Source organism: Gossypium hirsutum, chromosome A08 (assembly GCF_007990345.1).
Source record: "Gossypium hirsutum isolate 1008001.06 chromosome A08, Gossypium_hirsutum_v2.1, whole genome shotgun sequence".
Taxonomy (NCBI): Eukaryota; Viridiplantae; Streptophyta; class Magnoliopsida; order Malvales; family Malvaceae; genus Gossypium; species Gossypium hirsutum.
The window spans coordinates 634,724-705,203 of NC_053431.1; the positions used below are offsets into that span (position 1 = coordinate 634,724).

At 32.9% G+C, this 70,480-nt stretch overlaps 8 protein-coding genes across 13 annotated transcripts; 1 reads left to right on the forward strand and 7 right to left on the reverse strand.

Annotated features, from left to right (window-relative positions):
• Positions 1–1,298: 1,298 nt before the first annotated feature.
• Positions 1,299–7,045, reverse strand: LOC107931881 (stress-response A/B barrel domain-containing protein At5g22580). Its single transcript, XM_016863840.2, has 3 exons — positions 6,927–7,045; positions 6,830–6,862; positions 1,299–1,464 (listed from the first exon to the last, which is right to left on the reverse strand). The coding sequence occupies exons 1-3, from the start codon at positions 7,043–7,045 to the stop codon at positions 1,299–1,301; spliced, it is 318 nt and encodes a 105-aa protein (XP_016719329.1).
• A 9,739-nt stretch (positions 7,046–16,784) lies between these two features.
• On the reverse strand, positions 16,785–18,242 carry LOC107931882 (UPF0481 protein At3g47200). The gene has a single exon (XM_016863841.2). It carries the CDS (start codon positions 18,199–18,201, stop codon positions 16,804–16,806), a length of 1,398 nt encoding a protein of 465 aa, XP_016719330.2. The 5' UTR covers positions 18,202–18,242; the 3' UTR covers positions 16,785–16,803.
• An 829-nt stretch (positions 18,243–19,071) lies between these two features.
• LOC107931927 (protein LURP-one-related 8) lies at positions 19,072–22,046 on the reverse strand. The gene is made up of 2 exons (XM_016863889.2): positions 20,436–22,046; positions 19,072–19,563 (listed from the first exon to the last, which is right to left on the reverse strand). Exons 1-2 carry the CDS (start codon positions 20,673–20,675, stop codon positions 19,201–19,203), a joined length of 603 nt encoding a protein of 200 aa, XP_016719378.2. The 5' UTR covers positions 20,676–22,046; the 3' UTR covers positions 19,072–19,200.
• A 135-nt stretch (positions 22,047–22,181) lies between these two features.
• LOC107931928 (uncharacterized) lies at positions 22,182–23,835 on the reverse strand. Of its 4 annotated transcripts, none has more exons than XM_016863891.2 (4): positions 23,703–23,828; positions 23,064–23,189; positions 22,545–22,701; positions 22,182–22,428 (listed from the first exon to the last, which is right to left on the reverse strand). In XM_016863891.2, exons 3-4 carry the CDS (start codon positions 22,698–22,700, stop codon positions 22,381–22,383), a joined length of 204 nt encoding a protein of 67 aa, XP_016719380.1. In that variant the 5' UTR covers position 22,701; positions 23,064–23,189; positions 23,703–23,828; the 3' UTR covers positions 22,182–22,380. The 4 variants fall into 4 exon arrangements, with proteins under 4 accessions (XP_016719380.1, XP_040931427.1, XP_016719379.1 ...); XM_041075493.1 differs by having other exon boundaries at positions 22,545–22,704; positions 23,703–23,789; XM_016863890.2 differs by lacking the exon at positions 23,064–23,189 and having other exon boundaries at positions 23,703–23,835.
• Positions 23,836–25,462: 1,627 nt separating this feature from the next.
• LOC107931929 (uncharacterized) lies at positions 25,463–27,157 on the reverse strand. 2 transcript variants are annotated; one of them, XM_041075494.1, is made up of 3 exons: positions 27,002–27,157; positions 25,830–25,986; positions 25,463–25,714 (listed from the first exon to the last, which is right to left on the reverse strand). In XM_041075494.1, exons 2-3 carry the CDS (start codon positions 25,983–25,985, stop codon positions 25,667–25,669), a joined length of 204 nt encoding a protein of 67 aa, XP_040931428.1. In that variant the 5' UTR covers position 25,986; positions 27,002–27,157; the 3' UTR covers positions 25,463–25,666. The 2 variants fall into 2 exon arrangements, with proteins under 2 accessions (XP_040931428.1, XP_040931430.1); XM_041075496.1 differs by having other exon boundaries at positions 25,830–25,989; positions 27,002–27,118.
• A 1,589-nt stretch (positions 27,158–28,746) lies between these two features.
• LOC107931933 (60S acidic ribosomal protein P2A) lies at positions 28,747–30,502 on the reverse strand. The gene is made up of 3 exons (XM_016863903.2): positions 30,266–30,502; positions 29,044–29,267; positions 28,747–28,957 (listed from the first exon to the last, which is right to left on the reverse strand). The coding sequence occupies exons 1-3, from the start codon at positions 30,351–30,353 to the stop codon at positions 28,931–28,933; spliced, it is 339 nt and encodes a 112-aa protein (XP_016719392.1). The 5' UTR covers positions 30,354–30,502; the 3' UTR covers positions 28,747–28,930.
• Positions 30,503–31,532: 1,030 nt separating this feature from the next.
• On the reverse strand, positions 31,533–34,104 carry LOC107931932 (60S acidic ribosomal protein P2B). 2 transcript variants are annotated; one of them, XM_016863901.2, is made up of 4 exons: positions 33,826–34,104; positions 32,719–32,945; positions 32,565–32,632; positions 31,533–31,745 (listed from the first exon to the last, which is right to left on the reverse strand). In XM_016863901.2, the coding sequence occupies exons 1-3, from the start codon at positions 33,911–33,913 to the stop codon at positions 32,606–32,608; spliced, it is 342 nt and encodes a 113-aa protein (XP_016719390.2). In that variant the 5' UTR covers positions 33,914–34,104; the 3' UTR covers positions 31,533–31,745; positions 32,565–32,605. The 2 variants fall into 2 exon arrangements, with proteins under 2 accessions (XP_016719390.2, XP_016719391.2); XM_016863902.2 differs by having other exon boundaries at positions 31,627–31,745; positions 32,569–32,632; positions 33,826–34,053.
• An 8,042-nt stretch (positions 34,105–42,146) lies between these two features.
• On the forward strand, positions 42,147–43,888 carry LOC107931872 (cytochrome P450 94C1). Its single transcript, XM_016863831.2, has one exon. The coding sequence runs from the start codon at positions 42,184–42,186 to the stop codon at positions 43,738–43,740; it is 1,557 nt and encodes a 518-aa protein (XP_016719320.2). The 5' UTR covers positions 42,147–42,183; the 3' UTR covers positions 43,741–43,888.
• Positions 43,889–70,480: the final 26,592 nt, after the last annotated feature.

Sequence of the window (70,480 nt, forward strand, 5' to 3'; positions counted from 1 at the left end):
ATCTATTTTATTTTTCATCTTGATGCATCAATTACACTGTGAAAAGAATAAAATCAAAAAAGAAGGATTGAGTGTTATTAGTTTTATTTTAATAAGGTAAGATAAACACAAAATTTAAGCCGTTTATTTTGATTTAATGGCTAAGATCATTTTTGGTTCTCATTTTAAAAATTCTCACTATAGTTGTCATCATACAAAAATAAGAATAAAAAATTTTCTTTTTCAATGTATAAAATAATTATTCAATTTAAAGCAAAACGAAAGAAATGATGTTTATAAGATTTTTGATGATTTTTTTCGATATAAAACAATTACATTATAATAGAAAAGGGGGTATGGATTAGAAATATGGTGATACATTCTTAAACTCTAATATCAATCTATTTGAACTTACATGAGTTTTGGCACTAAACTCAAGACATGATTTCCAAATCTCATGTTAATCTTACTTAGTTTTTAAGTTTATCTCAAAAATTGAACTCAAAATCTAACTCAATCAATTTATAAGTAATTTTCAATTAATTTAAAATTTAAATCTCAATATTCTCTCTAGACTATATCGACAGTCTAAGTGCAATGAGTTCAAAGAGCAAGAACTCCCTGTCAAGCAGGGGCGCGACAAGGGGGAGGAGGCAAGGGTCTTGACCTCTATAATTGAAATTTTACATTGATAAGATTTTAATTTAATCCTTTAATAAAAAAGATATTAGCTAATACAATGGTGAAATTGCATTTTAACTCTTATCAAAATTTATAACATAATTCTAACCCTAAAAATTTTCTGATTTTACCTTTGTTGACCGGTGCATGATAAGGTGAATCATGCAAAGTTAGTATGGTTGAACACAATCCGATGCCCTGAAGTTTATAGCATTCTCACCCATATACAAGGGCAATTATTGGTGAAAATGAGTACTATGCTTTACTATATAGGTTCAACTCAAATAACGGCTGTTGTGCATGGTTCGCCTTCTCGGACCTTTAATGAGACACTCTCATTTTGCATATCTATTGCCTCTTTGGCACTCGAGATTTTGACAGAGTAAAAAGACAAAATTCCCATAAAAACAACTTGTTAAGAGATTCACTAGCTTCAAACAGACGAAAAGTAAAAAATCCCTCGACAAATTCAACAGTCTTGAATACAAATACATGCTCAATTTATATATATATAGGATTAGTTGTATAAATGTCGGAATATATATCGAATCCATTCATACAAGCCATAACACGTAGATGCATAGAGAGATATACAATAGGAAATTAAAAACAGTCGTTTACTAATTTCTTCATAAAAATCATGTTGCAGCCTTTGCAACAACAGATGGGAAATCAAGCAATACGATCTTGTCAATGGCCGTAGAAAACGTTGCAGAGAATTCAACATGACAGGGGTGACCAACAAACGCAGTGTAACCTTGTTTGTCTTCGAATGTCATTAAAAAAGCATGAGTAAATCCTTGCCTTGTTGTTCCAATAGGGTCGGAAGCGTGTAAATTATTGTACTAAAAAATCACACAAAGTTCAATTCCCAGGGAAGAGAGGTGGATCACAAGGATCTCTTAAATACCAAGTCTTTCCTTAGTCAGAATATTCCTTCTAACGTAATTTAATAGCACAATTAAATACTACTATTATACCCTCAAATATTGAAAGAAAAATAGGACAAAAAGAACATAAGAGTTTTAACGAGGTTCAGTAAATTATACCTACGTCCTCGGGCACTAACACCAGATGATAACTTTACTATCTCCAAAATATTACAAACAAATAGAATTCCTTAAGAATTCTCAAATGGGAGAAGAGAGAAAACTAAGAGAGAAAGATTGGTTGGGATGGTGTAAATGAGAAATGGTTAGGCCTATTTATAGTTGAGGTTCAGGGACTAACTTGCAAATGGCCTAAAAAATTAGGGACCAAAATTGCAATTATCCCATTCAACTTTAAACAACTTGCCTACCATTTTTTTTCTTTCGGTGCCACTTGCACCTCCCATTTTTTTGACTTTTCAACACCCCTTTTAATTTGTCTTTTCAACAATCTCCACCTTGAAGATTTGATTAGGATAATCACATCTTCACATACTTCCTTCAACTCCCCAAATTCGATAAAGCTATCTTTTGTAGTGCCTCCAAATGCGCTCTCGAGCGCCATACACCTAAAGGTGCTCAAATTCTCAGGATGTTAATCAAGTTCAAACAATGATTAAACTTGATTGTTGTTACCACCTTGGTCATCATATCTGCGGGATTATCTGCTGTCAGAATCTTCTGAAGTAGAATTTTTCCTTTTTCAAAGACTTCCCGCACAAAGTGATGTCTTACGTCGATATGCTTGGTTCTTGAATGATAGACTTGATTTTTCGCTAAATGAATAGCGCTCTGACTATCACAATATAAACTTATGTGACTTTGAACAACTCCTAAGTCTTTCAACAATCCATTAAGCCAAATAGCCTCCTTAACAGCTTCTGTAACTGCCATATATTCTGCCTCTGTAGTAGACACAGCTACTGTAGACTGTAAGGTAGACTTCCAACTCACTGGGGCTTTCGCAAGAGTAAACAGATACCCCGTAGTTGAACGACATTTATCGAAATCACCAGCAAAGTCGGAATCAACATATCCAACTACAAACTGACCAAGTGCTTCATCCTGTTCAAAAATTAAACCAACATCTACGGTTTTTCGAAGATACCGTAGAATCCATTTCACAGCATGCCAATGTCCTTTTCCAGGATCATGCATATACCTGCTCACAACTCCAACAGCTTGTGAAATGTCAGGCCTCGTACACACCATCGCATACATCAAACTCCCAACTGCATTAGCATATGGGACTTTCGCCATATATTCTCTTTCATCTTCAGTCTTCGGAGATAATTGAGCACTAAGTTTCAAATGAGAAGCAAGTGGGGTGCTTACATGTTTTGTGTTTTCATTTACACCAAAACATTGTAATACCTTTTTCAGATATTGCTTCTGATTTAAACAGAGCTTGCCTCTCGGTCTATCTCTACTTATCCCCATGCCGAGAATCTTCTTGGCCTCACCTAGATCTTTCATCTCGAACTCTTGATTCAACTGAGCCTTCAGCTTATCTATCTCATTTTGGCTCTTCGAAGCGATTAACATATCATCAACATACAAGAGTAGATAAATGAAAGATCCGTCATGCAGCTTCTGTAAATATACACAATTGTCATATTTGCTTCTTGTGTACTTCTGCCTTCTCATAAAGCTATCAAATCGCTTGAACCAATGCCTCGGGGATTGCTTCAATCCATATAGCGATTTGTTAAGCTTACAAACCCAATTTCTACCACCAGCATCTGTGTATCCTTCTGGCTGAGTCATATAGATCTCCTCTTCTAACTCACCATGCAAGAAAGTCGTCTTAACATCAAGTTGAGCTAGCTCCAAATTCAACTGTGCTACCAAGGCCAACAAAATTCTAATGGAGGAATGCTTCACAACAGGGGAAAATACATCATTGTAGTCAATTCCCTCCTTCTGAGCGTAGCCTTTAGCTACCAATCTTGCCTTGTAGCGAATATCCTTCTTGCTAGGAGATCCATCTTTCTTTGCGAATACCCATTTGCATCCGATTGCCCTTTTACCTTTCGGTAATTGCGCCAACTCCCAAGTATTGTTCTTTCGGAGAGACTGCATTTCTTCATCCATGACGCTTTTCCATTTATCACTTTCTAAGCTTTGCATTGCTTCTTGATAAGTGATAGGAATATCATCAACAACGGGAAGGGCGTAGGCCACCATATCAGTAAATCGAGCAGGTTTACGAATTTCTCTCCGTGGCCTTGCAACTGCAACTGGTTCTGGTGTACTTAGTGGTTCTTGGGTCAGAACCTCTTTAACCTCTAATTCCTCCATTGTGGCTGGAGAATTAGACTTATTAACTGGGCAAATCCCCATCTGCTCAAACTCCACCTGTTTTGGAGTACACTTCACCTGCTGTGGAGTATTACTCGTCTGAATATCTTTATCTGCTACCTTTTTCAATGTGGCAGATTCATCAAAGGTAACATCTCTGCTACAGATCATTTTCTTTGTGCTTAAGCACCAAAGACGAAATCCCTTCACTCCAGAAGTGATTCCCATAAAGAGAGCTTTCTTTGCCCTTGGATCTAACATTGACTCCTTCACATGGTAATATGCAGTGGATCCAAACACATGTAAGGAATCATAATCTGTAGCCGGTTTTCCAGACCATACCTCCATAGGAGTTTTTCTTTCTAATGCAGATGATGGCAAACGATTAACAAGATGGCCAGCGTATGTCACAGCCTCAGCCCAAAATTGCCAACCCAGCATTGGACAACATACATTGAACTTTCTCCAGCAATGTTCGATTCATACGCTCTGCCAATCCATTCTGCTGTGGTGTATCCCTAACTGTGAAGTGTCGAACAATACCATACTCTTGGCACACATCGAAGAACGGATCACTTTTATATTCCCCTCTATTGTCCTTCCTAAGCCGCTTGATTTTCTTGCCAGTCTGGTTTTCGATCATAGTTTTCCATTTAAGAAAAACTCTAAGCACTTCATCCTTAGTTCTCATGGTATACACCCAAACTCTTCTGGAAAAATCATCAACAAAAGTAACAAAGTAGTGTTTTCCTCCCAATAAAGGTGTCTTGGAAGGCCCCCACACATCTGAGTGAACATATTCCAAAATACCTTTTGTATTATGGATAGCAGTACCGAATTTCACTCTCTTTTGCTTTCCCAGAACACAATGCTCGCAAAATTTTAATTTGCAAGCCTTTGCACCTTTCAACAATCCTTGCTTTGCTAGAATTTGCAAGGATTTTTCGCTGGCATGTCCCAACTTCATATGCCACAACTGTATTGAGTCCAATTCTTTGTTGCCGGAAGCTGCAGCGACTGCTCCAATAACTGTACTACCTTGGTAGTAATACAAGTTATTTTTCCTAATGCCCTTCAATATCACAAGTGCGCCAGATGTCACTTTCAAAACCCCATCTCTCATAGTAACAACTGAACCATTGGATTCCAAGGCTCCCAATGAGATGAGATTTTTCTTCAAACTGGGCACGTACCGAACATCAGTCAGAACTCTGGTTGATCCATCTTGATTCTTTAATTGGATTGAACCTATCCCAACAGTTTTACAGGCATTGTCATTGCCCATATAAACAACTCCTCCATTTAGTTCTACTAAATCAGAGAACCACTCCCGGTTAGGGGACATATGAAAGGTACAACCTGAATCCAATATCCACTCATCTGAATGGAACGACAATGATGATGCAACCAGTGATAGTTCAGAGTCACTAGTATCATGCTTTGCAACACAAGCATCTATAGCAGCTTTTCCCTTATTCTTCAGCTTTGGACAATTTTTCTTCCAGTGGCCTTTCTCATGACAAAAGGCACATTCATCTTTCCCGAGTCTGGACTTTGACTTTGATCTCCCCTTTTGAGTTTTCTTCCGAGTGTATGAACGACCTCGGACTACTAAAGCTTCTGTATCTCTGATTGAGTTTTTCTGTTTGTCCTTCTTTCTCTGTTCATAACTGTATAAGGCCGCACAGACTTCGCTCAGAGATATATCACTCCTGCCATGAAGTAGAGTAGTTTCTAGGAACTCAAACTCCTCAGGAAGTGACCCAACAGCATCAAAGCCAAATCTTCATCTTTGAATGTCTCATCCATATTCAGCAAATCAGTGACTAACTGATTAAATTTGATGATGTGATCATTCATTGTGGTACTTGGGACGTATGTGAAGCGAAACAGTCTTTTCTTCAAGTGGAGCTTATTTTGACTGTTTTTCTTCAAAAAATTTTCTTCAAGTGCAACCCACAACTTATTTGCAGAAGTCTCCTTTGAAAAAGCATACCTCTGCTCTTGAGAAAGGCATGATCGAATTGTGCCACATGCCAACCGATTGATCGCCTTCCAATCTTTCTTCTGTACATCATCTGGTTTCTCTTCATCAATGGCAATGTCTAGACCCTGCTGAAAAAGGGCATCTAGAACCTCACTTTGCCACATACCAAAATGGCCCGTGCCATCAAAGATCTCCACGGCCAATCTTGCATTTGCAATTGTCGGTCTTGTCCACATGGACGATGTTGAAGCTCCTACACCGACCGTTTTCTCCATAATCTTTCAATATACCTAAGGAAATCTTTTCTGATGTGGAAGATCAGTTTAAACTGCAACCACAGAGCATACTACGATTAACCTTCGGCTCTGATACCACTTGTTGTTCCAATAGGGCCGGAAGAGTGTAAATTATTGTACCAAAAAATCACACAAAGTTCAATTCCCAGGGAAGAGAGGTGGATCACAAGGATCTCTTAAATACCAAGTCTTTCCTTAGTAAGAATATTCCTTCTAACGTAATTTAATAGCACAATTAAATACTACTATTATACCCTCAAATATTGAAAGAAAAATAAGACAAAAAGAACATAAGAGTTTTAACGAGGTTCGGTAAATTATACCTACGTCCTCGGGCACTAACACCAGATGATAACTTTACTATCTCCAAAATATTACAAACAAATAGAATTCCTTAAGAATTCTCAAATGGGAGAAGAGAGAAAACTAAGAGAGAAAGATTGGTTGGGATGGTGTAAATGAGAAATGGTTAGGCCTATTTATAGTTGAGGTTCAGGGACTAACTTGCAAATGGCCTAAAAAATTAGGGACCAAAATTGCAATTATCCCATTCAACTTTAAACAACTTGCCTACCATTTTTTTTCTTTCGGTGCCACTTGCACCTCCCATTTTTTTGACTTTTCAACACCCCTTTTAATTTGTCTTTTCAACATGCCTAAGCATCTCTTCACCTTCAATGTCTTGTCCCCTGTAAGAAAAATCAGTAAAAATCATAATGAACCAAAAAAGCCAAAAAAAAATTCTTTCTTTACCATTCAAAGGACTTGACAGCATCAATCTCTGAAACAAGTTTTTGCATCCCTTTAAGTATGTCTTCCACAACCACATCTTCCTTAAACTTAACGATAAGAAGATGCTTGAACCCTGCCATTAATTATTTACATAACCTATTAGCCTCATAAATTTATGTATACATATACATATACACACACCAGCACCAATTATTTGTGTGTCAACTTCCAGTCCACTCTATTCACTGTGTACCAAGTTACTTCTGTCAAGACCAATGTCGAGTCAACTTTATGTATGGATAAGGTATGAGATTTCATTAAGTTCGCTCAAGTCTAATCATTATATGGTTGTCAGCTTTATCAATTCAATTGTTGCTGAAGGGACTATCTTACCCCTAAGGGGCATAAGACACTTCTTGACACGTGACCAACTTTTGCCCACTGATTATGGAAGATCGATTCCTTTTAAAGAAGTCTTTGAAGTATTGTTTATCCGAAGTTGACGAACCCCTCAGTGGATTGATGTTCGTTTGTCTAAAGCCGATGGGCAGCTCAACAGGTTCATACTATCTTTAGGTCAGGTTGAGATTTTGTCTCCCGACTTTGTGGAGACTAAAGAGATCGCTTTGGATGCAGGTTCATAGAGTTGGGAGTCTCGCCAAGTCAGATCATAAATGGTGCATGGTCATGAAATGGTGGTCATTTTGTCTATGGTAGGGTTTGAACCTCTAGGCAAAATGGACATCGTTTCCTTTGGTGATCGTGTGTCACTACGATCTAACTTTGTAAGTTGTTCCAATTCTGTAAATTCATATCCTAAATAGTCTCTTCAAATACTTGAACTTTCCGTAAATCAATAGATGAAACTTCAGTTCAACTTTGATGGTGTAGTAATTGGCATAATGGGAACCATGTAACAGCCCAATTTTCAGTAGTGTCAGAACAGTGATTTGAGATCACTAAATTCGATGAAGAAGTTAGAAATATTTTTGAATTAGTGAATTTTGTGATTTAAAAGAAATTATTAGGTAAATTGGGTCGAAAACGAGGTATCGAGACCTCGATATTATAAACTGAGCCGTAAATATTTTTATAAATATTTACGGAGTGTCAATAGGATAATATTAAAGTTTCGTTAAGAAATTTTAATGTTTCGATAGTTAATTATGAAAAAGGATTAAATTGCAATAGGGATAAAAGTTTAATTATAGATTAAAGAAAAGTTAAAAGGACCAAATAGGCAATTATGCCTTTTTCTAAAGTTGAGGCGGCATAATGAAAGAAATATCTGAGATATTCTAGTTAATATATATTATATATATGTAAGTAATGATTATTATTAATATTTTATATTATATATATGTAAGTAATGATTATTATTAATATTTTATATTATATATATGTAAGTAATGATTATTATTAATATTTTATATTATATATATATAACAAAAGAAAGAATAGAAATGAGAAAGAAAGAAACAGAGAGCAAAACGAAACAGAGAAGGGAGAAAGAAGAAAAAGAAAGAGCGACGGTTCAGGGGTTTCAAAACTTCTAAATTCAATTGATCAAGAAGTACGAAACTCGAGGTTAGACAAAGGGAAGAATAAAGTTGAAGACTAAGTTGGTGAATTTGGCTATAATTGGTACCGAGGTAAGTTTACGGTAAATAAATGCAATATTTCAATATTTATTATTAATGCTGTTAATTTCCAGCAATTATGAATTTATTTTATGAATTTATTTGATGATGATCCAAGCATGAAATGATAGATAATTAAAATTTAAAAGTCCCGTTGATACATAAGGATGGTACTGGATACGAATGTCATGACATTTGGGTAAAGAGATCCCATGTAAGACCATGTCTGGGACATGGCATTGGCATCCTTAAGATCATGAGAGGTCCCCTGTAAGACCATGTCTGGGACATGGCATGGGCACCGAGACGAGAGGTCCCATGTAAGACCATGTCTGGGACATGGCGTTGGCACCGAGATGAGAGGTCCCCTATAAGACCATGTCTGGGACATGGCATGGGCACCATCACGAGAACATCCCATGTAAGACCAGGTCTGGGACATGGCTTTGGCATGTTATTATCAGAAGAGACCCGAGTATCCTTATTATTCCAATGTAGTTCAACGGGCTTGTAAACGAATCATGTTCATGAAAGTTCAGTTTAAAGCATAAATGGTAAGCTCAGGTAAGTTGTAAGACTTAAGAACTTATTATACTATCAATTGATGTTCAACGATGCAGCAAGGATTGAGTAAGTTATGCACACAAATATTCTAAGTAAACAAGTAAGAGAACTAGTATGAGATTAACTAAAGAGTAAACTAGAGATAAAGACATTGAGTTTAATTATTTAAGTTAAATATTGTTATTTATTTGCTAGTAAACTTACTAAGCTTTATGCTTACTTCTTTTATTTCTCTTTCTCTTATAGTATTGCAAAGCTACTTCAAGGATCCTAAAGAAGTCGGAGATCGTCCACACTATCAACTACAACTGCTCGGTATTTTATATCGAAACACGTTTAAGTTATGGCATGTATAGGGATTTAGTTATTTTGTATGTTTGTAGTGATGATTTTGCTAATGAGTGATGTGTAAGTATTTGATGATGTATGGTTATTAAAATGATTAAGGATGAAGGTGTTTGTTGTTATGAAAGATTAGGTGATAAATTATGCATGGAAATCATGAAAGGATAAAATTTTGCAAAGAAACAGAATTCAGGCAGCACAGTGACGTGAATTTGAAAAATCACCCAAGATAGTATAAAATGAATTAGAGGGTGAATGATATATGGAATTAAATCTTGTTGAGTCTATTTTCATGGAAAAATGACGGTGTAGAAAAAAAATTTATATTTTAAGATATGTGAATTTTAGTAAGATAGGGTCAGAACTGTTTTTGGAGTCCCCTATTCTGAGTTTAGAAAATAATTACAAATTGTACAAAAATGGTTATGAGTTGAAATTTACATGCTTAGATTTCTTAATGAGTCTATTTTCTATAGAAACAAGTAAGAACTTCATATGAAAATCCTATAGTGAGAAAACTTATTTTTAGTGACTAGAGGTCAGGGCAGTCTGGTGGTGACACAGGGGAGACTTTAACTAATAAACTGTACTAATTTGCTGAACCAAAAATTCTAAAAATTTTATGGTGAGTAGATATATGAGTCTAGTTTCAGGGAAAATTTACGGGATTAAATTTCGAGTTCTGTAGCTCAAGTTATAATTAATTTAGTAACTTCTGCGCGATTAGACAGATTTGCTGCGAATAATGAAATAAATTTTCAAACCTAGTTTTTATGCTCCGAATTGGTAAGATAAGCTAAGTAATGCCTCGTGCTCGACTCCGGAAACGGTCTCGGGTAAGGGGTGTTACATTTTATTGGTATCAGAGCAGGTTTAGTCGGTTCTCGGAAATACTCAGTAAGAATAAGAGTCTACCTATACATGCCATACTTATATATTTTGATAGTGTGACGACTCCTGACGATTTTAAAATGTTTTCTTTTATAGTTATGGATCCTGAACGAGCTAGTACAGATGAAGTAGAGAGTAATGCACCTATTCCCGCAGAAGGGACGGTGCCATCAGATGTTATATCAGTCCCATATTTCCTAAGTGTTCTGTTTCGTCTACTGGGCCTCTGCTAAAAAAAAATGTTACAAGATAAAAGATTATCTTTGATTCAATGATGAATGATTATAAAGGAAAAATAAGTTAAGAAGCTGTGAATAAAGAAGTATGTATTTGTAATAAAATAATTTAAAGTTGTGAATAAGTAAATGTTATTTAGTTTTGTATGGAGATTTAAAATAGTAATCCTTATAGATAAGGATGAAAATATACATTTATACACTTAAAAGAGTAACCTTGATAAATGAGAAATGTTTTACTAATAGACAAAAATGTCTCCAATTGATCTAGTTCCGACAGTGATGAAAGTGATATTTGAGTATTTGATAGAGAAAGGGGAGTTGCCTATATGAGTAAAGATTTATAAGGTATGAAATGAATGTTTGTAATGAATATATTGACGATAAAAGTCATGTTATGTGTGTATATATATAAGTATATATATAAGAGTCAAATTTTGAGGCTTTACGACCTTCACCCCCTCACCTGAACAATGGAATTTACAAGAATTGTATTCATTAAGTTTACAAGTGTGAAATTGAAGAGTTCAATAATTGAAGGAATAATAATGCAGTCAGAATTGTGGATGGGATAGCAAGTAAAGAGAGTTCTAGAAAGGATATTAGATTTTTTTTAAATGATTATTGGGATTTGCAATGTCGCTATTAAGGAAGAAGCTATTCACGAGTAACCGACTTACTCAGGTATAAAATTTAAAGAGCAGGTTAATCGGAATTTCTTCTGAATTGATTTCTTTAATGATTGAGATAATGTGAGATTATTGATGACTTTAGTAATCAGTGGGATTGTGTTGAAAATTGCAAACATATCTGAATGCAGTTGTTATAGTCGAGTATTTTACAATGATCTCTTCTGGGTATTCTATATGGGTATTCTATATGCTCTTTTATCCTCAGAGGTATATGCAATTATTTATTTTCAGATATGATTCTTATCATATAGCAAGGTTGGCTAATCGTATTGTTAGACGAAATTATTATTAGTCTGGTTGATTCATGATCGGGATTCCTCTATCTTTCTTTGGTTTTCTAATCTATTATGTTCGATGGAAGATTTGATGATAAGACTCATATGAAGCTATTTTCTATTTCTACTGGTTGAAGCTCCGAATTATATATATGGAATTTATATTATCTTTATCACAACTATTCCTAGTACGTACAAGTGATATTCTTCTTTTGGATTTTCTCTGGGATATCATCGATCTCTTTATCATTCAATGTGGTTTTTCTTCTCGGAAATTTAGTATAGCTTCACATCTTGGATTTTATTATCTCGGTTTTCTTATTATTCTTATGGTCTAATCTTATCTATTAACCATGGTTTATCCGTACAAGATATTCATTGGCCGGAGGTAATTATATTTATTACTGTTATAAATCTTGGTTTGATCATGGGAACTCGGTGATATGGATCTCAGATTTTAGAAGTTGTATTACTGCACTGGTTGTTATTGGGACTACTTCGGTTTTCTTCATCTATTTTGGAGTGCACTATTGATGTTGAGGTATTGTTCTATCTATATAGTTGGAACGTCGGTCCTAGTATAGCTCTATAGTTTTTAATCTATTTGATGGTTGTGGCTTCGGTATAGTTCAAAGCTTCGATGTTAATGATTGAAATAGTTTTATTATATATATAATTCCTTTCTAGTTTTCGTGAAAGGGTTGACATCGGCAAAAGTATAGATGGAGGAAGATTGAGCTCAAACTTGTATTTTGGTTTTCATTTCTCAGGTAATTCTGAAATTATGTCAACAAGTCAATAATGGAATGTCAAAATTCGTTTGAGTTAAATGCTATTTGTGGAAATTTTCGATTGGTGTTCCGAGAGGATTATGATATATGGTATATCTGGATTGTTTTGACAACAAGAAGAATGGATTATTCTGAAATGTTATTATCTGATAGAAAAAATCGACTCAGTTGTTTTAATCAGAGTGGGTTATTCATTGAAAAGTTAATTGAGTTATAATCAGTGATGGAATCAGTACATCTTGGGTCTCCACAATGGGTTTAAATTATCTGTTTTCTTATCGCTGGATGGGTTTCCAAGATCTTCGTTCAAAGGTATTAAATAAGATAATTCGGGTTTCTCAGTTATGTTTCGACAGACAATTACTGGACATTTCTTGGTAGTCATACTACTAGTGAAAAAGTGATGGCAAGAGAACATCAGAGCTGCTCAGTTAAGTTCAGGCATAGTATCAATTTCTAAAAATGAGTTTTGATATGAGTTCGGAAGTGATATGAGTTATGATTAATTTTTATGGACTTCGATTGAAAGGGGTGAAGAAAGATTTGACTTAATAGCTTGTATCAGGTGAGAAATTTCGAGGACGAAATTTTTTTAAGGGGGGAAGAGTTGTAACAGCCCAATTTTCAGTAGTGTCAGAACAGTGATTTGAGATCACTAAATTCGATGAAGAAGTTAGAAATATTTTTGAATTAGTGAATTTTGTGATTTAAAAGAAATTATTAGGTAAATTGGGTCGAAAACGAGGTATCGAGACCTCGATATTATAAACTGAGCCGTAAATATTTTTATAAATATTTACGGAGTGTCAATAGGATAATATTAAAGTTTCGTTAAGAAATTTTAATGTTTCGATAGTTAATTATGAAAAAGGATTAAATTGCAATAGGGATAAAAGTTTAATTATAGATTAAAGAAAAGTTAAAAGGACCAAATAGGCAATTATGCCTTTTTCTAAAGTTGAGGCGGCATAATGAAAGAAATATATGAGATATTCTAGTTAATATATATATTATATATATGTAAGTAATGATTATTATTAATATTTTATATTATATTATATTATATATATATAACAAAAGAAAGAATAGAAATGAGAAAGAAAGAAACAGAGAGCAAAACGAAACAGAGAAGGGAGAAAGAAGAAAAAGAAAGAGCGACGGTTCAGGGGTTTCAAAACTTCTAAATTCAATTGATCAAGAAGTACGAAACTCGAGGTTAGACAAAGGGAAGAATAAAGTTGAAGACTAAGTTGGTGAATTTGGCTATAATTGGTACCGAGGTAAGTTTACGGTAAATAAATGCAATATTTCAATATTTATTATTAATGCTGTTAATTTCCAGCAATTATGAATTTATTTTATGAATTTATTTGATGATGATCCAAGCATGAAATGATAGATAATTAAAATTTAAAAGTCCCGTTGATACATAAGGATGGTACTGGATACGAATGTCATGACATTTGGGTAAAGAGATCCCATGTAAGACCATGTCTGGGACATGGCATTGGCATCCTTAAGATCATGAGAGGTCCCCTGTAAGACCATGTCTGGGACATGGCATGGGCACCGAGACGAGAGGTCCCATGTAAGACCATGTCTGGGACATGGCGTTGGCACCGAGATGAGAGGTCCCCTATAAGACCATGTCTGGGACATGGCATGGGCACCATCACGAGAACATCCCATGTAAGACCATGTCTGGGACATGGCTTTGGCATGTTATTATCAGAAGAGACCCGAGTATCCTTATTATTCCAATGTAGTTCAACGGGCTTGTAAACGAATCATGTTCATGAAAGTTCAGTTTAAAGCATAAATGGTAAGCTCAGGTAAGTTGTAAGACTTAAGAACTTATTATACTATCAATTGATGTTCAACGATGCAGCAAGGATTGAGTAAGTTATGCACACAAATATTCTAAGTAAACAAGTAAGAGAACTAGTATGAGATTAACTAAAGAGTAAACTAGAGATAAAGACATTGAGTTTAATTATTTAAGTTAAATATTGTTATTTATTTGCTAGTAAACTTACTAAGCTTTATGCTTACTTCTTTTATTTCTCTTTCTCTTATAGTATTGCAAAGCTACTTCAAGGATCCTAAAGAAGTCGGAGATCGTCCACACTATCAACTACAACTGCTCGGTATTTTATATCGAAACACGTTTAAGTTATGGCATGTATAGTGATTTAGTTATTTTGTATGTTTGTAGTGATGATTTTGCTAATGAGTGATGTGTAAGTATTTGATGATGTATGGTTATTAAAATGATTAAGGATGAAGGTGTTTGTTGTTATGAAAGATTAGGTGATAAATTATGCATGGAAATCATGAAAGGATAAAATTTTGCAAAGAAACAGAATTCAGGCAGCACAGTGACGTGAATTTGAAAAATCCCCCAAGATAGTATAAAATGAATTAGAGGGTGAATGATATATGGAATTAAATCTTGTTGAGTCTATTTTCATGGAAAAATAACGGTGTAGAAAAAAAATTTTATATTTTAAGATATGTGAATTTTAGTAAGATAGGGTCAGAACTGTTTTTGGAGTCCCCTGTTCTGAGTTTAGAAAATAATTACAAATTGTACAAAAATGGTTATGAGTTGAAATTTACATACTTAGATTTCTTAATGAGTCTATTTTCTATAGAAACAAGTAAGAACTTCATATGAAAATCCTATAGTGAGAAAACTTATTTTTAGTGACTAGAGGTCAGGGCAGTCTGGTGGTGACACAGGGGAGACTTTAACTAATAAACTGTACTAATTTGCTGAACCAAAAATTCTAAAAATTTTATGGTGAGTAGATATATGAGTCTAGTTTCAGGGAAAATTTACGGGATTAAATTTCGAGTTCTGTAGCTCAAGTTATAATTAATTTAGTAACTTCTGCGCGATTAGACAGATTTGCTGCGAATAATGAAATAAATTTTCAAACCTAGTTTTTATGCTCCGAATTGGTAAGATAAGCTAAGTAATGCCTCGTGCTCGACTCCGGAAACGGTCTCGGGTAAGGGGTGTTACAAACCATTACTAAAAGGGCCAAAAAGGCAAAGTCTTTTTACCTCTAGTCTCACCTCATCACAGTGAAATTGTCCTCAACGATAATCGTATTCCTTTTGGCTCTTTTTGCACATCAAATGGGGTAATAGGTACGTTTATAGTTCAGTGTCGGCTTTGTATTCAATAAAAATTAATCTTTTTGGGTTACATATTATATCAATTAAGTCTTATTTTAGTATAGCAATCAATGCATTAAATACCAGTTTAGATTTTGCGTGAAATAACTTTAAAATACATGGACCAAATTGTAAGTATATATGTATACTTACCATATAAACAAATTAGAGTCAAACTAAAAATGATTTGCAATTTGACAAACTTGTTTAAAAAATGAAATTTCATTATAGGTTCTAATGTTTCTTTTTTATTATACAATACTTAAAATTACCCATTGCTTCTCCCCAATCCATAAATAGGAAGATAATGTACTTCAGCGCACTCAAACCCACGTATTCTTGCATTGGCAACAATGCCCATGCCAATCAAACTAAGACTCATTCAGCAATTTGCTATGTATTTAATTTTAAAAAAAAATTTAGTATGGTCTTCCTCATAAATTTCTAAGAAATTCAGACATGCACTCATGAATCAATGCAATTTGACAGATTTCAATTAATTAACAAATTAATGGTTAGTCAAAGTTAAATGGTTTAGCTTCTAAGCAACAATTTCTTCTCTCTTTTGAATTTCCAAATGGAGTCCAAATTACTCTTCTTTATTTTATTGCTTAATAATTTTTAGGATTAAATCCACCAAACATCTTAAACTATAGCTCAGATTTTAAATTAGTCTTCAGATTAAATATTCTAATTCAGTCCTCAAAATATTAATAACGTATCGATCATAAATTTAAAACACTTGAAATAAATTGTAAATGCATGTACCTATTGCATGAGCAACTTTGATTTAATCTGTTAAAAAACATATTGTCAATAAAAATTATAATGCCAATTTCTTTTCTTTTTTATAATATGTTAGATTAAAGTTATCTATGCAGTTAATACACATAAATTTGCAATTTGATCCATATATCTTAAATATGTTCCACCTTAGACTTAAATTGACATTCAAAGTCCAAATTAATATAGTTAGGCTGACGAAAGGACCAAATTGATATAATACAAATACTTTGATAAGTTAATAACATTTTTTTGGAACTTGGAATCAATTTAGAACAACAAATCCTAGAGATGAACTCAGAAAACCAAGGACAATGTGCCAATCTTTGTCTTATTGTTTGCAACATTATGTTGATTCATATAATCGTTAAGGATGAAATAACAAAAAAATTATTATTATTTTTAAAACGTCGAAGTGCAATTTTATTATTGTATTACATTAAAATTTTATAACTTTAAAAGGGACTTCTATATAATTTTACTATTTTTGGGACAACTTTATTTCGGACTCTTTCGAGGAAAAATGTATGGATACATACCAAAGAAGGCTTGAATCAAGGTTAATATTAAGAGTATAAGGGCAGCCATGGCCGACATGAAAGACCATGGCGTGTCAAAATACGTGTGCTTGAATCCTGCCCATCGGACATGCCAGTCGTTCCGATAATACTCATTAACGTCCTCAAAAAGTTTAGATAGGTAACTCTTCTCTATGTCGAATGCCACGTCCTTGCGCATGTTATTAAAGAAGCGAGCGATTTCTTCGTCGGTCCCGAAGTAGTTCTCGATGATTTTGTGGTCACATAAGAACCCGGCGTCACTTGGCGTGTTGATTAAACATCCCATGAAGGTCGCGTACGTTGTTACATGGTTCGTTATGTAGTGGTAACATTGCTCGAAAGCGACGCAATTCAGGAAGACCGAGCTCGAGAAATCATCGATGGTGAGGAGCGGGATTTGAAGCACGCCGTTGTTGAATTTAACGTCTAAGAAGCTATCGCTTTTCCTCGGCTTGAATTGAATCCCGGCTAGGTGAAGCTTTTTGGCCGACGGGATCAATTGAAGGAATGTCGATGGCTCTTCGGTCGAACTAGTACTCATTTTCGATGTTTCTTCGGACAGACAAGGACTAATCGTTGATGTTCTCTCAGTAGAACTAGTGTTCCTAGACAGTTCTCCGGAGGAAGAAGTAGTACGATTTCTTGGTGTTACTTGAGAAGAAGATGGGAGAAAACTCATACGAAATAGATCGAGTAAATGTTTTCCGATTAGATCAGCGTGATACTCGATGACTTCGACGGGTCTTTGTACCATGTAATTAAAAAACTCGAGGCTAAGCTGAGTTAACGAACGGACATTTTTTCGATCTGAACCCGAAATCGATAGTTTGAACAAGGTTTCGAGTACGAAAAAGGGGATTTGATTTTCTAGCCTAAGAAGATCACGCATTATAAACGTCAAAATCCATTGCATATTAAATATTGGATCATCAATATTAGTATCCGATAATCCTCCAACAATACAAAAGAGTTCAACAATGAAACACCCGTCGAGAACCATCATCTTGACGAGACTGTTTTTGTCGATTTCGATCATTTCTGAGTAGCATTCCCTTATCCTTTCTTCCATCTGTTCCAAAGCTCGAAATAGGCGAACGAGGTCAACATTGTGTCGCCGTGTTCGACGAAGGAACAATCCCAAGAACCTCCATTTATGCTCTTGCATCATCTCGAGATGATCCTTCCCGTAATGGTAAGGACCGATGGAAACAATATGCGGTTGATAAGCCTTTTTATTGATCCCAACAAAGCTTTCGGGGACTCGAAAAATGCAACAAAACTCGTTACCGGCATTTTCACTCAACCGTCTAGGCGGTTGATTGATTTTTTCTTCCATGATTGTGATAACATGATGGAAGTTCTCTCCATGGCTAGTGCCTTCCATTTCTTCACTCTTTCCTTTTTCGATTGACACCATTTGTATGCCCATTTGCTTGAATTGCATGAAGCAACTGCAATAAACTTAGGGTTTTTAAAGATGAATGTAAATAATAATAATGGGAGTCAACATCTTTACAATGAAGCTATGAAGGAAGGAACTAAGAACATGATTCATATGTAAACTACTTGACATTTCATTTTTTATTTTATTCATAGCATTGAAACTACAAAAATTTTCTTACACTTTTCACTTAGTGCCAACCATTATCCTTGAGGATTACGAGATAACAAAATTTGTCTTCTGCCTTTTAACACCGTGGGAAACTAGGAAGAAACTATGAGAAATTATTTAATTACATTTTAATAATTTTTTTCATATAATTGACCCATAATTTTGATAATTATTTATCTCAAACCTAAAATTGAATCTTGACCTTGTACTTCGGATCTTAAACCCCAAACATTATACTCCGAACATAAATCTTGAACTTTGAACTTAGTTTAAGGTTTAAGATTCAATATTTGATGTTTTAGTTTAGTGCTTAAGGTTTAGAGTTCGGGGTTAAGGTTTAGAGTTTAAAGTTAGAGGTTTTTGATTTGGGGTTTAAGATTCAAAGTTTAGGACGTATGGTAAAATTTTACTAAAATTATGTATAAATAATATAGAAAAAATTTCTGAAATGTCATTAAATAATTGAAAAGAGATTATAAATGCTTATAGTGGGAAAGATATATAAAATAATTTCTTCTAATGTATTGTTCAAAATGCAAGTTTTTGTCTAAACTTGTTAATTTGTTTATTTTATTTTATTGTGTGTAACAATCATTTCGAGAGTTTAAGATTTTCATATGTAATTTATTTTTTTTAAAAAAAGGTAAAATATAATTTCACAATAAATCCAGAGATCTCTATCGTAGTTTTACATACATGTGTATATATGTATGAATCTAAAGTTTAGAACATTTGATCAAGAAGAATAACTAAAGCCATTGCAAAATCCGTCCTAATATTATTAGGCTGAACAACAAGGCGGAAAATGTCGGTTCCGAAGGCGACCCCGCTGCCACCCTCTTTCCGCTTTATCTCTGCCGCTATCCTCCGCCTGTCATCCAACACGGCGCAACATCGTCGGGTATAAGACCCCTCGATCTCGTACATTGTTTTGTTATTCCGACCATCACTCTCGCCGGCGGTAACGTAAGCCAAGCACTTGTTGTTAAAGATGTTCACTGATTTCTTGACTGAAAGTCGAGGAATCGCCATGGTTTCTTCTCCTTCGTAAACTAGCCAATTGTCACCCAGTCCCAGGCTCATTTTCTGACAGAATAGAAAGGTCAAATTATACTGTTAGGCCCTGTTTACCAAAATTGAAATTTATTCCATATACTTTAAATCTTACCAAAATTTTGATAGAAAAATACTAATGATATTACTGTTTGGATGGACATTTCTAAATTGAAAATGTAACATAATTTTTAATTTTTAAGTACAGAAAATAAATCTCAAAGTTTTGTCATAGTATAAAAATTAGTAGCATATTTTAACCTAATGTAAATGATGAATGACTTACTGACTTAGATTTAAGCTGAAAGTAAAATCCCGATTTTATCCCTTTAATATTATTAAATTTCAGATTTAGTCTTTATACTTTCCTTTAATATAAACTTGATTCATCAATTTTATAATGTCATTAGCTAGACTATTAATTATCTGTATTATATTTAAGACTTTAATTGAGTTAATGTCGCAAATCAACCAGATAATAACTCTACGAAAAATAATTACAAAATTCGTCTATTTAAAAGTAGCAAATATTATTACAAGGGTATTTATATTTTTATAAATTTTATATAAAATCTATAAAAAATAATTTAAACACGAAATTAATTCACATATGAGTAATCTTTGTACCTAAGACATCAAGATCTTCAAAGCCTCAATTTTGTCATTTGATCCATCTGTTTCTTACATAATTTCTTTATAAATATGTTTTTACACAATTTTCTTTGACTCGCATAATCTATGATTTGTCGCAATCTAATATTGGTCTCAAACCAATATTATTTGAAGTAATTATCAAGAGATCAAATTCTGCGAAACTAAAAATATAGACGCTAAACCCTAAATTCGAGCATAATAGAAGGACCAAATCAAGAATTAAACCAGAAAACGTAAGCTTATAATAATACCTTACAACGGATAGTGAGTAGTGCTTTGCCATTAGCATCCATAAGAAGGATGGATCCTTTATTCCCTTCCATATAATTATCCACCCTATATACCAAATCACCTTTACCATCAAACACCGTGAACCCATTACAGTTGAATATCAACGACTTCTTCCACACCGTCATAACCTCCTCCTTCATCTCCGCCTTACACGGCGGCACCCTGCCTGTAAAACTAGCGTTGGGATAAACCTTCGTCATTCGAGTAAACGGTTCCAGCCTTCCTTTCTCTCTTCTTTTAACTCCAAAAAAAGGATCAAAGCAAGTACGTATTGTGCTTGGATATTCATATATACATGAGTTAAGAAGAGCTAATATATATATATAGACAAAAGTCTACCATTGATAAAGACAAGAATCCCAACAATGGATTTGGACGGAGGAAATAGTTGAAGAAAAAAAAGAAAGGGATGTCGGGTACAGTTGACAAGACAAAAAAACAGGGGGCAGGCCCATAGCCATAGCTAAGCTTTACTTCAAAGACAACGAATATTATGAGTAATAAAATAAAGGTTAAATTTTTGTGTGGTTGATAACTGCTTTACGGTGGGAAGCAATGGAACACTTGTCGATCAGACAAGGGCTTTGTGTTAGATATTTTCATGAGGATGAAATTACAATAGACCAATCCTTTGATACTGTCTGTTTCCAGTAAAAATGACACGAGCTTGCAGCCGTTTTTTCATTTTTTACGCGTCTTAGACGTGGACATACCACACACTCATAAATTCACACGTGTAATTTGTGTGTTTTTCATATATTACCTCCAAATAAAAGCCCAATTAATTCTTATTACCTCCAAATCAAAGCCGAATTAATTCACAGAAAGTATGTGAGAACGAGGCTCAAAACTCAAACTTTCCAGGCTTGGAACATGAAATGGTTTAATACTTTTTTAGGAGAAATTTTCAAAGTGTCATTTGCCTAACAGTCAACCTGTCCACCCTGACAATGACAGATATTATCCCCCGTGGGGTTTTATCTCCACCCTTTCCCTTCTTCCTTTTTCTTTGTTCTTGTTTTTCTTTTCTCAAATCCGAAATAACAAGTGTTTGTCCAATATGGTCTAATTTCGATAAGGCATTCTTATTGTTTTTTTAGATATGTTAGGACTTGTGTTCTTATATATCAATTTGCTATTTCGTAATGAAAGCACCCCCCCCCCCAAAACTTCATGAATGGATTTTAATTTCATAAATAATTCTATATTATCGGGTCACTGATTTGATTAAAATTCAGGAAAAAAAAAACTCAATTCAACCGCTAGTCCAACAAGCCTGTACCAGTTCACAGTCTAACCGATTCAAAGACATTTTCCAGACCAATGCCCCGATCCGTTCCCAATCCAAGCCAGTCCGACTAACCAGTCTGGTCCAGTTCAAACATCCTTGCTACTAATGGAGTCACCAGAAAAACATTCTTCAACCAAGACCTACCTCAATTCAATCATTAAATCACCGCAAACTAAGGGTACATTTCATGTGTGCAACCAAAGGTTAAAAAAATTGAAGGCTAATAATAATAAACCCAATGTAGTTCAATTTTAGAACATGTAAATCATCTTTTAACGTAAGTGATTAACATTAAGACCTTTTTTGTTTAGGAGCTTCAATTCACTTATTATATTGAGATATACATTCATGTCTACCAAAGATTAACAACTCAAAATCCAAATCCAAATTATGCAATAATAATCATAAAACATCATGTTGAATTGAGTTTCTTATCATTTAGCTTTTCAAGAGAAACCAAAACCAAACTAAAAAACATAACCCCAAAGGGTATCTTTTAAGATCTCCATTTGGCTAAAAACCAAACAATTATTAGAGCAAATAAACAAGCAATTTCATGCTAAAATGAAACCCAAAAAAAGAAAAACATGTCTTCTAACCATGAGTGAGAGCTCTCATTCCTTTTTTCCAATCCCATGAGACATGTTATAGATCCCTCGTCCCTGAAAAAAAATAACAAGCACACAACATAAGCTATAGTTTCATTGATCTTTTATTTGGCAAATGGGAGGTTTTAAAATTGTTGTAAGATAGTTTTACAATTACGAATGAAACTCACGATTAAAAACAGGGAACTTGCTGCTAGAGCAGCGGGAATGGCGACAGATGTGATCTTATCGTAACGACCTTTCAAGTAAGTGTGTTTTTGGATGCCTTGAAAATATTTCTGATACTCGATAAGCTTTTCCCTAGGTCTGAATGGTGCCTCCGACATTCTGCTGTCACAAAGTTAAACATTCGGTTATACATCAAATAAGAGAATAAGATTTTCCAAAACTCCCTAAATCTCAACCCAACTTATTCTCATTTCCCAAATCGGCAAATTCATGCATAGTATCTATCTTCATCTATTTTAACCAATAAAACAATTGAATTTATATTAACAAGCAGACATTGATAGTACTTGCATCAACAAAATACAAGAAAACATCTTCCCTCCTATTTTACAAAAGCTACATTAAACAAGGGCAGACAATACACTATAGCAAGGTTTTCAGAATCAGACTGGTGGTCGAACCAGTCAGGACACCAGTTTGCCAGTTCAACCAGTTTTTTGCCTTGTTCAAAAAGTCATTACCAGTTCCCAGATCAGCTGATTCAATGCCCTTCTCTAGCCCGGTACCTCGGCCAGTCTAGTACGTTTCAAACAACCTTGCAATATAGCCTAGAAATCAAATTTTGCGTCTCGAGATTCAAGAAGCCCCTACAAAGAAAGATTTTCAGATGTGCATACATTCTAACTCCAATAAACTTAAAATCCCCTCGATACTCGGTAACAAACCTCATTGTATCAGTGCCCTTTTTCCTAAAGAAATGCAATAAGAACAAACAAAATGGGGATCAATAAACCCAGTTCAAACTCAATTTACAGTCCACCAGGGGGAGAATTTTATGAATATTTGGCTACAACAAGGATTATTTGGTTTCAATTACTCATAGACTTACAATCTTAAACAATTAATTTACACTATTTTGAACAAAAAGAAAAAAAAGAAAAAAAGCTAGGTTGATTGCTTTGTTCTTGAATCAATACCTTCACAATCCACAAATACCATAGATGAAATCCAATTCTAATTACACAAAATCAGGAAAAGCGTTTCCAGTAAATCAAATCAGCAGATTCAAAGATAAGAAAACTAAAAAAAAAAAAATCAATTAAAATTGAATTAAAACACATTTCAATATCGGATTCATAAGAGGAAAAAGAAATGAACACCTGAGAGAAAACCAAGCTTGATTCTTCCTCTTCTTTCTTAGATTAGGAAAAAAAACGACTTTTTTGAGCCTTTAGGGATTTGGATTAAGTTCGGGAAAATGGTGTATTGTATTATAAAAAAAAAACACCAAAGTTTGTATGGGCTGAGAGTGGCTGGCCCAATTCATAAGAGGTTTTAATTTGATCTTAGTCCCTGTACTCTTCAGAGTTTTGAACTTTAGTCCCTTTACTTTTTTTATTTGAAAATTAAAATCCTATTTATAACACTGATAATTAATTTTCATTAAATTTGAAAAGTTCAAATTTAAAAATTAAAAGACAACATATATTCAATATAGTAGAAGTTAATTAATTGTGTTAGCTATTGAATTTTAAATCCAAAAAAATAAAAAAAAATTAAATTCTTGAAAATTAAAGTAAAGTGATTGAATTTAAAAAATCCGAAGAATACAAGGACTAAATTAAATATATATGTAGTGATATAATCTTGACAAAGTTCATAAATCTCATAATCTATTAGGAATTTTTTTTAAAATATATAAAACCATAAAAATTTGTAATATGCAGAGAATCTATTTTTTTAATAAAAAAATTGTTTTAATAAACCTATTGAATCAAACAAATCACAGATTCTCAATTGAATCGGTCTTACTTAACCTAATGAATTTTTAAGACTCATTTACAATACATAACAATTATATCTTGACATAATTCATATAAAACGTTTATATATTGATTTAATTCAATTTTTACAAATTGTTAATATCGTTATCGTTATAACATTATGCCTTACATATTGCATATATGGATAATTATCCTTATCAAATATAAAAAAAATGAAACCAAAATTCCATATTATACATTTAAACCTCGAATCAAATTTTCATGTTTATAATTACAATAAATTAAACTTTACGTATCAAATTATTCCTTGCACGAAAACTCATGTATATTTTGAAAATAAAATATTGTCATCGATGAATCTAACCTCTGTTTCTTCCTCTTTCTTAATTTTCCAATACCTTAAAACCAGTTCAACTCAAATTTGAGTTTTTTTTTTTTTAAGATAAAGTTATTTTGTGTTTAGATCGTTTTAGTTTCAAATAGCTTCAAATTTAGATAGTTTTAAATTTGCGTCAATTCGGAAAGACAACGGCGTGTCGGAATATATGTGCTTGAATCCGACCCATCAAACATGCCGTCATTCCGATAAGACTTGTTAACGTCCTCAAAAATTTCCGATAGGTAGCTCTTCTCTATGTCAAATGGGTCGCCCTTGCATATGTTGTTAAACAAGTAAGTGATTTCTTCGTCGGTCCTAAAGTAGTTCTCGGCACATTGATTAAACATCCCATGAAGGTCGCCTACATCATTACGTGGTTAATTATATGGTGGTAACATTGCTCGAAAGCGACGCAATTGAGGAAGATAGAGCTCGTGAAATTGTCAACGGTGAGGAGCAGGACTTGAAGCACGCTGTTGTTGAATTTAACGTCCAAGAAGCTATTGCATTTCCATGACTTGAATTGAATCCAGGATAGGTAAAGCATTTTGGCCAATGGGATCTATTGAAGGAATGTCGATATTTCTTCGAACTAGATCAATTTTAGAACATGTAAATCATCTTCAAACATAAGTGATAAACACTAAGACCTTTTTTGTTTAAGAACTTCAATTCACTTATCATATTGAGATATATATTCATGTTTACCAACAACTCAAAATCCAAATCCAAATTATGCAATAATAATCATAAAATATCATGTTGAATCCTTGAGCTTCTTATCATTTAGCTTTCAAGAGAATCCAAAACCAAACTAAAAAACATAACCCCAAAGGGTATCTTTTAAGATCTCCATTTGGCATAAAAACCAAACAATTATTAGAGCAAATAAACAAGCAATTTCATACTACAATGAAACCCAAAAATGAAAAACATGTCTTCTAACCATGAGTGAGAGCTCTCATTCCTTTTTTCCAATCCCATGAGACATGTTATAGATCCCTCGTCCCTGAAAAAAATAACAAGCACACAACATAAGCTATAGTTTCATTGATCTTTTATTTGGCAAATGGGAGGTTTTAAAATTGTTGTAAGATAGTTTTACAATTATGAATGAAACTCACAATTAAAAACAGGGAACTTGCTGCTAGAGTGGCGGGAATGGCAACAGATGTGATCTTATCGTAACGACCTTTCAAGTAAGTGTGTTTTTGGATGCCTTGAAAATATTTCTGATACTCGATGAGCTTTTCCCTAGGTCTGAATGGTGCCTCCGACATCCTGCTGTCACAAAGTTAAACATTCGGTTATACATCGAAAAAGAGAATAAGATCTTTCCAAAACTCCCTAAGCCTCAACCCAACTTATTCTCTTTCCCCAAATCGGCACATTCATGCATAGTATCTATCTTCATCTATTTTAACCAATAAAACAATTGAATTTACATCAACAAGCAGACATCCATAGTACTCACATCAACAAAATACAAGATAAAACAGCAGCGACCCGTCTTCCCCCCTATTTTACAAAAGCTACATTAAACAAGGGTGGACAATAGACTATAGCAAGGTTTTCAGAACCAGACTGGTGGTCAAACCAGTCAGGACACTGGTTCGCCGGTTCAGCCGCTTTAACCGTTCAGTTCAACCAGTCCGTACCAGTTCCCGGGTCAACTGGTTAAATACCCTTCTCTGGACCAGTAGCCTGGCCAGCCAAGTCTGTTTCAAACAACCTTGCAATATAGCCTAGAAGCCCCTACAAAGAAATGTTTTCATATATGCATACATTCTAACTCGAATAAGCTTAAAAAACTCTTCAATACTCGGTAACAAACCACATTGTATCAGTGCCCTTTTTCCTAAAGAAACGCAATAAGAACAGACAAAATGGGGATCAATAAGCCTAGTTTAAACTCAATTTACAGTCCACCAGGCGGAGAATCTTATGAATATTTGGCTAGAACAAGGATTATATGGTTTCAATTACTCATGGATTTACAATCTTAAAATATTAATTTACACTATTTTGAACCAAAAAAAAAAGAAGCTAGGTTGATTGCTTTGTTCTTGAATCAATACATTCACAAGCTACAAATACCATAGACTGAATCCAATAAACCCAATTCTAATCACCAAAAAGAAACCCAAAATCAGGGAAAGCGTTTCCAGTAAATCAAAAAAGCAGATTCAAAGATAAGAAAACTTAAAAAAAAAAATCAATTCCTCAAAATTGAATTAAAGCACATTTCGATATCAGATTCATGAGAAGAAAATAATAATAATAATAAAAAGAATACCTGAGAGAAAATCAAGCTTGATTCTTCCTCTTCTTTCTTAGATTATGGGAAAAAACCGTAGAATTTCTAAACGACTTTTTTGAGCCTTTAGGGATTGGGATTAAGTTTGGTAAAATGGTGTCTTATATTATAAAAATATACAAAAGTTTGCATGGGCTGAGAGTGACAGGCCGAATTCATAAATGGTTTTAATATGATTCTAGTCCATGCAGTCTTCCGATTTTTGAACTTTAGTCCCTTTACTTGTTTGATTTGAAAATTAAAATCCTATTAATAACACTGGTAATTAATAGTAGTGTTATCGATTGAATTTTAAATAAATTAAAGTAGAATAATTGAATTCCAAGAGTCCGAAAAGCACAAGGACTACATTAAATATATATATGTAGTAATATAATCTTGTTAAAGCTCATAAATAGAGAAAAGTCTAATTTTTAAAAAAAAAATCAAAGTCTAGCAAAAAAATTTGTTTTAATAAACTTATGGAATCGAATAAATCACATATTCTCGATTAATCGGCGTTATTTAATATAATGAATTTTACACTCATTTGCAATACATATGGTTTTTAAGATATTCGTTTATAAGGTAATTAAAATCCATATGCAAATTAAAATATTGGTACAATTCATATAATTATATAGCGATTAACTTTATTAATACATCTTTAACACTCATTTACAACATGTATGAATTACATCTCAATCTAATCCATATGTAATTTTTATATTTTAAAATATTGATTTAAATTAATTTTCACATATCATTAATACCATTATTGGTATATAACATTATGCTTTACATGTTGCACATATACATAATTATTGTTATCAAAATATATAAAAAAAAAAAGAAACAAAATTTCATGCTATATAATTAAACTACAAATCAAATTTCACGATAAATCAAAATTCGCTTATTAAATTACTCATTGTACGGTTTAAGAAAAAAATATAATCATTGGATCCATCCTTGATTCTTCCTCTTTCTTAGTTTTCAAATACCCTAAAACAAGTATACTCTAATAATAGCTTAGATTTCGAGTGGCAAATTTTGATCAATTCAAGTTTGTTTTCAAAATATTAGGTTACATGTTTAAAGTCATTCGTGTTTAGATTATTTTAGGTTAAAATCAATTCAAGTTCACATTCTCAAGATTTGCATTGAATCGGATTCAGATCAATTCAAGCTCACATTCTTAAAATTCACGTTGAATCGGATTCAAATCAATTCAAGTTCAGTTGTTGAAAGCACTCTCCCTTCACATTACGAACCCTATAACTTTCAACTATTACCTTCACATTCTTAAGATTTGTGTTGTCATCTTCGGACATGATATTTGGGTGGAAAAAAACACTTTTCCACCGTAATTTTGATCCCAAAAGCAATGAAGAACAGGGCCTCAATCTCGAAAGTAAAACAGCCTGAACAAGTAAACCAATGTTGGAACTAGATAGGACAAACCAATCGAACTGAGGAGTGGAGTGTTGAATTTTCCATTAGTTAATGTTGAACTAGAAACCAGAAGCTTGACTGGTTTGAGCTCCAACATTGTAAGTAACCAGAAATTACCAAAACCCAAAATGACCCAACCCGCCTAATTGATAGTTCTAATGACAAGAATATCTAAAATCTAGAACATGTGCGTTTAGCTTAATAAAAACGACTACCAGAGAATTATCGAACCACCGGCAGATCACCACCGTATTATCATAGCTAGAACACGATAAAAGAATCAACAATCATTCAACAAAACTCAACCATGTATTCCAGAAAGCCGCAATTATAACCAAAATGTTAATGTCATTAACTAAAACTTTCTCAAACAAAATCCGAGAAGAGTTAAAACCATGTCCACCTACAGAATCCAAAACATTGAAAACTTACGTACGAAGGACCCTAGAAAGCCTTGATATTTGCTTTGCTTGCTTAATCGAAGAGGCTGAAACCCATATCCTGCATTGAAACGAAATCGGATTAGTGAAGAACAAGCCAATTAAGAATCAATACAAGTCGTAAAAATTCTAAGTACAAGTGATTACATCGTCGGATTCTTCCTTCTCCTCGACCTTCTCTTCTTTCTTGGCCTCGGCTGCAGGTGCAGCACCACCACCACCACCTGCAGGAGCGGCAACCGCAACAGCACCACCACCAGAAGGAACGGAAGCCAACTTCTCCCTTCCACTAGCAATTAGCTCGGTAATATCTTTGCCTTTAACTTCGGATAATAGCAACTCTATCCTATCATCATCAGCCTCAGCACCAACTGCAACATTTAAAAAAATAAATTCATTCGAGTAATTCACCAAGAAATTAATTCCTAATTTGCCACTTTTCCTACTACTCAATAAACTTTAGTATCCCAAATTATCACAATAAGCGACAAAGTTTGAGATTTAATCCTTATACTTAAAAAAATATTTACTTTTTTATTTAAAAATCCTAATTAAATTGATAAACATATGTAATTTTAATTAACATTTACCATCAATAGTCATGTAATTGTACAAAATACAGAAGCGAATCATTATGAAGTACAAACACAATATGCATGCCTGATAATAAGCAAATTCTGATAGAAAAATACGAACAATGGGACTACAATTTTAAAATTAAAAAATAATAATAGAGAAGATTTACTTTTTACTTTTAAATACAAAGGACTTAATCTTGAATTTTGCTAGAATTAAGTACAATTAAAAATGAGCTTAAAATAAAATAAAAAAGTTAAATTCTGCAAACAGACCCTGTATTTTTTAAATATTAAAATTTTAGTGCTCAACAAACTGTTAAATTACTCCATTTCTAAAATCTAATGCTATAAGCATTATTATCATATGTCTAATGACATGCAGCTTGTTATAAAGACTTACAATGGTCTAATTAAAAAAAATGAACAAATCTACGATTGTACGCAAAACAGAGGACTAACAATTGAATTTAACTAAACAAATTTAACTATTACTGTTTGGAAGAGGGCTAAAATTTCAAATTAGAAAAATACAACTAAAATAGATCAAATAGAAGTATAAGGGCTAAATCCATAATTTTTGAAAAGTACAGAAACTAATAGAAGTATTTAATCAAATAAAAATAAAGAATAGCGTTAGATCAGAGAGATTTCAAATCGAAAAATAAAGCATAAAAATGAAAATAAAATAACATAGCTAAATTTACCATAAATCATCCAAGCAAAATACCTCAGATCAAATACGTTCCAAAGATAAAATAAACTAATTAAAGAAAAAGAGTGAGGAAAATTACCTGATCCGAGAATAACCTTCAAGTCATCGGCGGAAGGGGAAGCGTTTCCTCCGAGTACGGCGAGCAAGTAAGCGGCGACCACCTTCATTTTTACTTTGATATTGAGGGAACGAGAAATGGAGCCGCGGAGGAAAACGAAGAAGCTAGGGTTTGCACTTTGCTGTAAGAAAGGATGAAATAGTGTGTTGCTAGGGTTTTTGTTTTGTTTTTTGTTTTTTTTCTATTGTGGCCGTCTGATTTAATTTCGGCCGTTGAATTTAAAGGCCCGATGTTACGGTTTGATGGGCTTTCTTTGAGCCCATCTTTGAAGTTTCTACTTGCGTAAATGGGTTCAAGCCCAGATTTTTTATTTAAAGTCTATAATTAATATAGAGAATTACATAATGAGAAATTGAATTATAAAATTTGAGGGAGAACATAAAATCCAAGTAATGATTCAATAATTGGTACAACAGATCAATATTTATTGATGAGTAAAAAAACATACATTATATTCTAATCAATTTGACAAATAATTTTCGATATCAAAAAAGAAAGTTGTTTAATTTTTAATTCGCAGATTTATTATGTTCAAAACTTTTTAATAAAAAAAACTGAATAATAGAAGAGAAAAAAAATGAGAGTTTTCGATTGATCTAAATTATGTGAACATAGAATATCATACAACAAGAACAACAATTTTAACAAACTAATAATTTAAATGAATACTGTCAAATAATTCAATAATTATTTTCTAACTTCTTAAAATTAACTAACCAAAATATAATCTAATAATTTAGTGACATCGGGTATAATCTATCATATAAATTTTTAGTTGAATTTGCTGTTAGAATCAATTTAATTAAGAAAATTCTTATGAAGCACAAATATGCTACAATGAGTAAAAGCATCACGAAGACCGATACATTAACAGTTAAACTGTATGTGATTCTTTTACCTAAAAAATAAATAAATTAATCTCTAAATGATAGATCAAAGACTAAATTAATCGTTTTATTAAAATTTTTATCTATTTTTCTTTAAAAAATCAATTGTCATATGTTAACATATAACACATGAGACATGCCATATGTAAACTGTCTGATTATTGAACCATGCCGATTTTTAAATGAAATAGACTACTTTACTCTTTAATTTAATACAAAAATTAATTTACTCATTTTTGAGTAAAAAAATAAAATATAATTAATACAAAAACCTTTGATAATCACATTCGATATTAGTATAACTTTTTATATCAATATCATAAAATTTTAAAAATTTCCTCTAAAATATAAATCCATATCGTACTTTGTCTTATATTATTTTTATATCTTATTTTTAAATTATTTCAAATAAACCCTAAAATCAAAATACCATAATGAAAAAACAATCTTCAATTCTTAACTTCTTAACTTATATCATTATCATAACAAATAAAAATAAAAAGTGACAAAACATTGCCCAAAAAGAAGTTGGTTTAGATCAGCTGTTCCTCAACCTGCAAGCATACATATATATATATAAAAAATCAGCATTGAGGAGAAGAATGGGAGAATTAATATTATAATAATTATATCAATGGAGAAAAGCAGGTAAATATATCATGGAGACCCGTATTGGAAGTGGGAATCATTTTGCTCCCTCTATTTAAAAAATAAGCAAATTAAACTCTTTACATTAGATCAAAGAGAAAATTAAAACTTTATCCATGTACATCAACACACGTGTCATTATCTGGTTATTCCGTCAATCACACCAATTTTTAATTGTACACTTTGATAAAATTATTAACAGAAATGACCAATTTGCTCTTTGATCAAACATATACGGACTAATTTGCTCATTTTTTGGGTAGTGAGAACAAAATGCAATCGAACTTCTAGGGCCTCCATGATACTTTTACCAGTTTGATCTCTGGTCCGCTTATTAAAATATTGCAAGGAACCAAAAGTTACCAAAACATGAAATGAAAAAAAAACCATACCCTAAACCCAAATATGAAACTAACCCAACACACATAATTCACAACGCAATTGACACGAAATATATAAGGCCTAGAATATGTTAGTTTAGCTTAATAAAAAAAAGACTACCAGAGATTTATTCAGCCACCGGCGGGTCAAAACCGCATTATCTATAGCTAGAACATGATATAAGTATCAACAGTCATTCAGCAAAACTCAAACATGTAATCCAGAAATCCACAATTATAACCGAGATGTTAATTTCATTAACCACACATTCTCAAAGAAAAATGATCCGAGCCAAGACCAAGTTCAACTACAGAGCCAAAAACATCAACAATAAAGGAACTTACGTACGAGGGATCTTTGAGCATTGAATATTTGCTTTGCTTGCTTAGTCAAAGAGGCTGAAACCCATATCCTGCATCGAAACGAAATTGCATTAGTGAAGAACACGCCAATTTAAGAATCAATGCAAGTTTTAACTTCTAAGTAGGAAGTGATTACGTCGTCGGATTCTTCCTTCTCCTCAACCTTCTCCTCTTTCTTGGCCTCAGCGGCAGGTGCAGCAGCACTGCCACCACCAGCTGTAGGAGCGGCAACCGCAACAGCACCACCACCAGAAGGAACAGAAGCCAACTTCTCCCTTCCACTTGCAATTAGCTCGGTGATATCTTTGCCTTTAACTTCAGACAATAGCAACTCTATCCTATCATCATCAGCCTCAGCTCCAACTGCAGAATTTAGAACACACAATCACACATTTATTTGACTTCATAATGCTAAAGAATTCGCCAAGAACTTCATTCCCAATTCATCATTTTGCCTACTATATAATAAAGTTCACGATTCCAAATGGTTAAATATGCAGTTGAATTTAATCCTTATGCTTAGAAATCTATAACTAAATCCTCCCTTTTTTTTTAAATTTAGAATCCTAATCCAATTGTTGACAACAGTTTGTAATTTCAATCCAAATTTGCCATCAATACACATGTAATCATACAAACTTTAGAATCAAATTATTATTAAATCAATAAGCATATTTGAAAGTAAGTTTTTTAACAGAAAAATACTATCAATGTCATCTATTGAACTAGAGTTTTTAATTTGAAAAAAAAAATCAAGAACAAGGACCGATTCTTAAAATTTGCTAAAATACAAGGACCAACGACATATTTAAACCATTCCAAATTAATATAACCAAGTACAACAAAAAATGAACAAAAACTAAAAAATTAAGAATCCAAAATTACATGGAAAATTTCCCTAAATTCCATTCATAGCCAACAAAGGCGTGAAAATGAAAATACTTTTAAAGTCATCGACTAGACTAGAATTTTTAAATTGAAAATACAAGACTAAGTACAGGGACTGATTCTTAAATAATGCTAAAACACAATGACCGACTACATATTTTGACCATTCCAAATTAATGTAAACAAGTACAACGAAAAATGAACATAAACTAAAAAGATTTCAAAAATTACAACATGGAAAATTTCCCTAAATTCCGTAGCTAAATTGACCATTAATCATCGAAAACAAGCACCGTCAGATTTCAAAAACAGAGAGAGCAAATCGAGTAAAAGAGAAAAGTGTGAGAAAAATGACCTGATCCGAGAATAACCTTCAAGTCATCGGCGGAAGGAGAAGCGTTTCCTCCGAGTACGGCAAGCAAGTAGGCGGCGACCACCTTCATTTTTACTTTGATATCGCGGGAACGAGAGTGGAAATGTAGCCGCGGAGGAAAAGGAAGAAGGCTAGGGTTTGCAGTGAAAGGATGAAAATGTGTGTTGCTAGCTAGGGTTTTTGTTTTTTACATCGTGGCCGTTTGATTTAATTTCAGCCGTTGACTTTAAAATTAAAGGCCCGATTTTACGGATTGATGGCTGCTCTTTGAGCCCATCTTAGAAGCTTCAACATATCATATTTGGGCTGAAGCTGGTATTTTTAGAGTAAACTACATTGTTAATTACTCAATTATTAATAATTTTTTTTTATCATCTAATTATAAAAAGTTACAAAATGATCACTTAATTATCAAAATTTTATTTTTTCGTCACCAACTATTTAAATTTTTATTTTTTGGTCATTAGTCATTAAATTACTATTGAAAAGATAACTTGGCAACTTTAAAATTGGTATAATAACAACTTTAACCCACAACATTCACACATTGTGAAATTTAGTCCTTTTTTTTTTTGCATATTTACTTTTTTTTATAACATTAAGGGTTAATTTTTCAAAAAATTATAAAAGATGAAAATTACTATAGATTTTCAGGTATTTCCATCTTTGTTATATTTCCAATCAAATTTAGTTGATAGATTTTTTTAGGTGAAAATGTCACAAAGAAAAGTAAATTTGAAGAAAAAGACTAAATTACACAATGTGTCAATGTTGGGGGTTAATTTTTTTAGAATCAATATTAAGTTAACACAACATTTAAATGTTGATGGTTAAAGTTGATATTATGTCAAATTTAAAAAATATCATATCATCTTCATTGACCATTTAAAAGTTGTTGACCAAAAAATAAAAAATAAAATAATTGGGTGATCATTTTACAACTTTTCATAGTTGGTGACCAAAAACAAGACGAACAAATAGTTGAGTGACTACATGTATAATTTACCTTATTTATAATTTAGCCTCTATAACTAAGAGCGGTGAAACAAGAAAAAATTTATACTAAATGGTCAATATCAAATTAGAGGTAAAGGTGTTTATGGGCCGGGACTAGGTATGAGATTAACATAATTTATACTTGCCTAAACCCAACCCAATTTGAAATGTGGACTTAAATTTTTACTCAAACTAGTCCATATTTGTATATAGCTAACCCAAACCTATTTTAGGTCTACTCATTATTTTTTATTATATTTATATTATTTTTAATTTAATATTTAATAGTTTATTTATTAAAAATTTATATATAGTTATTTTAACATTTTTTTAATGTTTACATTATACTAGTATTATACACCACAATAGATTTAATTTTTGTGTGTTATAAATTACATAAGATAAAACATTACAAACTTAAAAAGGGCCAGGCAGGGCTCGGGCCTTGAATGTTCAGCTTGAGCCTTACTCATATTTTAAATAGGCTTTCTTTTTGCCCAATTCAGATCTAATATTTTTATTCAAACCCTCACAAATTTCGGTCAGGCCTTTGGGTTCGAGCCTATTGTCCGACTCATGAACAGGTCTAATTAGAGGTGTTCATAATCATAAGCTGGGTGACCCCAACCTACTTTGGGTCGGGCTTGAGTTTAGTATTTTCAAGCTCAACCTAGCTTGTTTTATTGTTTAAAAATAATATATATTATATTAATATTTATATATTTTTATAATTATATTTAAATAAAAATATTTTTTATTTTTAAACAAGAGTAATTTGGGTGAAATCAACTGAAATTTTTCTTTAAAACCGAGTCTAACCTAAGCATTAACACCTCTAGATTGAATTATAATTTTTAAAAGGAAAATTATATATAATTTTATCATTTTATTAACAAAAAATGATAAATGTTTGAAAGAACCAACCAAAAATCAAGCTCCCAACCTATTCTCTTTAGTATTGCCCTTAAATATGCGAAAATATTTATTCAAAAGTGTTATAATTTAATATCATAAAATTTCGAGTTGAATTTGGTGTGACAACTAACAGCTTCTCGGGGTGCGTGCACCGAGATTGAAAATCAACACTATAAAACAATCTAATATAGGCGATATGCTGCAAGACAGAGCAGTTGTAATATTTATAATGTTAATGGAACACTCCAGCATTCAAATGATCGAACCTAAGAGAGTCAACGATTTAATGACTCCTACTCGACAAGCATGCAATAAAGGATTCTAACTAGCTAATCACTAATTTCTATATTATGGCAACAGATAATTTAGAGGTTAATTAATTTAATCAACTACTTAGCATTGAAAAGGGACTAAATTGTAAAATAGATAAAATTAAGCATATAGCAATTAAATGAAAAACAATGATTGGTTGAATTTCATGTTGCTAACTAACCTTTGGATTAGGGATCTAAATCATTAAATCCTAATTTGGCTTATTTTACTTTTTCGGTCTCCATTTTACTAAATTAGACAAATTAATATGGTTTATTTCTCGATCTTACCAAACTAATTCGGGACTATCGAATTGGTGTTAAATAATATCTCCTCTTGGTCTTACTTGTCTAAATTCTCCTTTAGGGACGTCAATCCTAAGTTTTGAAGTTTATACAATTTAGTCCAGTTTTTATGATTTAGTCCCTGTACCAAAAAAAAACTAACCAAGCAACACTTCCATCAACCAACCACCTTAGATTTAGCCACTCGTCCTCATTTCTAAACAAACAACTGTCAAATAAACACCCAAGGCATGCATTCAGTTAAGTGCAAGAGATATGGTTAAAAAAGCTTAAGACTTTCTTGAAATGTGCTTGAAGAAGAAGACAATGACAACAAAGCTAATGCACAGGAACGCTAAAAATTAGATTTTTATCTAAAAAACTAAAAATGGAACTAGGCTATAGTAATGGCTAAGGATGAAACTGAAATTACAAAAGAGTTCAAAGTACCAAATAGCAATTAAAACCAACCTACAATGTTAACTAACTAACTATCTAAAGCACTAAAAATAACTAGAGAAACACAAAACCTTAAGGAACTTTAGAGAATAAGAGAAAAGAACTAAGTTAAAAGACGATAAGCAAAAGGAATAAAAGAGCCTCCTTTTTCATCCAACCAAAAGTGGCTTTAAACATCATATTACAACCCATATTTTTGGACCAAAATGCCCCTAGACGTCTATTTTTTTACTGGGGCTAAGGTTGGACAAGAACTACCCTTGTAGTCATTTTTTGTCTCTTAAAACAGTGGTGTCGTGAGACCCATGACGTGATGTTGTGATACCAAGAGTAGTAAGCAACTTGGCTCATAGGGGTTCTTTGTTGTCGCGACATCACTTCTCCTGGTGTCGTGACACCCAACTTTTGGCTCCACTTCTAGAGATATCACGACCTTGGTGCTTTGGTATCGTGATTTTGGCGGGGTGTCGCATCACTATCAGCAATTTGCTCTATGTTAATTGCTCGTTGAAGTTTGGCATCCTCGAGGTGTCTGTGCTCGGTATCGCGACTTCCAGAAGATCAATGTCGAGACACTCACTTTAATTGGCCATTATTAACGTCCTACATCCACTCAACAACCTCAATAGGTCCCCCGAGTCTCAAAAAGGTATAAAACACATAAGTACCATTTATTAAGGATGAAAACAAAAACTAAAACAAAAATAACAAAAGACAAGTTGCTCAAGAATAAGCTCTTCAAGTACAGTGAAGAGTCGAATTTGCCATATCAAATTACGACAAATCAATAATTAAATTTAATTAAAAAGATTATATAAAATTTAAAGTATGATAGAAATAATAAAACAAAGTGAAAAGTGTTTAAATGTTTCGATTTTAAATAAATAAATAAATATTTAAAATTGTCTTAATAAATTTTTTTTTATAATAAACATGTGTAAAAGGTTTTAAAAGAAAAATCATGTGTAAAAGGTAGAAACTATTTTATCCTATTTTTTAATTTATTATTCAATTAAAATAAATAATGCATCAAACTATTCAGCTAATGTAACTATATGGTCAAGTTTGTTTTGTTTTTATTTTTAAGTTATTCAGATATTTTCTGTTTGTTTAGTTATATTTCTTCAAGTTTGGTATTTAATGCACCGACCCACTTTGTCAATCAGATTTGATGATTGAGGTGAGTGGGGTAGTGTAATGGCAATGGTGAAAGCAGAAAATTTTTTAGAGACGAAATTAAAATTTAATTTTTACGATAGTAAAAATATAATTTTATTATTTTAATAGTTTATATATTTATAATTTTTAAAGGAATAAATTAAATATTTATTATTTTTAAAAGGGCCAAAATGTAATTCTACATTTGTTAATTTAAAATTTTAAAAATTTTAAAAGGCCTGAATGATTTTTTTTTATTTTAACAAGGATGGGATCCCTACTAGCCTCCTAACTACGTTCTTGTATAATGGTCACTTCTCCTAATATTAATATCATCAGTTATTTTTGTTTTTTTTAAAAAAAACTTGTGAAAAACTCATGAAAAAAATAGTGACTCAGCTCATAAACCTTGTGTAAAATATGTAAATTATGTAAATTCATATAATACTTATAATTATTTTTTATATCTTATTTTAAAAACTATTTTCAAATAAACCCTAAAATCAAAACACCATGACAAAAATTCAAACAAGAAGTTGCATGAAATTTGAAGTTTCTGTCTCTTTAAAAAAAAAACAATATCCAAAACATAAAAATAAATTTTAAATTATTAACTTATTTTCACTATATAAATAAAAAAAATTATAAGGGGTAAACTATATCTAAGATCATTAAACTATTAATAAATTTACATTTTAATTGCTTAATTTTAAAAAGTTGCAAATTGGTCAGTAAACTGTTTGAAAGTTTTCTTTTAAGTCACTGAACTATTTGAAAGTTTTTATTTAAATCAATGAGTTGTTAAGGTTTTTTTTTTTTAAAGTTCGACTAGCGAACTCCATGCGATGACTTGGCAATTGATATAGTATATCAGTACCCATCGACGAGTAGAAGAACATACTTTAGATCCAAGATAATTTGACGATCAGTATAAGAGGTCGAAGAAAAAAGCTGATTGGATTTTAATTTACGGATTAATGACATTCAAAATTATTTCATGTAAAAAAAAAAAACTGAAAGAGAAGAGGATGTAAGCGGTGTGAATAGAGAAAGCCATACAACAACGATTTTAACAGTCATATGACTTAAATAAAAACTTTCGAATAATTCGATAACTATTTTATAACTTTTTAAAATCAAGTAATTAAAACGTAAATTTACTAATAATTCCGTGACTTTGATTGTAATTTACCTTAAAAGAAAGACAAAACATGGGCGAAAAAGAAGTTTGGTTTAGATCAACTGTTCCAAAACCTGCAAGCATACATATGAGAGAATACTATTGGATAAAGGGGAACAATGTGAGAAATGATATTTATTACATGCATTAAGAACACGTGGTAAACATGTTAAAAACAATCCATTACATGACATGTTTTTATAGATAAAGTCGGCAGCAAAGGGACAAGTTCAAAGCTAACATCAAATACTAGTCTAAAATATTTGTTTATTCGAATTAAATATTATAGAGTAGAATTCAGATATAATTTATCCTGAATCAAGTTAATTTTGGACAATGATTGTTAGAAGTGGACCAACTCATGGGTGGAGTAAGAAAATCGTGGAAATTAAATTTTAAATTTTAATAATTTATATTTTTTATAATTTTTAAAGTATTAAATTAAGTTATTATTATTTTTAGGGAGTTAAAGTGTAATTTTAACTCTATTAATTTAAAATTTTAAAATCTTTAAATGACCTAAATGGATAATTTTCTAATTTAGGGGGGCCAGGGTCTATCAGCCCCCTAGATACACTAGTGGACCGAAAAACGAATTTAGAACATTTTTTAAGAAGGTCGGAATCAAAATTATAAATTTTTGATAGGTTAAAATATTATTTTATCATGTATTAGTTTATGGTTTTGTCATTTTTTAAAACAACTAAATGGAATATTTTTTCATTTCGAGGCTAAGTGTAATTTTATTATATATAAAATTATAATTTAATAATTTTTAAGGGGATTGAATTATAATTTTTTATTTTTTGATCGATTTTTGAATAAGTTTATAATTTTTAATTTTAATAATTTATTTAATTGAAAATAAAACAATAATTGAAACCTGTCAAATCAATGGTTTGTTAGGCTCGACCGCCAATTTGATTTTTAAAATAATATTTTAGGTATGACTTATATGTGGAGGGATTTAAATCATTTATAATTTTAGATAAAACTCGAACATAATTTTAAGCACGAATAAATTTTGAACCCAAACACTCAACATGTTTAGGCTTTTCCAACGAAAATTTAAAAGGTATAATAATTTATTTAACTCTCTAAATTTACAAAAAATTCATTTTAGTCTTTTATTTAATTTTTTTGTCTTTTTTATCAAATCACGCAAAAATAGATGAAAAGGTTTTTTTTTTAAACTTTGATGAAATGACGTACACATGGATGACATGTTATCAAGGGGTGAGCATTCAACCAAATCGAATCAAATGAAAAAAAATTGAGTTAAATGAGTTGACGAATCCTATTTTATTATCCTAAATCGATTTGAAATTTTTTTGAATTGAGTTGAGTGAGATGAAATTCTAATCGAATCGAATATATTTATTAGAGTTAAATTAAAAAAATGAATTTGACTTCTTTTAGCTACTGTCACCCACTGTAATCAGTGCTCATGTTTACTCTTTTTGAATTAAGTGTAGAATTTTATTTTATTTTTGAATAATCTAATTATGAATATTTTTGAAACAATGCCTAAAACTATCCATAGCCCCTCCCCCAACTCATAAATAGAAGGATAATGCACTTCAGCACACTCAAACCCACGTCCTCTTGCATTGGCAACAACGCCCATGCCGATCAAGCTAAGATTCAATCGACAATTTGAATAAATTTTTTAAAATAATTATTAATTGAATATTATTTAATTATATTTTGAATCAAATTAATTAAAATTATCTCTAATCATATATATTAACAATGTGAATGAATTTTTAAATTTTTATTTAAAAAAAACTTAAAAAAATTAGTTTAAAGTTTTTTTTAGGTTAGTTTAAACATTTTTAAATGAATATATTTAATTATTATGAGAATATGGTAATACTACATTTAGAGAAAGTCATATAAATAGCATATCAATATATATGATACATATATTCTTTTATTTTTATATATTGGTGTATACATTATTTTTTATATATACAATAAATTTGTGCATCGTACTCGATAAAAAATAATAATAAATAAAATTGATTTTTTCAATTGACAATTTGCGATAGTACTTGGAACATTGGACCCTCAAATCAAATTAATAAGGATAAATTACACTAACAAATTATAAAATGGTTACTGAACAATTTAAAAGTGTTTTATTTAAGTCATTGGGTTATTTTCTTTTTGAAAGGTCCGACTAGTAAGCTCTAAGCGACGCTTTGACAAATGATATGACGAATTGGTATCCATCATCGAGTAGAAGAATATATTTTATATTCAAATCGATTTTAATTGGGCTCAAATGTTTAAAGCTTGGTAGTGAATACTTGTTTTGTTGTATTGCAGGTTTTTTATATTAGACTATGTTCTAAGATTGTTTGCTGTAATTTTGAATTTTTGGTTGTTGCTCTGTCCGTCTTAGACAACAGTGCAATTTGAATGAAGCAGAAAAAAAAAATAAATGTCAAAGATCAAAGAAGAAAATTATTTGGATTTTAATTTGCAGATCCATAACATTCAAAGTTATTTTATAAAAAAAATAGTTGAACGGTAAAAAAGAAAAGGAATGAGAATTTTCGATTAGTGTAGGCGGTGCGAATAATTTTTTATCCACGTTAACTTATTTTAAAATTATTTACGAAAATGAATTAATTTTTTGATTATTTACTATAAATAATTTTGAAAATGAGTCTTGCCGATATATTCTTATTGTTTTAAAATTTTAAAAATTTTAAACATTTTTAAAGGATGACATAATATAATTTTGAAGTGTTGCGTTTGTATATTTATGTCACTTCAGTATAAGAGTTATTGAAACTGAACTAAATTTGAATCGAGAATAAATTGGAATAACGTGATTCCCACTAATCACCCATCGAAGACCGTCGTTTTCTAGTTTTGCGCACGCGTTTTTCATGCAACAATGAAAATCAATTTTCTCGCGTGCCAAACAACAATCTCCCCCACAAGAAAAACTACATATAAATAACCTCATCATTTTCTCTTTCAAATCCCATAAATCTCTTCTTATTTTCTTTCCCATAAATCAAAATGAATCATTCAATTCCAAACCCTTCTTCTTCTTCTTCTTCTTCTTCTTCTTCTTCTTTATGGTTCAACTCCACATGCACTATTTTTTCCTTCATCTTCTTCACTTTTACTTTCTCATTTTCCCTCTTTTCATTATCAATCTTCATTTTAAGATTAAAACTATGGTGTAAATGTTCAACTTGCCAATCATTCCTCACTTCAAGTTGGTCCAAAGATTTCAATAACCTTTGTGATTGGTATACTCACCTTCTTTCAAAATCGCCGACGGGAACAATCCATATTCATATCCTTGGCAATATCATCACCGCCGATCCTAAAAACGTCGAACACATATTAAAAACAAAGTTCGAAAATTACCCAAAAGGAAAACCATTCTCGATTCTCCTCGGTGATTTACTCGGCAAAGGTATATTTAACGTCGATGGCGATTCCTGGAAATGTCAAAGAAAAATGGCTAGTCTTGAACTTGGTAGTGTTTCCATTAGAATGCATGCTTTTAATATCGTTAAATCGGAGATTCAAACTAGACTTATCCCTCTTTTAAACTCAGTTTCCGGTCAGGTTTTAGATTTACAAGATGTGTTTAGAAGGTTTTCTTTTGATAATATTTGTAAATTTTCATTCGGGTTTGATCCTTGCTGCCTTGAATTATCGTTGCCGATGCCGTCGTCGGAATTTGCGGAGGCTTTTGATTTGGCGTCGAAGTTATCGGCACAAAGAGGGTTGTCGCCGTCGTCTTTGATATGGAAAGTTAAAAGGGTATTGAATTTAGGGTCTGAAAAAGAGCTTAAAAGCGCCATTAAAATAGTGGATCAATTTGCTCAACGTATGATTAATCAACGACGGGAACTTGGTTTTTCCGACAAGAGTGATCTTTTGTCGAGATTTATGGCAACAATGATCGACGACGACAAGTATCTTCGTGACATTGTCGTTAGTTTCCTTTTGGCTGGACGTGATACGGTTGCTTCCGGTCTAACTAGTTTCTTCTGGTTATTATCTCAAAACCCGAAAGTCGAGTTCACCATTAGAGACGAACTCGAAAAGGTTACTGCCGGGTTTTCGCCGAGCAACGATCAAGATTTCGTAATGTTCGATCAAATGCGTGAAATGCATTATTTGCACGCGGCATTCTGCGAGAGCTTACGGTTGTTTCCGCCGGTTCAATTGGACTCGAAGTTCGCACAACACGACGACGTTTTGCCTGATTTTACTTTTGTAAGGAAAGGTACTAGGGTCACTTACCATCCCTACGCGATGGGTCGGATGGAACGGGTTTGGGGCTCCGATTGTCTTGAATTCAAACCGGAAAGATGGTTGAAAAACGGTATATATGTACCCGAAAACCCATACAAGTACCCTGTTTTTCAAGCCGGGTTAAGGGTTTGTTTAGGGAAGGAAATGGCATTAGTGGAGATGAAATGTGTGGTTCTAGCCATAATCAAACGGTTCAACATTCAGGTTGCTGATCCCAATCAAGCACCAAAGTTCGCCCCGGGTCTCACTGCCACCGTGAGAGGCGGCTTACCAGTTCTAGTCCAACGAAGGGAAGCTTAATTGCTAAGAGAATTCCTTCACAAACTGTTAGAATTGAATTAGGTCGGAACTCAGTAAATTTAGATTAATTTCATACAAATGTTTGATGCGAGTTCACCTATTAAATTCCAAAAAAAAAAATTAATATCAGTCAAATTTATTAATTCAATAGATTTAAATTCGAATATTATTATTATTATAAAATATTATATCATATAAAATTATAATTTCACGTCATTTTTATCTCTTTTCAATAAGAGAATAACAAATCAAATATTTTTTAAAAATTAACATGAAATTACAATTTTATATTATCAATTTCTAACTCCTAAAGCAATAGAGAAGGTTCACATGTTAATTCATAAAAAAATAGTAAATTAATTTGTAGACCAAGAATAATATGGGCAACCGCCCCCAGATTCGATGTATACTTTTTAATTTAAATATACTATTTATTTTCCTGTGACAAGGGGTAACATGCATGCTTTACCGACAAGTTCTTTAAAATAAACATAACAAGAAGCAAGAAAATGAATATACAAAAGCTTAAATAAAAGGTCAATAATTAATTAGTTCTTCAATTAAATTAAACAATTAATTAAGTCATCAAAAAATCAATTTTTGTGTAAGTCCTTCAGGTCGTGCCACATGGTAAATTTTGGCATTTTCTAAATATTATTTAAAAATTATAAAATTATAAAAAGTCTAGAATTTTGAAAAAAAAAATTCAAAATTAGAATTTTAAAAAATATCATTCCGATATAGCAACTTCATATTTACACTACTCCGTACCCTTTTAACTTTCACATATTTCTAATATATAAGAGATAAAAAAATAAATTATAATCAAAATTATAATAAAATATTTTCATAAAGCCCAGAATAAATTAAAAATCTTCATGATAAATATTTAAATCGACCAAATTAATTTTCACGAAATAAAGGATTCAGTTTATTTGATTCGAAATGATTTAATCTTTAATAATTTGTTGTTTCAAAAGATATATCTACAAAATGACAAGTAATATTAGTCGATATCTTAATATATAAGATAACCAAATTATATAAGAATCTTTGAAAAATAACATCGATATCTTTTTTCTAATAATAAACACGAGATTAATTCTACAAAATTTCAATAATAATTTTACAACTTTTGTACATTTAATAAAAGACAAAAAGAGACCAAACTTTAGACATTATATTTATGGTCTAGACCTAGACACGTCAATATACATAATATTTTCTATAAAGATACAAATTTGATTTTTTTTCCCTAAACCCATGTGCATAGTGGCAATATTTTAATTTTGTTCCAAACTATAAAGTTTTGATTATTTGTATATTTAAATAAATTAATCTATGAAAAGGTGAGACTAATATTTTTTAAAATCATATTTTATTTTTAATTAATCACGAGGCATATGGAAACATGAAATATCATGGAATTACGTGCATGGCAGCAAGGAATTTAAGATTCTTTAGCAGTTGACTGGTAAGATTAATGTATGTGTAGGAAGAAAGTCAGAAAATTTTTTTTTAGAGGTGTGGAAATAAAATTTTAGTTTTTATTAATTTATATATTTATGATTTTAAAGGATTAAATTAATTTTTTAGAATTTTAAGAAGTTAAAAGTGTAATTTTATTTTTATTAATTTAAAATTTTGAAAATTTCTAAAAAGTCTAAATAACAAATTTCTATTTTAAGGGGGTTGGGCTCCTGCCAACTCCCTTAGATTCGCCTCTGTGTATGTGTAGTATTATTTATAGATATATTTAAAATATTATATATAAAAAGTATTAAGATGATAATAATCATTTTGTCAATCTAGTTATAATTTCTAAGCATTAAATGGGAGTCCACATATAATGTGGAACATGTTTGAAGCACATGGATCAAATTATGAACTTATCAAAATTTATCTCATGGATAAATTGGATTTTATGTGTTATAAGAAATAGACAAATTCAGTAAAATTTTGAAGGTTTTTTTTAACACATAAGATTTAAGCTATCCATGTAATAGGCAATGACAAAGATCATATGGATTCTTCTAACCAAGGCCGAAGTTAATTCAGTCATATGGATATCTTGTTGAGCGTTAACCACCTCCAAATTGTCAATGTGAATGGAAACTTCCTTGCATCCTCCCTTTGAACAAAGGTCAAGCCATCTAAGATTCCTCACAGGTTCCATCAAAGACTGAATAAAAACCCAAATACCAATTATATCTAGCGATCCATTACTCATCTTGCTTATACACCACCCCTTCGACAGCAACCCACCTTGCATTCAACTTAACAACGCCATCAGTAAATAAGTGAAACTAAGTACCTATCAAATCAGAAACGCGATAAAACTTACAAAAAAAATCTTGTTTGAGCATTCCAAAATATTGTTTGACCAAACTTATCGAAGACTTGATGGTTTCAGTAGAGTTCCAAGAATTTTTTAAAAAAGTTATAGAAATAAATTTAAAATCTAAAAATGTATGAATGAAATTAACCCAAAAGAAAATCCAAAAAGTGGAATCTCACCATCTTTGTAGATCATTAATTCACACGACTCATGCTTTACTTAATTTTGACAAAAATGGTTCTTTTTAATCAATCTTTTAGACTTAATTTTGATTAAGGCTATACCATTTTTACATATGAAAATGGACCATTGGATCAATTCCCACCCGAAAAAAAGGAATTATATGCAAACTATATATTAGAAGAGACATTTAATAAACGTTTTCTTACCTTCAAACTAAAATACCTGCCTAACACTACCAAAACAACAGGCGGTTTTATTTTCGAACAAGCAAAAACTAGTCATGATTAAAGGTGGTTGTCGGTTTTAATATTTATATATTAGGGTGAGTTTAGAAAAAATACATTTATATATTTAGGTTAAATTACTATTTGGGATTCAACTCGGTAATAATTTTCACATTGGAGTTTGAACTCTTTTTTTATTCAAATTAGTCCTTAAACTTTGTAATTGTTTCTGACCTGAACTAGGCAATTATTCTCACATTCGGGTTGAACATTTTTTTATCCAAGTTAATTTGACAATTGTTCCTATATTAGGGGGTTTGGACTTGACAATTATTCTCACATAAGGGGCTAAACTTTAAGATTTTTAAGAAAATATCAGAGACTAAGTCAAACCAAAAAAAGTTTAAACTCTAATATAAAAACATATGTCAAGTTCAAAAAATAACTTGGATAAAAAAAATTCTGACTCTAATATGAAATCCTTCCATATATTTGTCATTCTTTTAGGATTTCTACGTGGTTTTAATATTTAATATTTGTCTTTTTAGGGTTTTTGGTTGCCTTACGTGGATTCCATCATGCAAAACCACTAAACCCTATCACCACCTTATGTATTATCTATTCATTCTTTGTCCATTTTGCCATATTAATTTGTAAAATTATAAATGGATAAAAAGGTTGTTTTGTTGTTTTTGGAATAATACTTTGAATTAAGTTTATTCACGTGGTTATTATTATAAAAATAAGATTGGTAGAGCTAAATTTGGTATATCACCTTCACATGTCACTCTCGAGCACCATATCATTAGGCGCATTTTTGCTATTAGTTATTCCTATTAGAAGGGCCTAGAGCCTCTTAATTATGATAGGATAACTACCGCTTCTAAAATCATTTTACATTGTTACATTATTATCTCTACAAAGGGATAATAATGTAATCCTTTCTCCAATAAAATATTTACACATGACATCCCGTGCATCTCATATAAAAATCATCTTACCTCAATAGAAGGGGCATACAGACAATTCTTATTCCCTTTCTACTCCTTAAACAATCGCTCTCTCTTCCTTTTTCCTCCTACGTACAATGACTCTCCACCCTTTAATGGTGAGCTGCCTTGCATCTTTATCGACTTCTCCCCTTTGTCGATTTTTGGTATCTATAAAACTAAAACATTTTATGCTAAAAATCTTTATTGAATTATTCATTTTTTAAAGCGACTAAAAATATAGTTATATATTAGTTTATCCAATGGGTGCGACCATTGCTTGTATTTTTTAGGTTAGAGAGGGCAACATGATGGAGTGGGGTTTTTTTTCCTAATATATTCATCCCTCAGATCAACTTAACTTTAACTTCAATATAATTTTATTCGCCCTAAACTTGACTGAGAAAACATATGATATATTCGATTTCTGTTTAACTCAATTTGATACGGTGACATTTCTTTTATATATAAATATATATTATCAAATATGATACGCCTACATTGAAATATTTATGTAATAAATTTATTAATAAATAAGAAATCATATCTTATATATAATATTTAAAATCGAATCTCTAAAAAAGAAAATGAAAATAATTCTACGTAGAGGGTGCTTATAATTTTTTCAATTTTTTTTAATAAATGCAATCTATTTTATTTCATGTATTTTAAACTTTAAAATAATAATAAATACAAATTGTTCATTTTTTATTATTAACAATAAACATATTTCAACGAAAATTATAATAAAATTATGAAATATTAATTTCCATAAGTTTTTAATTATAAATGAATAAATCCCAAAATTATAATGAACTATGCTTTAGCGTGCAATTGTATATATGAACTTTGATTTTGTGCAATTCTATAGATGAAATTTTGATTTGATCTAATTCTTGTAAATTATTAACACAATTATTGATATAACATCATTTTATATTTATAGATTGCATACATAAATAATTATATTTATCCAATATAAAAATAAATTGATGTATTTATTTCTTTAAATGTGTATGATTAAATCAAAATTAAAGTTTCAAATATACATTTGAACCATGATTAGAGTTTCACGGGTATAATTGCACCAAATTAAAGTTCATGTATACAATTGCACATTAAATTAAAGTTCATGTATAATTTTGAGATTTATCCCTTACAAATACTTCAATATTAAATTACATTTAATTTAATATTTACTTTTTTTATTTACTTTGATGAGTAAATGCATTTGTTGTGTAAATATTTCAATGTAAATGAAAAAAGGATTTATCTTTATAATAATGTTAAATAATTTTTTTTAAATATAATCTAACTCCATGAGTGGCATGGTTTAAAACTAGTATCAATAAATTATATATAAAAGGGCCTTCCTTCATCCACTTCTCTTTTTATTTTCTTTTTTCATTCAAAGATAAATAGTGAATTTTTAGTTTTAATCCTTATATTAATTTCATTTAATAAAGTCCTCTGCTTTCTTGTCCATAAAAGATATATGGTTAAATTTCAATTTTAATCAATTTACTATAATCATATGTGGGATTTACCCCTCATATATTAATTCCATTTGATTTGGTCCTTCCTTTTGTTGATATATGCTATTCTCTTTTTGTTTTCTTTACATTACGAGAAAATGTTAAATTTTAGTTTTAGCCTCTCTATCATGCAGGGATTTGAGATTTTGTAATGACCCAGTTTCCAGTGGTATTAGAAAAGGCAGTTTCGAAACCTTCTTTTCGTAAATTGAGTTTGTAAATATCTAGAGATATTTATAGAGTCATTATATTGTTGAATTAAAAATTCGTTAAGCAATTTAACCGAAATTGTGAGTAATTATGGGTCAAGGACTAAATTGTAAAAGTTTAATCACTATAGATTTTTAATTAGATTAAGACTTGGGGACTTAAATAGTAATTAACCAAAGGACCAAAATAGAAAATAGACATATTTTAGATATATGTTAGTGGACGGTGCATGTTAATTAGTTCATGTAATTAAGGTTTAAAATTAGCCAAAACCTAATTAATTAAACTAATTATCTTTTAATCAAGTAAATATATATAAGTGGAAGGAGAGATGAATTCATATTATCCAACCGTCCGAAAATTCAAAACAAAAAGAGGAGGATGCCATTGTAGGGTTTCAAGCTTTTTTACCTTAATTTCAAGTAAGTCCCTAGCCATTTTTCTTTTACTTTTATGGAAAGTGAATCATAGGAGCTTGATTTAGCTAGCCCATGTACTAATTTATAAAATTGTTAAAGTTTTATAAAGTTTCCACAGTTGAGAATTGAATGAATTAGGTTTTAAATTGTTAGAAATTAAGTTTAGTATATGAAAATGACTAAACTGTAAAGCTTAATTGTTAGTTTCGTACATCAGGGACCAAATTGAATAAAATAAAAAATATCATGAATTGTTTGTAAGGATAAAAAATAGATAAAAAATAGAGGGTCCCAAATGAGTTTTGGTGAAACTGGATTCTAATATGAGGCTCTAAATTGAAAGTTATGCTTGTCCCAATTTTAGTGACTAAATTAAATAAATTACAAAATATGTGAAATTTGTTATTTGATTCTGATTTGGCTGGAATTTGATAATGTGATATGCTTTATGTTTATTCATAGCTAATGAAAACATTGAATCGTCGAGAGGGAAAGGAAAAGCGAAAACGATCAATGAGTGGCGTACAAAATCTCAATTTGTACATTTATGATTTAAGGCCATTTTAATTGATTGCATTATTTGCATATGAGAGTATCAAGATGAGTATTTAGTGATAAATTGAACTACTGGTTTGAGCTTGAATATGAATTTTCGAAATAGAGGACTAAAGTGAATAAAATGTAAAACAACATGAATTAATTGAACTGTGATATGTGTTATGGAATTGAGTGAAAATATATATTGATGACATGAATTACATATGATATGTTAATGAATTGAGCCATGATAGTGAATATGTTTGATAAATGGTAATTTTACTAAATTGTAATGAGTTGAATATAGTACCCTATTAGCTGTTTGGGTTGTGTCGAATATAGTTGGCATACCATAAGGTTGAATTGAGTACGAGATTATGCACTTATGCACTAGGATGCACTTCATGTGCCAAATTTGTGCACCAGGATGCGCTTCGTGCACTAGTATGCACATACGTGCCAGTTTACCTTATTTCAGTTTATTTGTTGATGCATTTCGGTGATAGTTTGGTGTGTTGGTTGGACGATCTGAGTATCCTTCCGGCTCCAAGTCAAGTTAATAACTGTTATAAATCACAAGTTAGTAAATAATTCGGATAAGGTAACATGATATACTATTAAGCCAAACTTGTAGCTATGTGAATTGAAATAAAGAAGATATGCGGTTATATTGTGATTTAGCTAAAAATGAGCCTTGTTGGCCAAAATGAATATGAAGGAGTTGTTAGACTCCAGAATCGGTTCGAATGGTATAAATACTAAAGCAAAAGAAATGAATGTCTTGGTACATGAATGATATGATTCTATTACCATATTGTGTAACGCATAAATGAGTGCTTGATCATGGAACGGTATGGAATTAGTATGAACTGAATGAGTGCTAATGCTTAAATAAGTGGTTGATTTTAGTCTTTTAGCATGTACCTAGGAATTTTAGGCTAAAGGTCTCAAATGTTTAAGTTGCACATGAAATGGTCTTTTGTTAATGATTTGAACTTGTGTTTGAATGGATTTGAGTTGGTTTTGGATATATGAATTGGTTGTATGAGAATGTATATAAGTGATTTTAGGTCCCTTTTAACTTGTAACATGTTGGTTTTGGAAGAAATAGACTGTCATGTCGCGATGACGAACCTCTAACGTCGCGACGAGAAACAGAACAAGGTCCATGCAGCGATGTCGTTGATTTGAGGTCATGATGGGCCCTAAATAGAGTCACGTCACGATGAGAAAACCCTAAAGTTGCGACATCGGCTCAAAACTTTGTATTCTTTATATTTTGGTTTATATCGACCTCAGATTGGAAAACAAGCTTTAGCAAGCTTGTATAAGACTCAGAATTGATTATATAACATTTAATATGTATGAATTACTTGTAATTAAATGTATATTGATCATTGAATTGAATGTTACAATTGCAGTTGCTTTGGCAACAAATGTGACACATTGTAGCTCGGACTCGACGATTGGGTCGAGTGTCGGGTTGTTACAAATTTAATCTCTATACTTTAATTTCTAATATAATTTGGTCTTTATTTTTTATAATGTTATTAGTTAGTCCAAATAGTTAATATTGTTAAATTTTTTTTAAAATTTTCGTGGTTATATATAATTTGAATGCTCTAAAGATCTTAGAGACTGACACATCTTTCAGGTTTGCATTGCCTTTTTTTGACATTAAAAACAATGGCCAAATTTCAATTTTGGACCCTATACCATGTTGAAACTTGGATTAAATACATGTACTTTGATTTTTGACATAATTTAGTCTCTTTATTTTTACGATGCCATTACTTAGTCTAAAAAAAATTTTAAAATCTACAACAATGAATTTAATAGAAAAAATTTAATGACGATAATAAGGGGACCTGAATTTGTAAATTTGAAAAATAACGAGACTAAATTTCTAAAAGTAAAAGTGGATGAGCTAAATTTTAAATATAAGTGGATGAGCTAAATTTTAAATATACGAAATGTATAGAGACTTAAAGCATATTTTAACATTTAAGTTTTTACTCTATAATTTGACACAAATAAATATTTAACGTAGTTAATTATATTATTGAGCTATTCTATTAATATAAATGGTAATTAAAATAAATTAAAAATAATTTATAGGTTTAAGGCTACATTATAGTCATGGGTTTGAAATGAAACTAAATGCTTTTCATATTTTGTTTCCACTAATAAAGAATGCAATAAATGTGACACAAAATTATTTCTTTAATTGGTTCTATAGAAATTGCTTAGCTTTTTCTTGTCCCTTTCACAATTTGGGAATTATTTTTATTGTTTCACAATTTTTGGAATTTTGTTGAAATGAGAATTACATAAATTTTCACATGTTATATTGTGAAATAATGTTATTCTCCTTCTAGAAGAGAAGAAAAAAATTCAAACTTTATTGAAAACGGGCTTAAATTAATTGGTTGAATCGAAAATTGATAGATTCAATGATTCAATTAGAGTCATAAAATCAAAAAATTGAAATTATAAAAAAAAATCAATAATTAGTCGTGAACAAGTAATTAATTAATTAGAAATTTTTTTACAAAATAATATGTTTATTTTCTTAGTGCTTTGACTTTTGACCTGTAAATTTAAGTTAAAATTAATGATGGGTTCCGGATTTCATATGCTATAAAAATTGTAAGAATGAAATGCATATATTATAAATAAATTAAAATTTTCAAATTAATAAATTATTTAGGGATTTCGAATTCACTATAAACAATCATCTAACAAATCGTAGATTTAAGAAATAATCATGAATACTACTCTTGTATGTGTATTATTTTTTAAAGGTTTAATATAATATTTGACATCCGAACTTGACATTTTTTTAATTTGGTATCTAAGCTTTTTTCGTTTTTACTAATTTGTATTTAAATTTGTCAAATGCTATAAAAATTACCCCCAACATTAGCGGTGTTAGTTTTTATTTTATTTTATTAAGGGATAGAAAAATCTAATGTATGATCGGCATATGGCAAATAATATGAAATTCAATGGCAAAAATGATTACATTTATTTGAAGTTCCCTCCGTTTCACTAAGAAATATGCTTACATTTAACTTTTCATTAGGGTTAAGAATTATTCGATAGAGACATCATGCTTAAAGCATGACTTAGTCTTCACAAAGACCTCAATTTCAAAAAAAACTTTGTTAGTATCAAAGGAAGTCCGTGTCTAAAAATTATGCTTTGAGATATGCTTAACGAATGGATATTAAAAAAAAATGAGCTTCAAAACACAAAATAAAAGAATCTCATTACGTAAAATTAAAAAATTGAATTAAAATTAATTAAACATTTAAATAAAAAGAAGAAAATAAATTCTAAGTCGTCTTCCACTTGTCCATAATAAATTGATTGTTTTATATTTTTTCGGGAGACCTAAGTAGAGCACTCTTGACTTTGTAATGTTTGTGTTAGATTCGGAAAAAAATATAAAATTAACACATTTGAACCCCTTTAATTGTAGAAAATTACTTCTAAAGTATATTCAAATTCCTAATTTGGTACCTAAAGTATGCCCAGTTATATTTTTTAGTCCATTTTTGACAAACGTTAAAAAAATATTCTTGTAGCCAATCACAAAACACTACATGACACAAATATTTTCTTTTATTAAATGTATATACACATTAAAAAAATTAAAATGAAAATAAATATATAAAAATTCAAAAAGTATATATAAAATCTAGAAAAAATATAAAATAAAAATTACAAAAATTATGATAATTGAAAAGAATTTATTTGAATTTAATAATATTATTACAAAAAATGTAAAAAATTGTAAAAGAAAACTACAAAAAAAGGTTTAAAATTCTTTTTATATAAATTCTAAAATATATAATTCTAAAATTCTCAAAAAGGTATTTAAATTTCAAGTAATTGCAAAAAAAAATTGAAATTTAATTACCTTTGTTAATTTTTATAACATTTTTCAGTTTTTATTAAGTAAATGCAAAGGTATTTTGTTACTTTTGAAATTTAATACGTTAGATTAAAGAATAAATTAGTCTTTCTATTAAAAATTCCATCAATCTCTATTGTTAAAAAATAGCTCCTATACGTTAGCATGAAGTACACGTAGCATTCCACGTAGAACTATCTAATTATTCCATCAAACATATCTGTAAGGCCCAAATTTTGCCCGGGGCCCAATAAACCAAATAAATAAATACAATACCTAATTACAGCCCAAATATTAAAACCCTAAAAGCCCAATTAGCCCACAACCTTAACTAATTTTCAGTAAAAAAAAAAAGAAAAAAAAACCTAGCCACCTCCACTTGCTTCACTTACACCTGCAAAAGTCAAAAGAAGAAAAAACAAAAAAAGGGACAGAAAAGAAGCAAGAAAACAAGGAAATAGATAGCAAATCCATGGTATTTCGGCTACAAAGCCTGAAATCCCGGATTTATTTTGGGTACAAAAACAAGAATATTGTAAAAAGGGGGGGTTTGATAAAAAAAAGTATAATCTCTCTGAAGATTTTTCTTAAAAAAAAACAACAAGCAATACAAAAAAAAAAAGATAATAACAAAGCCATAAAAAAAAAGAAGTGCAAACCGGCTTAAGGTTTTTTTCTTTTCTTTTTTATTTTATTATTTGAATCCATCTCTTCTCATTCATATATTAAAATATATCAAGATATATATATAAGAAATATAAAAAAAAACCTTTTTGAAATTTCTGGCCACCGTGCGCGGTGGCCGACGACAGCGGATGGAGGCGGCGGATGGCGGCGAACGGAGCCGGAGTTTGGTCGGAGTGAGAAGGCCTTGAGAGAGTTTGAGAGAAAGGGGTTAGTTTTTTTTTATGAAATGGGAAAAATGAGTTTTTTTTTAGGAATTTTGACTTATATAGCCCCATCAAAACGACGTCGTTTTGGGTTTAAGCCACTAATGCCAAAACGACGTCGTTCTGGCTCTTAACCCATGGTCGACCCGCGACCCGACCCGCTCCAACTTCAGGATCTGCGTGTTTTCATTGGAGGGGCTATTTGCGCGTTTAGCCCCTCTGCTTTTTATTACTTTGCAATTAAATTATTTTTTATTTTTAATTTGACACCAAAATTTGTCGCAATTTTCAATTTAATCCTAGCTGATGCTGTGTATTTTATAAAGGGGGTTATTGCAATTTAGGCCCTCTGTTGTTTCACGCGCATTTAAATAGGCCCTTTTCTTTCTTTTTTTTAAATTTGCCCCAAAACTTCATTTTTATTTTGAATTTAGTCTCTTTTTTAATTTAAGTTGATTTTTCATATTATATTTGCTACTTTAATTTTTAATATTAGTTCAAATAATATTATATATATGCTTTTAAATACACTCTTTTATTTTCTTTTATTATAAATATTATTATTTTATTTTCTTTACGTTATTATTATATTGTATCGTTTTTTTATCATATCATTATTATTTTTCATGTACACATTATTTTCATGATTATTAATGTGTTTATTTTTACTACTATTATTGTATTTATTATTAGTATTAGTATTATAATTACTATTATCATACTTATATGTGTATATATTTATATGTAAAGTTATCAATGGTTATTTTAATATTATCATCATCTTAATATTAATATTAATATGTACTTATTTTTAACATATATATATATGTATGTATATTGTTGACACCATTTTTTGATGAAAACGGGGTCAACTGGGTTTTGAAAAATGAAACGGGAGTCGCCACCAATCCTTTTTCATGAGGTGTGATTGGATCACCTCAAAAAGTGGTTGTTTTTAATAAACGATTTGATTTTATTAAAACAACAAGTTTGGTCCACGAAATTCAAAAAAACGGGTTCGGGAGTCAGTTACGTACGAGGAAGGATTAGCACCCTCGTAACGCCCAAAATTGGTACCTAGTTGATTAGTTAATGTCTTAATGTCAAAGGTTAAAAACTTTGAAGAATTTTAAAAAAAATACGATCCTTGTATTAAAACGTTGAAAATTTTCAAGAAAAGGAGGGTATTTCACGTTATTCGAGAAAGAGAATCATTTCCAGTAAGGAGGACACAATGTCTCGAATTCCCGATACGCGAATGAAAAGTGCTTATTTGGAAAATATTTAATTATCTTGGATTAAAAAGGGATCACAACCAGTAAGTTAGGACACGATCCTTTTTAATTCCCGATATTAAAAAAAAATTCGTGTAATAAAGTTTAAAAGAATATTCAATTGTTTAAATCAAATGAAGAAATCGCAACCCAATACGTTAGGGCACAATTTATCAAAATATTGAACACTGAATATTACATTTATTTCGAAAAATTCTCGTTTCGAGAAAGCAACATGTCACATCCAATGCGTTAGGACACAACGTATTGAATTCTTGATAACGAGCTTGTTATCATTTTTGAAGAGTAGTCTCGATTATTTAAGTTCAACGAAGAAAGTCGGAACCCAATACGTTAGGGCTCGATTCTCTCGAAGATACAAAATATCGAATATTACTTATATCTTTTTTTTAAATTTCTTTTTTTGAAATCTAAATAGAAATGGGCATAATGGAATGATGATGATGTAAGCAAAATAATCTCGAGGAAAACAAAATATAAGTAAATAATAAATTATATATATAAATAAAATCAATCACGTATATACAATAATAAACCAATATAAAGCATAATAAATAATAATAATAATGGACATACAAATAAATAAATAAATGAAGAAAATAAATAAAAGATATGTATATGGATTATAAAAAATAAAAGCATAAACATTTACATATATAGGTATATAGATTATAAAATAATATGTATATATATATAATATAAGTATATACGTTATATAAAAAGGTGTGTATGCACATAAATTTATAAAAATATGAAAAATATATGTATGTATGTATTTCAAAATTATTAAATATAAAAGTTTATGTAAGTATGTATATGCACGTATATGTATATAAAAAATATATAAAAATTATAAAATATAAAATATATATAAGTATGTATATATATAAATGAGGAAATAATAATAATAATATAATATTAAGAAAATAAACAAAATAACAAAAGGACTAAGTTAAAAATTTAACAAAATTCGGGTCAAATCGCAAATAAATAAAAAGGGAGGGATAATTCTGAACACGCGCGAGACATGGAGGGACTAAAGATGAAATTTGTCCTTCGCCTTTAAAACGACGTAGTTTCAGAAGGGACTACATTGAAAACGCAATAAAATTTCGGGTAAAATTCAAAAGATTAAAAAAACCTAATGTTAAAAGCATTAAAAAGCGGGAGGGCTAAACGCGCAATTAGCCCTTCCGTTAAAACACGCGGATCCCCCAAGGCAGACGGGTCGGGTCTCGGGTTTTAGGTTTGTTGTAATGGGTAAATTTGGGTAGATTGGGCTGAAATGGGTTAGGTCAAAATGGGCCTGTACAGCTGCCTCTCTTTGCTCGTTGTCGTGTAACGATAATAGAGCAAAGACTAAGAAAGGCCCATTTTGCCCGATCTCGCCATATCTTGACTTCTTCTGGCGCTTCCCTTCAAGTAGCTTTATTCCAATCCACTGTGTCTTGTCGCGTCGACCCACTCCACTGTAACTTCCAAAAGACAAAACTTGTAGCTTCAATCCACTCTATTGTAGCTTCAGGGAGTAAGGTCCATCATTTTGACCCGCTCCACTGCAACTTCAGGGGGATGAGATTCGTGACTTCAACCTGCCTTACTGCAACTTCAGAGAGACAAGGTTTGTGACTTCGCTTCCATCTATTCTACTACAACTTTAGGGGAATAAGATTAGACATGATAAGAATCACTATCTTCTGTCCGCTCCGCTACAACTTTAGGGAGACACGCCTTATTGTTTTCAGTCTGTTCCACTGCATCTTCAGGGAAATAAGACTTGATGCGATCTACTCTGCTGTAACCTCAGAGAGATAAGATCCTTTAATCCGCTCCACTGTAACTTCAGGGAGATAGGATAGTGTCTTCGATCTGCTCCGCTGTAATCTCAGGGAGATAAGATCTCTTATTTTAATCCGCTCCACTGTAACTTCAGGGAGATAGGATAGTGTCTTCGATCTGCTCCGCTGTAATCTCAGGGAGATAAGATCTCTGGCTTCAATCTGCTCCACTGTAACCTCAGGGATATAAGATCTGAAATTCTTTGGTCTGTTCCACTGTAATCTCAGGGAGATAAGACCTGATGTGATCTTCTCTACTGTAACTTCAGAGAGATAAGATCCTTTATTTTAATCCACTCCACTGTAATCTCAGGGAGATAGGATTACTAGCTTCAATCTGCCCCACTGTAATTTCAGGGAGATAAGATCTGAAATTCTTTGATCTGCTTCGCCGTCATAGGCAAGATCTGATGTCTTTATTGATCTGTTCTCTGGGGAACATGACCTGTACAATGAACCTGATTATGCCTAATGATTAGAATGGTATGATCTAAATGAATAAAATGCTCCTAACAAGACATGTGTGAATGGTGTTTGCATGAATGCAAAATTTTATTTTTCCGAGAACGATCCCGCTTAGGTTGTCATTACTCGAAGTTTATTAAGGCTTTGTGACTGTTGTGCTACAACGCCTTCTCGCTTGACTGATTTTTCTGAAGAAACATTTAGCCAGACTGTCCCCATTGTAAACCTCAACGTTATATCCACTGGGACGCCAAAATTTGTACCATCATTTTCTCACAGTAATTTAAGGGTAGAAATATGTGGCTTTTCCTCTGTCCTCTTTTATCACAATTCGGGGATATAGGATCTGAACCGTTCTGGTTTCCTACACCATTCTCAAGGTGTCGTACCAAAGTCTTATGCGCAAGTGAAGGCTCTCTTCTCCGAGGTAACCTCTTCCTATTACTTGATGATCATTGCTTGCTTGTTCATTTAAGCTTTGTAATTAACACGACAGCTTGTCATTTTGTTTAATCAATGTTTAGACAAACAAAATCTGAAAGGATAGTCTTTAACTTAGACTCTTCCTTCTTAGATTTCCAACCTTTAAAATTGGTGTGTTCTAAACATTAGTCCTGTTTCAGGTTCCTATATTATTTAGAACTTTTCAGAGTAATATGCAAAACTTCTTTCCTGAAAGTTTTATTAGTTCGTTAATCAATATTCCTGTGCAACATGTTTGCAAAAAGATCATAACAATGGATAAGAATAAAGCTAGTTCTGATCATAACTCAAATAAAACATCAAAGATGGCGAAAGAAAGGTAACAAAGAAGTGGATTGAGAATGTGCGTTTTCACAAAAGGAAAGGAAGAAAGAAAGAAAATAAAAGAATGTATTTTCAAGAATACACATGAGAACTAGGTGCCCCAATTATCGCAGCTTGAGTTTCTCTGTACAAACTTTCCGAAGACCCTTCTGAGTTTGACATGTGTTCAGGAGATCTGCAATACTCTGTCAATGTTTCAAGACGTTGCATATCTTTCCTTATTGGTAAAGCAAGATCATCATATGCCCCTGATCAAAATTTGATCCGCTCAAGTCCTGATGTTCCAATCCTGCCCAATACTTGAGTCGCCCTTTTCCGGGTTTTCGACTCAAGCCCTCTTTGGTCTCAAAGTGCCCTTTACGGGTTTTCACCTTAGCCTCTCCAAAGTTTTTTTTTTTTAGGAAGCAAAGCGCCCTTCACGGGTTTTCACTTTGGTTCCGCTTTCTTTCAAGTGAAGTATTTCTTGACGGAGTCTGCGTTTACAGGATTTGGTAAACTTTTGCCATCCATCTCGCATAGGATCAAAGCTCCACCAGAAAAGGCCTTCTTTATAACATAAGGGCCTTCCCAATTTGGCATCCATTTTCCTCTATAATCTTTTTGCATAGGAAGAATCTTTTTTAGTACCAAGTCCTCTTCTCGAAATTCTCGGGGGCGAACCTTTTTATTATAGGCTCGCATCATTCGTTTCTGGTACATTTGCCCATGGTGAATAGCTCTTAGCCTCTTTTCTTCTATTAGGTTCAACTGATCGTACCGAGATTGGATCCAATCGGCTTTATCCAACTGTAGCTCAGATAACACCCGTAGAGAAGGGATTTCAACTTCAATGGGTAATACTGCCTCCATTCCATAAACCAGAGAAAAAGGCGTTGCCCCAGTAGAAGTTCTAACAGATGTTCGATAGGCAAGGAGAGCAAATGATAATTTCTCATGCCAATCCTTGTAGGTTTCAGTCATTTTCCCCACAATCCTTTTAATGTTTTTATTGGCCGCCTCCACTGCACCATTCATTTTGGGACGATACGGCGATGAGTTATGATGCTTAATTTTAAATTTGCTACAAACTTCAGCTATTGTGCTATTATTCAAGTTCATCGCATTGTCGGATATGATCCTCTCAGGCATTCCATATCGACAAATGATCTCCTTCTTCAAGAATTTGCTGACTACTGCTTTCGTGACATTTGCATATGAAGCAGCTTCCACCCACTTGGTAAAGTAATCAATTACTACGAAGATGAAGCGATGCCCATTAGAAGCCTTTGGTGATATTGGCCCAATAACATCCATACCCTACATGGAAAACGGCCAAGGAGAGGTCATGACGTGAAGAGGTGAAGGAGGCGCGTGTATTTTGTCTCCGTAAATTTGGCATTTGTGGCACTTCCTGGCATGATCAATACAATCTCCTTCCATGGTGGGCCAATAGTACCCAAATCTCATGATCTGTCTGGCCATCGTGAAACCACTGGCGTGCGTCCCACAAATACCCTCATGGACTTCCTCCAAAATTTTCTTGGCTTCCACAGCATCCACACATCTTAACAGTACTTGATCCTTCCTTCTTTTATATAACACTTCTCCATCTAAGATATATTCAATGGCTATCTTTCTCAGAGTTCTTTTGTCATTCTCTGTCGCTTGATCAGGGTATTCCCGATTCTTCACATATTGTAGGATACTCTGATACCAAGGACAATCATCTTTTCCCTCCTCCTCAATATTGCAACAATTAGCCGGGGTCTCAGAGATACTCATCTGAACAGGCCTCATTGCCTCAAGTCTATTCACCTGAATCATCGAAGCTAGAGTAGCTAATGCATCAGCCATTTGGTTTTCCTCCCGTGGGAGGTAATAAAAGGTGATATCATCAAACTCCTCAGCCAATTCAAGAACTAGTTTTCTATAACCGATTAGCTTAGGATCTCTAGTCTCCCACTCCCCTTTGAGTTGGTATATCACCAACGCTGAATCCCCGTATACTCTCAGTACTTTGATGTTCCGTTCAATGGCTGCACGAATGCCCATAATACATGCTTCATATTCTGCCATGTTATTTGTACAATCGAAGTCCAACTTACTAGCAACAGGATAATTATCTCCGCTTGGGGATACCAAAACTGCCCCAACTCCATTACCCGTAGCATTTGAAGCTCCATCAAAATTTAACTTCCATACGTGATCCATTTGAGGATTTTCTTCAGTATTCGCCATATACATCAAGTCCTCGTTTGGAAAATCGAAATTCAAAGATTCATAGTCCTCCAAGGCTCTACTAGCTAGGAAATCGGCTATTGCACTTCCCTTTATGGCCTTCTGACTGACATATACTATATCAAATTCTGAGAGCAAGATCTGCCATCTAGCCATTCTCCCGTTCAAAGCAGTCAATTCCATCATATATTTTAAAGGATCTAACTTTGAAATCAACCAAGTCGTGTGATACAACATATACTGCCTCAGTCTTCGGGTTGCCCAGATTAGAGCACAACACAACTTCTCAATTGATGAGTACCTCATTTTGCAATCGGTAAATTTCTTACTGAGATAGTATATTGCCCTTTCTTTCTTTCCCGTCTCATCATGTTGGCCCAATACGCATCCCATGGAATTCTCCAACACTGTTAGATACAATATCAATGGCCTATCTGGACTTGGAGGTGATAAGACTGGAGTATTAGCCAAGTACTGCTTTATCTTATCGAAAGCCCTCTGACACTCTTCATCCCATTCGCCCGGATTATGTTTCTTTAAGAGCCGGAATACTGGATCACATTTCTCTGTCAGTTGTGAGATGAACCGAGCGATGTAATTCAGCCTCCCTAGAAAACCTCGAACCTCCTTCTGAGTGCGCGGGGAGGTAAATATCGTATTGCCTTTACTTTGTCTGGGTCAACCTCGATCCTCTTTTTGCTAACTATGAAGCCTAATAACTTCCCTGATCTGGCTCCAAACGTGTATTTGGCCGGGTTAAGCTTGAGCTGAAATTTCTTTAATCTCAAAAATAACCTTTTCAAGACCTGAACATTCTCTTCTTCCGTTCTAGACTTCGCGATCATATCGTCAACATAGACTTCGATCTCCTTGTGCATCATGTCGTGAAATAAAGTCACCATAGCTCTTTGATACGTTGCTCCCGCATTCTTCAATCCGAAGGGCATTACCTTGTAACAGAATGTTCCCCATAAGGTAATGAATGTGGTTTTCCTCATGTCTCCAGGATGCATCTTTATTTGATTGTATCCAGAGAAACCGTCCATGAAAGAAAACAATGAATAGCCCGCCGTGTTATCTACCAAAGTATCAATGTGAGGCAGTGGAAAGTTGTCCTTTGGACTAGCCTTGTTTAAATCCCTATAATCCACACACATTCGTACCTTTCCATCTTTTTGGGAATAGGGACGATGTTGGCTACCCAATCCGAATACTTGACCTCTTGTAAGAAACCAGCGTCGAATTGTCTTTTGACTTCTTCTCTTATTTTCAACACAATGTCAGGTCTCATTCTCCTAAGCTTCTGTTGAACGGGTTTACAATCCTCCTTTATGGGCAGACGATGCACCACAATGTTAGTACTTAGCCCAGGCATATCTTGGTACGACCACGCGAAAACATCCTTGAACTCTCGGAGCAAATTAATGAGGTCTTGCCTTGTCTTTGCGGTGATTTCAGTTCCAATTTTCACCTCCTTTCCATCCTCTAGGCTCACTATTTCTAACGATTCCCTATGAGGTAGGATATGCTTATCCTCTTGTTCCATCATTCTTAACAAGTCCGGAGATGCATCATAATCTTCGTCATTTTCAAAGTCGTGGGATCCCTCTGAACACACTTCTTGCTCAAAAATAGGCTCCGCGTTTGAGGCAGCGTCACTCATGTCATTGATATCTGAAGACCTATGTGGGCAGATCAAAGAATATACCAAGAATATAAATTTATGAATATGTTTGTGCAAAAGAATTACAAATGAAAGAATTATTTGCAAGACAATCAACCAAATGAAAAATATGAAAGGAAAAAAAAATGACTGATCAAGATGAACGTTGACACGTATTTCATTAAAATAATGATATTTAGGCCCAATGCCTATTTCACAAAAAATTTCATATTGTTTCTAGGTCAACAAACAACAGGAATATTTTGAGCATTACTCTGAATAAGCCCTAAAGACTACAGGGATTTCTTCAGCAGTCCAATTGTTTAGCTCGCTTCCAGGCTCATAAGGGCAGATCTCCAACAAAGCCCTCCTTTCCGTTGCTTCTATGGCGTTGGTATAAACATTTTCCAACATTCCTCCCATACCGCTACCGGACACTCCACATTCAGAATGAATAAATCCTCCCGACACAAAAGATGCAGATATGTGGGGAAAGGTTAAAGGCTCACACTTAGCTTCATGTCCATTCAAACGCGCCCTTCTTCTCTCTTGTCTCTTCTCTACTTCTTTCTTCTTCTGTTTCATGTCTGGCTTGTACCCTAAACCAAATCTATCAAACTTTTCCTTCGGCATTGGTGCCTCAATCCTTCCCTGAAGATATTTTCCCAATCCTTTCCCGGGTAAGGCTCCTCTTCCTACCATCAATCACAATCCCATCTCAGTGGTCCTGGATATTTTCGGTACTGGAATTCTATTTCCCTCCGCAATAAACATCGCGTTCACAAATTCTAACGACCGAAAAGAACATTCTAGTGCCTCATCGTTGATGTCCACATAAGGTGCATCGCTAGTCATCATTGCGATAATATCCTCCTCTGCATCTATTGTTACCAACCGATCCTCCGATACCAACTTCACCTTCTGATGTAATGATGAAGGTACTGCCCCTGCTGAGTGTATCCACGGTCTCCCCAATAGACAGTTGTAGGAGGGTTTAATATCCATTACCAAGAAATCCACCTCATAATTGACTGGGCCAATCCTTAATGGTACCTCAATTCTCCCCATAACCTCCTTTTTTGTTCCATCAAATGCTCTTACTATGCTTTGGCATGCTTTCATGTGCGAACTGTCTATTGGTAATCGACTAAGAGTGGACAAAGGCAATACATTTAGTGCAGATCCATTATCAACCAAGGCCCCCGGGAGTGTGTATCCTTTGCACCGGACAGTAACATGCAGGGCTTTAGTAGAACCTCTTCCTCCGGATGGTATTTCATCATCACTGAAGAAGATAAAATTGTCAGCACCAATATTGTTGATCAGCCGATCCAGCTTGTTTACCGAAATATCGTCAGCCACATATGTTTCGTTTAGCACATTTAATAGTGCATTCCGATGTACTTCTGAGTTTAAGAGTAAAGCTAATACAGAAATGCGGGCTGGCTGTTTGTGCAGTTGCTCCACAACACTGTATTCACTGTGTTTCAAAAACTTCAAAAACTCCTTTGCCTCCTCTTCTTTTATTGGTTCATTTACCAATGGTTCAACTTCTACTGCTTTCCCTTTCCTCTGTTCTTTCTTCCAATTCTCTTCCCTGGACGACTCTGCTTGAGCGTCATATCTTTTTCCATTGCGCGTGTAAGAACCTATTTCCTGATTTCTTTCTGCTTCTTTTCCCAAAATGGTCACATTACACCCGTAATTCCACGGCACCATTTTGTTATCCCTATAAGAGAAATTTGATGGTTTCTGGATTACAATTTTCGGTGTTACCTGAGCCCTAACCTCATTACCCTTAGGGCGTGAGATAATGACCACAGGATGATTTGGAGCCTTTGTTCCCAACTCTGTCGCGCATATGCTCCTCATTTCTTTCGCATCTTCGTAAAACCTCATCTCCTTGTTATCCATCATGCTTTGAACCAAAGCCTTAAATCCTTCACATTCTTGGATTTCGTGCCCTGTTTTATGGTGAAATTCACAATAATTTCCCATCTCATGCCCTTCCTCAGAATCTGAAATAACCAAACCTCTTTTCGCCATTTCTTTCCAGACCCGTTTCAATGGAGTTTTTACTTCAGCAATGTCAGTCTTGACTTCTTCTCCCGTACCTTCGCTAACCATATTCACCCCTTTATCTGCGTGATTAGGTAACGGATTCTTTGCGTTAGGTGAGTCGTCAAGTTTGACGACACCCAAATTGATAAGTCCTTCTACTACCTTCTTGAAGGCAGTACAATTTTCTATCGAGTGCCCAGAAATTCCCGCATAATAATCACATTGCGCATTCATATCATACCATTTTGGATACGGGGGTTGTAGAGGACTCAAGTAACGAGGAGCAACAACATGTGCATCGAATAAAGTCTGATACAACTCCTTGTATGACATCGGGATTGGCGTGAATTGGGGCTTTTCAGTAGTTTGCCTAGCTCCCGACTCTTGTCTTGATGATCCCTGTTGATTAGCAACCACTTTCTTTGGTTGATTCACGGTAATTGACCTACCATAAGCATTCACATTATTCACTTCATTTTCTCTTTTCCTCAGGGGTGCCCTCCTATTATTTTCTCCTCCATCTATTTTTCCACTTTTAATGGCATGCTCAATCATTTCACCATTCATGATTATATCCGAGAAATTTTTTGAAGCGCTTCCCAACATGTAAGTGATGAACGGGGCTTTCAAAGTATTAATGAAAAGCGTCGTCATCTCTTTTTCCAAAAGCGGTGGTTGCACCTGAACCTCCACCTCTCGCCACCTCTGCGCATATTGTCTGAAGCTTTCGTTCGATTTCTTCTCTAAATTTTGCAGAGTTATCCTGTCAGGCATCATTTCTGAGACATGATTGTATTGTCTCAGGAAAGCCTGTGCTAAATCCCTCCAAGTAGCAATTTTAGCTCGGCTCAGCTGATTGTACCACTTTGACGCCGCTCCCGTAAGACTTTCCTGAAAGCAATGTATTAATAATTGATCATTATTAATATGCCCCGTCATTCTTCTACAAAACATAGTAATATGGGATCCTAGGCAACTAGTCCCGTTGTATTTCTCAAATTCCGGCATCTTAAATTTGTAAGGGAGCACCAAGTCCGGAACCAAGCTCAGATCCTTTGCATCTATTCCATAGCTTTCGATGCTTTCTATTGCCCTAAACTTCTCTTCTATCCATTTCCATTTCTCCTCAAATTGTTTTGGAAATTCCTCCTTCGCCTTGTCCTTTTCAACCATCTCATCAAGATCTGGGACAGCAATATTATTCGGGCTATCACCGGGATTAAAGCCCGCTCCGGGTTGAAAATTCATTGGGATTGAAGCATCGCCTTGGAACTGCTGGGGCCTAACCGACACAGAGGGTCTCCGCGGATGCAGCTCAGTCTGTACTTGCGCATGCGGAGGCGTGAAACCTGGAGGATAAAGTGGTTCACCATTGTTTTCTTTTCACTAACAATCACAGACCTTTACCCTTATCTACTCCCTTCAATAATTGCGTCATCTTAGCCACCAGATCATTTTGGGACTCCTCCATCTTTTGCACCATGTCACGCTGAATCTTTTCTATTTGCTCTTTCATTTGCGCCTGCAACTGGTCTTGCATTTCTTTTTGAAGTCGTTCTAGCTTCTCCAACCTTTGGTCCATAATTTTTGTCTTAGCTCAGGTGCCGTAACTTTGTTAGTTTTCCAGGTTAACTGAAATGATTTTATTCGATTAGGTTTTTGATGGTCATTAATGCATATGATGTGATGCAATGCATGAAAAGAATGCAAAGAAAAAGAGGCACTGATTCTAATTCAACTTCATTAGAAAACTTTACTAGATAAAGAGTTTCTTTACATAAAATAGACTACATATATGGCTTTGCCCTTACACTTAAAGCCTTAACCTTTCTAAGAAGCCAAGCTAATTCTCGGCCCCTGTCCGACTCTGACTCATATTTCAAACTTAATAGATCAGCCTGAACCGCTAGAGTTTGCAGATGATCAGCTACTTCGCGCACTTGAGTCACCGCCTCTCCCATAATATAATCTCTTTCTCCAATCTGCTCTTGAGACCGACGGAATTGTCTTTGCCACTGCTCATTACTTTCTTCCAGAAGCTCTATCCGGATTTCACTATTTTGCAATGCATTCTCTAGCCCTCCTATTTGTCCTTTAATTCTTTAATTTTGTCTAAGCTCACCCTTAATTCCACCGTAGCATTACGATTACAGTACTGGTGAAGCGATCTTTCTAGTTCAGCTATCCGGACCTTCAACTCTGTCTTCTCGTCTTGGCAAACTAGTAGACTCTTTCCCAATGCGACTTCTCGAGCCCGAGTATCCTGAATTTCTTTTCCCATTGATTAGCTTTCGTCTTTTCCTCCTGAATTTCTTGTCGCCATTGTTCTGGCGTTTTACCCAAGCCAGCAGCTCTTACCGACCTACGCAACTTCTTGTAATCTGTCTTCAGGCTGTCTAAATCTTCTTCTGCTTTGTTCTTTCCTTTTCTCAATTTGTTGGCCTCTAATCTTTGAATGTCCACATCCTGTCCTAACTGTATTTTTTCTTCCTCTAGTTGTTCTATCTTCTTCCCCAATTCTAAACTCCTTTTTTCGAATTCTTGTTTGATGATTTCTATCTCAGAAGGCAAAACTTGTAAGTGTTCCTCTAAAGATCGAGCAGTTTCTGAATTTGACGCCGGGATGTTGTCGTTGATCCTTTGATCACGCCACTGACCATACTCGGGGGTAATTGTCGGACCCACGGCTAAGATCTTCATTCGACGAGTCTGGTTCCAGGCACTGGATATTTCTCGAACCTTCTTGTAATTGTCCTCCCTATAGGAAAAATCACTATAAGCCAACCCCTACGTTGCTGGTATGAATTGTCGTGATCTATACTGTCTTGATACGAGTAGAGGAGCATATCCGATAGCTCCCCATATCCCGAGCAGCGGAACCCAGTCAAAATCTCCACATCGGTACAATATCCATCAGGAATTAACCAAGGAGCCCTCCATTCAATATCTTCATCCTGAGATTCTGGAGTATCTCTATCCATTTTTCTTCTGAAATATCATCCCGTCTTGGCGTGGCCACCAATTCTCCTAGAGGGGAGTAGCTATCAGAGAATACCCGATAAGAGACCTTTTCGACCTTCCAGAAGTGGCTATGGAACCATGCCAATAAGAGCTGCGCGCATCCAATAAACCTTCCCTCCCCTGCTTTTCGACACGCATTCAGGGATCTAAAAGTTTCAGCGAGTATTGCCGGAACCGGTGTCACCCTTTACTAAGCCGATCAAACAAATCAGATACAGCCTCGTCTATGTGTCCTAAAGCTTTGGGGAAAACCACTAGTCCATAGATACCTAAAGCGAAGACATCGACCCTTTTCTTTAAGTCAGGATGTACAAGCACCAAATATCGCAAACTTTCCAAGGAACACATTTACTGTCGCCTTTCTGTTGGATCCGGGCAGCGACCCACTGCTCGCTCATCCCAGTGATGTTCATTAATTTCTTTAACAACGGAGGGACACAAGCAGCTCTGGAATAAGCCTTGTCGACTTGAATCTTTGGGCACCGAAGCAAGGTCGTATACTCCTCCACAGTAGGCGTCAAATCTACTTTCCCAAAAGTGAAACAACTGTAGGCAGGATTCCAGAACTGAGCAAGGGCTCGGAATAAATACTTGTCCACTTTGACACTAAGCAGATAAGTAGGTCACCGTAGTTACAATAGAACAGCTGCTTGGCCTCGACATCCATTGATCCCAGACTTCTTTCATTTCTCGAAGGTCATTCTGGATTACACTGATACGGGTAAAATCCCACAATTCTGACACGTACCTTTGGTAAGACTATCGCCTTTCTCCCGTTGTGTCGTTTCAGCCCATATTCGCACAGCCGCATTATCCTCTACTTTATCAACAACCCCTTTTCCATGATAAGCTTTCTACTGAGAAACTGAATGTAAATCGACACCTCTTTTAGAATAAGATGCCATGCAATCACAAACAAAGTAAATTAGCATTAAACACAGAATAAGATTTAAAATAAGCGACAAATGAATACAACATTCATTTAGGTAAGCACTAAAATTGGAGTAGCTCTACCTAGGTCGGTTCCTATGGCTCATTATATGTGGTTTGGTTCTAAAGATAAGGTACCTGAACCAGCAGATTCCTCGATCTTTACCCATTATAGGCTCATACAGACCGAGTTCGGTTCAGGGGAATACATTTCCCTATGGCCATGCGGAGATGAAAATCTCACGAAGACATAGGTACGGATGTATCCCGAAAGCGATTCACTATCCCATGCGGAGGTGAAACCTCACGAAGGCGTAGTTTCTCACTCCCACTTAAAAGGGTGTGACCAACGGTCATGCAATGCAATGTGCAGAAAGATACAAAAACTTAAACTAACAAGCAATTATAAACCACAACGATGAAAATTGTAATAAAGAGCAATGAAATGCGATGAAAGGATGTATATTTAAACCAAGTTTTGATTTTCGACAAAAAGAAAAAAATAATCAACTCGTGGCTCGACTCACTTAACCTGTCCCAGTGGAGTCGCCAAGCTGTTGACACCATTTTTGATGAAAACGGGGTCAACTGGGTTTTGAAAAATGAAACGGGAGTCGCCACCAATCCTTTTTCATGAGGTGTGATTGGATCACCTCAAAAAGTGGTTGTTTTTAATAAACGATTTGATTTTATTAAAACAACAAGTTTGGTCCACGAAATTCAAAAAAACGGGTTCGGGAGTCAGTTGCGTACGAGGAAGGATTAGCACCCTCGTAAGCCCAAAATTGGTACCTAGTTGATTAGTTAATGTCTTAATGTCAAAGGTTAAAAACTTTGAAGAATTTTTAAAAAAATACGATCCTTGTATTAAACGTTGAAATTTTCAAGAAAGGAGGGTATTTCACGTTATTCGAGAAAGAGAATATTTCAGTAAGGAGGACACAATGTCTCGAATTCCCGATACGCAATGAAAAGTGTTATTTGGAAAATATTTAATTATCTTGGATTAAAAAGGATCACAACCAGTAATTAGAAATCTTTTAATGAAGAAATACCCATTTAGGCACAATTTATCGTAAAAATGAACACTGAATATTACAGTTTAAAAGAATATTCAATTGTTTAAATCAAATGAAGAAATCGCAACCCAATACGTTAGGCACAATTTATCAAAATATGAACACTGAATATTACATTTA

Coding starts and splice junctions, on each gene's coding strand:
- LOC107931881 (XM_016863840.2), bottom strand. CDS start 7,045: ATGGCAGGGTTCAAGCATCTTCTTATCGTTAAGTTTAAGGAAGATGTG. Junction 6,863..6,926: donor GCTGTCAAGTCCTTTGAATG/GTAAAGAAAGAA, acceptor TTTTTCTTACAG/GGGACAAGACATTGAAGGTG. Junction 1,465..6,829: donor GAAGGTGAAGAGATGCTTAG/GCATGTTGAAAA, acceptor TGGAACAACAAG/GCAAGGATTTACTCATGCTT.
- LOC107931882 (XM_016863841.2), bottom strand. CDS start 18,201: ATGGAAGAAAAAATCAATCAACCGCCTAGACGGTTGAGTGAAAATGCC.
- LOC107931927 (XM_016863889.2), bottom strand. CDS start 20,675: ATGACGAAGGTTTATCCCAACGCTAGTTTTACAGGCAGGGTGCCGCCG. Junction 19,564..20,435: donor TACTCACTATCCGTTGTAAG/GTATTATTATAA, acceptor CTATTCTGTCAG/AAAATGAGCCTGGGACTGGG.
- LOC107931928 (XM_016863890.2), bottom strand. CDS start 22,700: ATGTCGGAGGCACCATTCAGACCTAGGGAAAAGCTTATCGAGTATCAG. Junction 22,429..22,544: donor CAAGTTCCCTGTTTTTAATC/GTGAGTTTCATT, acceptor ATTTTTTTTCAG/GGACGAGGGATCTATAACAT.
- LOC107931929 (XM_041075494.1), bottom strand. CDS start 25,985: ATGTCGGAGGCACCATTCAGACCTAGGGAAAAGCTCATCGAGTATCAG. Junction 25,715..25,829: donor CAAGTTCCCTGTTTTTAATT/GTGAGTTTCATT, acceptor TATTTTTTTCAG/GGACGAGGGATCTATAACAT.
- LOC107931933 (XM_016863903.2), bottom strand. CDS start 30,353: ATGAAGGTGGTCGCCGCTTACTTGCTCGCCGTACTCGGAGGAAACGCT. Junction 29,268..30,265: donor GAAGGTTATTCTCGGATCAG/GTAATTTTCCTC, acceptor TAAATGTTGCAG/TTGGTGCTGAGGCTGATGAT. Junction 28,958..29,043: donor AGAAGGAAGAATCCGACGAT/GTAATCACTTGT, acceptor GTTTCAATGCAG/GATATGGGTTTCAGCCTCTT.
- LOC107931932 (XM_016863901.2), bottom strand. CDS start 33,913: ATGAAGGTGGTCGCCGCCTACTTGCTTGCCGTACTCGGAGGAAACGCT. Junction 32,946..33,825: donor GAAGGTTATTCTCGGATCAG/GTCATTTTTCTC, acceptor TAAATTCTGCAG/TTGGAGCTGAGGCTGATGAT. Junction 32,633..32,718: donor AGAAGGAAGAATCCGACGAC/GTAATCACTTCC, acceptor GTTTCGATGCAG/GATATGGGTTTCAGCCTCTT.
- LOC107931872 (XM_016863831.2), top strand. CDS start 42,184: ATGAATCATTCAATTCCAAACCCTTCTTCTTCTTCTTCTTCTTCTTCT.